This window comes from Peromyscus californicus, unplaced genomic scaffold (assembly GCF_007827085.1).
Source record: "Peromyscus californicus insignis strain IS unplaced genomic scaffold, ASM782708v3 Scaffold_20__1_contigs__length_68692818, whole genome shotgun sequence".
NCBI classification, from domain to species: domain Eukaryota; kingdom Metazoa; phylum Chordata; class Mammalia; order Rodentia; family Cricetidae; genus Peromyscus; species Peromyscus californicus.
Genome location: NW_026294503.1, coordinates 20,554,605 through 20,626,693, shown reverse-complemented (window position 1 = coordinate 20,626,693; position 72,089 = coordinate 20,554,605). Strand labels below are relative to the sequence as shown.

Below are 72,089 nucleotides of genomic sequence, written 5' to 3'. Positions count from 1 at the left end.
ACTGATACTTTTAAAAATTTGGTATAGCAATAGCTTAATTTATGATTAAAGGCATTATTTTTCTCAGATGTATGTCCTGATAAAATGGGCTACAGATCTAAGCAGAATTCTCAACAGAAGAATCTCAAATGGCTGAAAGACATTTATGGAATTGCTCAACATCCTTAGTTGTCAGGGAAATGCAAATCAAAATGACTCTGAGATACCATCTTACACCTGTCAGAATGGCTAAGATAAAAAACATTGATGACAGCTTATGTTGGAGAGGATGTGGAGCAAGGGGAACACTCTTCCACTGTTGGTGGGAGTGCAAACTTATACAGCCACTTTGGAAGTCAGTATGGAGACTTCTTAGAAAAATGGGAATCAATCTTCCTCAAGACCCAGCTATAACACTCTTGGGTATATACCCAAGGAATGCTCAATCATACCACAAGGACACATGCTCAACTATGTTCATAGCAACATTATTCATAATAGCCAGAACCTGGAAACAACCCAGATGCCCCTCACCTGAAGAATGGATTAAAAAATGTGGTACATATACACAATGGAGTACTACTCAGCAGTGAAAAACAATGACATCATGGAATTTGCAGACAAATGGATGGAACTAGAAAATATCATCCTGAGTGAGGTAACCCAGACTCAGAAGGACAAACATGGTGTGTACTCATTCATAAGTGGATACTAGATATAAAGCAAAGGATAACCAGACTACAACCCACACTTCCAGAGAAGCTAGCTAACAAGGAGAAGACTAAGAGGGACACATGGATCCCCCTGGGAAGGGGAAATATATGAGATCTCCATGAGCAAACTGGGGGTGAGGGAGGCAATGGAGGGTAGGGGATGAGGGATGAGAACATAAGGGAATGGGATAGTTGAGCTGGAACAGGGGTGCAGTGGGAAAGCAATGAAAGAGATACTATGATAGAGGGAGATATAGAGATAGGGGAAAAACTGGGTGCTAGGGAAGTTCCCAGGAATCCCCAAGGATGACCCCAGCTTAGACTACTAGCAATAGTGGAGAGGGTGCCTGATCTGGCTTACCCCAGTAATCAAATGGGTGAATACCCTGTCATCATACAACCTTTCTCCAGTAACTGATGGAAGCAGATGCAGATATCCACAGCCCAAAACCAAGTCAAACTCCACGAGTCCAGTTGAAGAGAGAGAAAAGGGATTCTATGAACAACGAGGGTCAAGATCATGATGGGGAAACCTACAGAGACATCCAAACCAAACTAGTGGGAACTCATAAAATTTAGATCAATAGCTGTGGAGCCTGCATGGGACTGGACTAGGCCCTCTGCATAGGAAGGCAGTTGTATAGCTTGACCTGCTTAAGGGGCTTCTGGCAGTAGGATCAGAATCTATCCCTGGTGCATGAGCAGGCATTTTGGAGCCTACTACCTATAATGAGGCACCTAACTCACCCTTGAGGCAGGGGGAGGGGCTTGGACCTGCCTCTAATAAATGTACCTCCCCATGAGAGACCTTATCTTCTTGTAGGAGAGAATGGGGGTTAGTTGGTAGGGGGGAGGCTGGAGGCACGGGAGGAGGGAAGAGGGGGATCTTTGATTGGTATGTAAAACGAATAAAAACATTTCTTAATAAAAAAATACCAGAAAAAATTGGTAGAGCAATAGCTTAATTTATGATTAAAGGCAATATTTTTCAGATGTATGCCGTGATAAAGTCACCAGTCACTGATCAGATAATTTCTCCATGAGATTTAGGAAGAATATTTGTTAGGCATGACCAGATTAAGGCCATATAGAAAAGTTTTATTCAGATCTCTTCTCATCAAGAGAATTGAAATAGAGTAAAACATGCAAATATAAATGTGTTAAAATAACAAGTCCTGAAAATGCATGTTATTTTGTCATTAGAGCCACATGGGTGATGTTTACATATATATATATATATATATATATATATATATATATATATATATATATGTCGTAGTCTATTAGATAACACTATATTTGCTAATTATCTGATGCACTGTGTACTGATCTTTCAACATTTTTCAATGTAACACTTAAAATATTTTTTTTGTGTGAACATACATGTGTTCACATGCAATTACATGTCATCATCATGCATGTGGGAGGTTAAAGGATGGACTCAGAAGTCAGTCCTCATCTCCAACCTCATCTGAGGGAAGGTTTCTTATTGCTCATCACTGTTTGCCAGGATAGTTGGCCTGCAACTCCAAGGCCTCTTGGGTTCTCCTTCCTTGGCATCCCATTTACCACAAAAGCTTCGGGATTTCAGTCACCCACTACTACATATGACTGTATGCAGCTTCCTGAGATCTGATTCAGATACTCACACTTATGTGGCAACCATTTTACCCACCGAGCCATCTCCTCAGACCCAAAATTATGTGGCACTTTAAAAACCACCTTAGCACTTACTACATATCATACTTACTTTTCTCTTTGCTTTCTACGTATAAGACCTATGACCATCTAGTGTGGAAAGCCCTTCATTATTTTCATTTTAAGGGAAGGAACCTGAGGCACAGAAGTTGAGTGATTTGTTTAAAGTCCCTGCCAATTACCTTAGTCTGGAGCTTTCGATACCATTACTGCCCCATGCTTGGTACATTTCCCTTCCGGATTCCATGAAAGGGCTTCCTTCCCTAGGTCACACTACACTGAGAACATTTAATTTTTCTCATTTAAAGCTCACATGATTCATTTTATCTTTTTTAGTTATTTACAGATCTTACTATATAAACTTGGATATCCTACTTCACTGGGGGTGGCCTCAAACTCATAGAGATTCATCTGCCTCTGCCTTCCCAGTCCTGGGATTAAAGGTGTTTGTCACCACATCTGGCCACATGATTTATTTTAGATTGAGTTCTTTTCAGTGAGAAAAAGACATTAATAAAAGTTCTTCCAGTTGTTGGGCATAGTGGGCCATTTCAACAACAGCATTTTGTTTCACCTGATAGGAATAAACATTTTTCATCTCAAAAAAGTCTTGTGTGTGTGTGTGTGTGTGTGTGTGTGTGTGTGTGTGTGTGTGTGTGTGTGTTTGTATGTGTGTGTGTGTGTGTGTGTGTGTGTGTGTGTATGTGCGTGTGACACAGCAAAGAAGAAGAGGCCATGAATGTAAGAGGAATCAAAGAAGTGGGGGAGGGCACATGGGAAAGGTTGGAGGGAGGAAATGGAAGAGAGAGAATAATGTAATTATATTTTAATTAAAAAATAAGTAAGTGTCACCTTGATAATCCATGAGGGCCTAATCTGATTTTCAGAAAGGAATATCCTTCTATTAGGTCCAATGATGAAATCTCATATGGAATAACAGAGGAAATGGCCCTAATTCTCCCTTCTAGCACTGGCCTATGAAGACATTCAGTGAAACCCTCTAAATTCTCCTTCTTTTTCTGTGGCAACCTAGGATATTAAAGATGTCATATTGGGTTCTTATGAGATGGAAAAGAGCGCCAAGCCTATTCCCAACTGTTAAGTGAGTAAAAATGAACTTTGTGTCACACAACGATTGGAGGGCACATTTGTGTAGATATCACAGGGCATATCCTGACGGAGAAAGGAAATGGTACTTGGAGCCAAGCTATTTTAAAGAAAACCTATAGAATGGAATTGGCTTCATTGTTGGCAACAAGGAGGTTCACAGCACTTATTGGGATGTATGAGAAGCTAGTTCTTCCTTTTATTCTGTGATATGTAACTAGAAAGACTGTTGCCACTAGTAACTATACCATAATAGTTGCCTTTAACTTGTGGTTTTGGAAATGGCTGGATAGGGCAAGAACATTCATGTGCTTTGGTCATTATTGGCTGTCTTGGCACATCTCAGAGAGGAACAGACCAGTGCAGAAGTGAACTGACAGAAACCGGGTGCAGACAGTGGACTCTTACCATGTAAGCAGATGCCAAGTCGTTGATGATGAGAAGGCATAAGAAATTGAAGAAGGTTCTAATATAGCAAACATTAGATGGATAGGCTTGTTACCTAAATATTGTTTAAGAACTCTTCCTGTCAAAGAACTTGGTGCTTTCACACAGGGCTAAAAAGCAAGGAGACCAGAAATCTACTAATTTCTGAAGGGTTTACACTACTAAGGAAACCATAATCCTGGTCTTTAAAAATCCTTTGATTGTATGAGACCTCAAAGTACCAATAGGTCCAAAAATTTTTGTAGAAAAAGAGTCAAGCTTCAAAGATTGTCACAGTCTAAATATAAAGCATGATCTCCAATACTCACGTGGCTGGAGAGAACCATGGGCAAGGAGGGTGTCCCTGCCACAGAACATTGACTAGTGGACCATCATGCTCAAGGGCATTCTCTCTTCCCAGAGAAGAGCCCTGGTGATGGGGTCAGCAAATTGAAAACGCATATGTGCACTTATTCTAACTCCCAGAACAAGCCCAAGTTCTCAAATTGACAGTATTGTCAAGTTTCCAGATATAATGAGTCATCTTAACAGCAAAATTGTTGCTTTAAGTAACAGAAACAACTGTTGTTTCATCCCTGAAATGTCAGTTTGAAATAAGTGTAAACAGACAATAAGATAATGATGGGCATTGTAACAATTTGAAATACCTCATAGAGCTTGCATGCTTATTCTGTAGAAAATTGTGATTGCTAGCTCCCCACTTGGAAGACTTCCAGGAACTGTTAAAACACCCAAGGAAACTAAAATTTTAGTGAATTTGAAAGTGATCATTGCATTATAAGATTGACTTCTGGCCAGCAGTTACATCCTCACGGTATTATTCATATTTGATTTCTGTGTATACAGTAAGCATATTCTTGCTGGCTGGATTGAGATTCAAACCAGCATGCCAAGGAGGGGCAGGGCAAAGGGAAATCTTGCCCATATTTCTTTACTACAAGCTTTATTTTAAGGCTGAGTGGACTCATTATTTTACACTAAAATAAATGCCCTGCACTGTGGAATAATAGATCAAATCTTTCAGAAGGAGTCTTGAGATGAGACACGTAACTGCAAATGAATTCGTGCTTACAGCAGTGATATCTGACACCCTCCCTGGGCTGAATCACTTGGCAGGGACAAGTTAACTGAGAACTGGGGGGAGAGAGGGAACAGAAGGAAAGAGGGAGTGTAGGAGGCACTCTACAATTTAACAAGATAGCTAGCAAAGCCTTGTGATAGTTCTATATAAAGTCCCACTGGTCTGAGCACACTGAGTAGAAGAACTAGATGGTAACAGGACTTTTAAGGTGGAAAGCACTCAGTAACTTCAATGGTGAAGTCATAGTATACATATACCCGTTAACTGCATTTCACATATTTGTGTCCATCCTTTTCAGCTCTTCATTTAAATTTAAGTCAATAGAGTTCAAACACTAATACTTCATATGAGGACTAATCTCTAGGTGGGTAGGTAGGTAGATAGATAGATAGATAGATAGATAGATAGATAGATAGATAGATAGATAGATATGAAGGGAGACACAGAAATACATCAACTCCACAAGCTAATGAAATCCTCTATCATATCCCCACTGCCCTCACACTTGTCATGATGATGTGTCAGAACACAGTCCAAGAATGGAGTCACTGAGGAGAATTCTGGGTGCTTGTGAGAAAACTCTAAAATGAGACAAGAGTCTTGTGACCTCAGTATTTAAAAAAACACAGAATTGTTCTTGGAATGTTTTTTCACATAGTGGATAGGAATGAGATTACTTCAGATCATTCATTGCAACTGGCTATTGTTATTTGTTTATATGTCTCTATGGAAAGACATGTTTTTGCCACATGAGGCTTGTCGGCCATATGTAGCTTATCTGCCATATGCAGTTTGTCCTTGTGACTGGACACTTTACCCATGTGATTCTTCTTAACCCTCAGAGCATAAATTGTCTGAAGAATATTCAGAAGAATAAAGTTGTCTATTTCATGAGACTTTCGTCTGCCTGGTTAAATGGCTGCATTCTCTTAGGTGCCACCATCTCTAGAGTGGTGACAATGATGGATGTCAGATCAAGACCAACCATTAGGGGGCAACCGTAGGTCATAATGTCACTCTGTAGGACTCACTGTATTTTCTCTGAGTTAATAGAGAGGAAGACTGAGAGCTGGAACTTACAGACATACTTTCTCCTCTAATAGGATGGAAAATTGAAAAACATGACATGAACAAAGGGCTCTAGAAGGGATGCATGGACCTCCCTGGGAAGGGGAAATGTAGTAAATTTTGTGGGTGTATTGGGAGCAGGCAGGGATGAGAATGGGAAGGATCAGGTGAGTTGGGGCAAGGGGGGTGAAGGAAGAGAATTTGGAGACAACTGGAATTGGGGAGCATTGGGGAGGGGTGGAAAACCTGTGCCGTACAAACTTCCTGGAATCTATGAGGGTGACCCTAGTGAGATCTCCTAGTAATGGAGGATATGGAGCTTGAACTGGCCATATTTTGTAGCCAGGCCAGACTTCCAATGGTGGGACTGGGTTACGTTAAAAAATAAATAAATAAAAATTTTTATAAAAAAAAAGACTAAGAAAGGCCAAAACCTTTGGACTCAGATGTGTCATAATCCAATCATGGCACTGCTTCCTGTTTCCTTCCCTGCTTCAGTTTCTGTGAGTTGGGTGTCTATCCCTTGTCATTGAAACTCTTCTAACTCAATATTACATCATATATTTTCTATCACATCAAGTTTTTATCACTCTTTCCAGTTGTTAACTCCAAGCCACATAGGACTGCCCATATTAATCTTAGTTGTCTACTGATTGATGTTCTTTGGATTTGTAAGCTCTCCTAACTTTCTGATTCTTATAGGGATATTCCTCATAGGCAAAGATTAACCTCTTCTAGCTAAAGAAGCAAGTTCGGAGTTCACTGTTTGGGATATTTTTATTTGTCCCTTTGATTTTGTCTCTGTCTGTCTGCCTCTACCTTGTTTAGATAGTCTAGAGACTGACTTTTATACAACAAATGCATACATTGCCCTCTGGCTTTCAACATGAAGCACATGATGGGGACAGAACAGGAGGCTCAGAATAGCTGGTGAGCTTCTGGCTTCCCTCCCTGACTGATGCAGGGTATCTCCTTATCTCACAGGCGGTTCCTGTCAGCCAAATCTTGTGTGAATCTCTCTCAGGGTGTGTAAGTTGTCCCCACCACTGGCTTCCCAGGCTGTGACTTCTCTATGTATTCATTATCCAGTGAAAATTTTCCTCAAGACCTTTGTAAACAGATCACCTTTACTACTCACCGAGCTACCTTCTTTACATGGGCCACATTTCTCAAAGTTTTCCCCAACAGCATTTTGCACAAACTAGGACCCAGAAGTACCAAATGATTTTACATTCTATTCCCAGGTGTACCATTTATAAAGTAATGATTGGGCAAACATTATTACTTGTTATATCCTGGACACTTCGCTTTGACTTTTGTGCTCCAAAGATAAATGTGGCACCATGAGAAGTCATCCATCTAAGAATTCAGAATTGAACTCTCACAGACACAAGTCTGCAGCACCTTGAATTTGGACTTCACAGCCTCTAACACTATGAGAAATTATCTAAGATAGTAGACAATAGGCAATAGACAATAGATACACCAAGTTAATAGGCATGAATCAGGGACATGAATATACTGTGAAAACTACTAGTGGTTATATAGGTTTGAAAATGTGCACATAGCAAGGGATGGCAAATGATGGGGCGAAATTATAGGCAGAGGGGTGTTATAAAGAATGCATATTTATTTATTTATGCATTCATTCATTTATCAAAATGTAAGCTTTGAGGATGTTGAGAGTTCATAGCCTTATTTTGTAGGGCTATGTAATAGTGAGAAAATGGTTGCAGTCATAGATAAATTAAATGCTACTTCATGTATTAAATAGAGCCAACACAGGCTGGTACATACATCACAATGGTAAGAGAGAGAAACTGCTATCATTTTAGACTGACGAGGGTCATTTTCAACTCTAGGATATTATTTCTACAATAAAAGACTTAGGTGCTTTTAGAATCCTAAACAAAGGATCACTCTTCAGCTTTTCAAGTAAGACCAAGTGTAGAATCCCAAAGAAAGGACCTCATGTCTTTACACTGTGTAGCCTTAAGTCTGTGCTTCTCTCCAGCAGCACTCACAATGCCCTTTAAGAGGGCCCTTGCTCTCCATCTTCCTGTCCTACCCTACTTCAGTATCCCATTGTTGTAGCCCAGGGGACTCCAATACATCATCTCCCCTCTTCTGTCTGAGCAGCCGCCTCTCAAGTTCTTTTTGGAAACTTTATCATGTCTGACTTTAAGTGTTTTCAACCAAGTCCCCTCAGAACACTCTATCTCTATTAAAATCAATTCCTTTATGTGAGGCTGTATTTTTACTTGCCTTTTGAGGGACAGAGAAAAGAATAATCTTCAGAATTCTTGAAATATCTATTTGTTCCTTTTGAGGAATGGATGAAATGCTCTGAAGTTTCAAGCCTACCTGTGACTGATGGAAGTGTCGCAGAATAGCAATGTTTTTCTGCAGTTTTTCTTACCCCATATATCCATGAGTATATGTGCTATACATGCAGATAACGGGCTTAGAAAGAATTGAGGGAAGTCACCTAGAACACAAGTAGCAAAGCCATAGTATAAAATACAACCTCCCAAATGACAGTACCATATGAGACAGAGTAGTGCAGTGGTTTACTAATACTGCAGTGGATACACTGGAACAGTGAAATCTTAACAAGGTGACCTTAGGGTGTTACTTAGTCTTTGTGACTCAGTGTTCCCTATATAAAATGGGAAGTAATAATAATAATGAAAATTGCATGTAAAATGCTTAGAATCATGTTCATGTTATAGAAATCATTACAGTAACCCATCCTCATTTACTGGTTCACTTCCTATCATTTCAAATGCTCGGGTTCAATATGGTTCACAAGTTTTGGATGGAAAATTCCAGAAATAAATAATTAATAATTTAAAAACTGCTTACTGTTCTGAGTAGTGTGATGAAATCTTGTGTGTTCTCTCTCTTCCCAACCCAACTCCCCAGGACACAAATAATCTCTTTGTAAAGTGTATTCACATGAAACATTGTCTGACCGATTGTCACTTGGAAGCCTTCTTGGTTATCAAACTGTCCCTGCCTGTGTTCAAGTCACTCTTATTTCACTTAATAATTCCTCCAAATTATGAGGTCATGGATACTGGAAATCTGGATACAATAAAAAGGAACTGTAAGTGACTGCCTTTCGGTAAAGAGGTGAAAATTCTGTAGCTAGTAAGAAAAGAAAACCAGTGTTTGCTGAGGTAGCTTTGGTAAGCATCATTCTTATGTCTATGAAATTATAATACCAATGCTGGTTTTGTCGCTGCACCTCAAATGTAGGTGTTACGGCCGTAGTGCAGGATAAATGCATGGATAACATATTGCATTTGTGGATGTGTGTGGTGGGAGATGTGTGTGCTATAATTTGGGTTAGGTATTATCTCTGGATTGAGCATCTCTTGAGGGCTTGGAATATAACCTCTGGAGCTGAAAGGGGACAACTGCATTGTTTTTTGACTGCCATCTCCAGGTACCTTCTTGATTTTGTTTCTCCCTCTCCTCTCCACACGTAAGCTTGTGGAGAATATTACCCATATATTCTTCCTTCACTTCTTACAGCTCATCTTCCCTTCAGTCTTACTCTGTTTTGTCTTCCACCTCCATTGCGATATTAACAAACCCAATAGATACTTTTAAGCCTCTTTATACTTAAATTTCCAGAGACATTCAATGTCATTGATGGTTTTCTCCTGTGAACATTTTTGAATCTATTAAAACATTTCTGGCTGTCTAAGAGATCCTCCTCATTTTTCCTTTTTAACTCTGTACACACCGAACAGAGGATCAATGCGTCTTTCAACCCCCACCAAGGAAGCTTCTATTTGCAGTAGATGGTGGCTTACACAGTAACCCAAACTGGCCAAGACATAGACAGTAAGAGACTGCAGAATGCTCAGCCCTAAAGGGAACATGTATATGCACCCTGCCCTCCCAAGGCTTAGGAGTCATTACTGAAAAGGGGACCAAAAAGAGTTCAAGAGCAAGAGGTAGTGAAGGACTATGAAGAAATATCAAAAGCAGGGCAAAGCAGGGCAGCTGTACATATGAACTGGCAGCAGTTTTGACAGCACACTCAAAACCTGTGAAAGTGCCAGCCAGAGCAAATCCCAGCATGGAGAGGAAATTTAGGCACACAGCCCCACCCTTAGTAACAGAGACGTTGCCAGTGCTAGCTGCTAGGAGGGGTAGAGACATTCTTCTCCAAGAGTGCTGCCCCTGGTAAGTCAACTACTCTCCAGTTGGAGACCACATATCCAAGAATATTTAGGTAGTACAAATTGGTCTTGAAGGATTAAAAAGAAGACACAGAATTGGGTGGGTAAGGAAGAGAGTGGGTCTGGGAAGAGTTAGGGGAGACAGGTGAATATGATCAAAATCCATTGCATGACACTCTCAAAGAACTAATACACATACTAAAATATATTGGATCTCAACCTACTTTTAAAATTCAACATATTTTCTTTAATCAATCCTATGGCATACCTTGAAGTCCTAATCTATGTGCATGGTTTGTACAGTACTCCATAGCCAAATGCGCCCATGGAAAGTACCAGAAAGAATGCAAGTTGAAACCATCTAGGTTTCACGACACAAGCTCAGATAATACAAGATTGCAAAGTTGACACCAAAAACGTGTGAAGCTTTAGAATGTGGTCCTTAGTTATATGTGACATGGATGCTGAGAAACAAAATCAAAGTCTTATGTGTAACATAAGTTGTTTCTGACAAAGCCTTTTGAAGAAGAAAATTGATCGCCCAGGGCTTTTCCACCATAGTGTGCTTCTTGTCCTGTGTGAGTTTGCTGAGCACCATTGACATGAGTGAATCCTAATGAGTAATAGATAGAAAACTTGCTTAGATGTATAATTTGGTAGATATCACTCTTGATTAATTAATCAAATGTGCATGGGTTTTATCTCTCCAGCTCTTTAAGTCATCCCTTACTTCTTTGATCTAGGCCTAAGACATTCTTAGCATATGAGCTAGATGGTAAAAAATAATCTAATAGCTGATTGGAGATGAAAGGAAACAAGGATAACATACCCTTTGTGTCAGAGTGGTATGGTGGGAGATGAGTCAAAGGTTTACTGGGTATATTCCATTAATGAAGAAAAGATAATTTATCTTGACATTCTTGACAGGTGAAACAAGCTTACTATCCTCCGCTGCTATGGAGTGTTGAACAATTTGAACACAGAGGCAAGGCTTTGAGAAAGTGAAAGCAGAAGGCTTGTTTTCTTCAGGTCCATCAGCGTTGTACAGAACTGTTCTCTGAGCCAAATTGCCACCATCTCTGTCAGATCAACTGTGCCCTTCAATCACCAAAACTCACCTGAAAAAACCAGGTGTGGCTGCATTCCTGCTGAGCTCCTGGCCTGGCTCCAAAGAGTAGCACCTAGCCCTAATCCTTCCTTTGTTTAACCACACCTTTTGTTTCTCTTACCTTTTGTTTCTCTTATTGCCCTATGTGAATCTTGACTGAGAGTCAAGGATCAGAGTCTCCCAAGGATCAAAGGCCTATGCAAAACTTGGTTCAGGAAACCCGGAAAACCGTGGTACCTGAAAAATCAAGTAATTTGCACTTGGCATTTTATCTGTGGGAGCTCCTTTCAGGTTGCTTTGAAAGTATGAAAATTAACTGGCTAAACTTTGATAGAGAGAAATAAAAATGCCCTAGGTGAAGGGATAGTACTTCAGTCCTTGGAGGCTGGACCCCCCTGCAGTCATGAAAAGCTAGATTCATTCTTAAGATGCCTCTGAGTCTTCATTCCACGGATCTAAGTGAACCCACACACCTGTGTCACGACATACAGCAACAGCCACGTTTTGTGGTATACCCTAACAACTCTGGCACTGGGGAGGCAGAGACAGGCAGATCTCTGGAGATTACTAGCTATCCTGCTTAGCCTATTGGCCAGCTCAAAGCCATTTAGAGGACTTGTCTCAAAAACCAATGTATTTGGCTCCTGAGGAACGATATTAAAGGTTGTCCTCTGGTGCATGAGACCCGCACCCCATATCTGAGCGCATGCACACTCGCACACATCCACCGCGCGCACGCGCGCGCGCGCGCGCGCGCGCACACACACACACACACACACATACACACGCACAGAGAAAGAGAGAGAGAGAGAGAGAGAGAGAGAGAGAGAGAGAGAGAGAGAGAGAGAGAGAGAGAGAGGAAGAGAGAGAGAAAACAGTTTCTGAATAAGTTTGAAAATAACTCTAAACACCCCTACATAGTGAGAATTTTTAGAAATTCAAGAAGTTAAGATATATGTTTGTGTCTCTCTTTTTGAAAATACAAACAAACAAAAAAGTAGTATAGGGCCCCCTCTTCCTTCAAATGGTCAGTGTCATTGGGGCAGGGGTGGGCATTATGTCACTAGGAATCTCCAAAAGGGCTTTCCTTATATTTTAGAAAATTCAAGAATTTGCTGGGCGGTGGTGGCACACGCCTTTAATCCCAGCACTTGGGAGGCAGAGGCAGGCGAATCTTTGTGAGTTCAAGGCCAGGCTGGTCTACAGAGCAAGATCAAGGAAAGGCACAAAGCTACACAGAGAAACCCTGTCTCGAAAAACCAAAAAAAAAAAAAAAAAAAAAAAAAAAAAAAAGAAGAGAAAATTCAAGAATTTGATTTGATTGGGCAGTGATGGCACATGCCTTTAATCCCAGCACTTGGGAAGCAGAGCCAGGCAGATCTCTGTGAGTTCGAGGCAGCCTTGTCTTCAGAGGGAGTTCTGGGACAGCCAGGACTATGCAGTGAAACCTCTCTCAAAAACAAAAATAAAAACAAAACCCAAACCAAACCAACAAACAAAAAACCCAACAAACCAACAAAAAAACAACAGCTACAAACAAAGGAAAAAAGAATTTGATTTGGACTAAGGTTTGAACTTTACCAATTCCCGTACCACAAATTAGTAAGATAATATTTGCATGGTGATATTCACAAAGCAAGGGCTGTGTCCTCTATATTTTTGGTTGTGAGCCTAGACTTTAACGGCTGAGTCATCTCTCCAGCCCTCTGTGTCCTCTATAAACAAGCCCTCAGTTCTGAGTACACAGAAATCACTGTGTATAGGCTTCCTGCTATTCGAGTCTTTGCTGTCAAATTCTTTGCATTCCTGAGTATTTTGTGAGCTTGAGGTTCTGAAGCATTCTTGCTTTGATCATAATTTTTCTTTACCATTAATTCTTGAACACTCTCGGATACACGGTTTGGAGTGTAATGTGCATGAACCTGTTGGGATGATAGGTTTTTAATGCCTTTACTCTTGACATAACTTCTTTCCTTGTTACCAATTGCCAAAAAGAATAAAGGGAGCTTACCAAGACCATTGAAAGTTATTTCCCCACCCCCACTCCCCTTTGCCTGTATGGACTCAATGGCTCTGTATGTTAAGGGACCTTAGTTTAAGCTTTTGAAGGAATGAATCTCCTTCACTGTACATCCAATAAAGTCTACCTCAGCTCATCCAACCTGGATTGTGGGTGCTTTAACAAGAGTCTGTGTTTGCAGAGATGTTTGTCTGGGAAGAAAGAAAAATCTCACTTCTTTTTCAGACACCTTTGTCTGCTGTGGGATGGTTTGTATGTCAAATTACTCTGATTGGTCAATAAATAAAACACTGATTGGCCAGTGGCTAGACAGGAAGTATAGGCAGGACTAACAGAGAGGAGAAAAGAAAGAAAAGGAAGGCAGAAGGAGTTACTGCCAGCTGTCACCATGACAAGCAGCATGTGAAGATGCCAGTAAGCCATGAGCCACGTGGCAAGGTATAGATTTATGGAAATGGATTAATTTTTTTTTTTTTTTTGGTTTTTCGAGACAGGGTTTCTCTGTGTAGCTTTGCGCCTTTCCTGGAACTCACTTGGTAGCCCAGGCTGGCCTCGAACTCACAGAGATCCGCCTGGCTCTGCCTCCCGAGTGCTGGGATTAAAGGCGTGCGCCACCACCGCCCGGCTGGAAATGGATTAATTTAAGCTATAAGAACAGTTAGCAAGAAGCCTGCCACAGCCATACAGTTTGTAAGCAATATAAGTCTCTGTGTTTACTTGGTTGGGTCTGAGCGGCTGTGGGACTGGGGGGTGACAGAGATTTGTCCTGACTGTGGGCAAGGCAGGAAAACTCTAGTTACAAATGACGCCCAACATGTTGACAAGAGTTTCCACCTAAAACCTAAGAAAAAAGATTCTAAAACGGAGCTAAAAACAGTTCCTAGTTGTTTCTCTCAGCCTGTGTGTTTGAGCTACTATGGCGGGTTTCTGGCGTGTGCGCTCGACCTGTAGTTTGTTGGGAATGAGGCCTCTGCAAGTGGCACATTAAGCTGTGTCATGGATTTAGCCTTTGCTAGTACAAAACAAAAAAAATAGGTTTCTGGGCTACACACTGCTTTGATAGGAGCATAGACCCACTATTTCCGAGAGTTGATGGCTCCCAGAGCTGGCAGAAAATGTACCACCACCATGTTGGGAAGCTGATGTGGGCGGAGCCAGCAGCCACAGCACCAGCACCGTTTCAGTCTTAGAATGCTGCAGTTAAAGCAATAGGCTCAAGGTAATATAAAAAATAAGCCACGTAAAGATGGCTACCACACAGAGACTCTGGATTATGTTCTCTTTGATATTCGTAACTGAAGAAAAACATTTGATTGCAAAAGCTGTTGAGTTATGCCAAAATGTATATTTTAAAGGTACCTTGACTTCAAAATTTGGATGTAAGGATATGTTGCTTTGGAAAGGAGGCTCTGCTTTTGTTTCCACAGAAAGCCAGAGGCTATGGATTTGTTCCAGATTAAGATACATCAGGTTTGACCAGCCAAGACCCCCTGAAAGGTCTCCGATGACACCAAGGCCCAGATGATCCAACATCCAGAACCGTTTCAAGGCAACTGGCTCAGACGATACACCCTCACAGACTACTCCATAATCCTAAAATTTTCTTTGTGTCCCCATAAGATGCAACACCCCCCCCCCTCCAGCAGGAAGTAGTAAGAGAAGCTACGCCCAAATTCCCAAATATACCAAGCTGGCTTTGGAGATGTGTAAAAGTTAAAACCTTCCTCTTTAAAAAAAAAAAAAAAGAAAGAAAGAAAGAAAAGGGGAAGTGCTGTGGGATGGTCTGTATGTCAAATTACTCTGATTGGTCAATAAATAAAACACTGATTGGCCAGTGGCTAGACAGGAAGTATAGGCGGGACTAACAGAGAGGAGAAAAGAACAGGAAGGCGGAAGGAGTCACTGCCAGCTGTCACCATGACAAGCAGCATGTGAAGATGCCAGTAAGCCATGAGCCATGTGGCAAGGTATAGATTTATGGAAATGGATTAATTTAAGCTATAAGAACAGTTAGCAAGAAGCCTGCCACGGCCATACAGTTTGTATGCAATATAAGTCTCTGTGTTTACTTGGTTGGGTCTGAGCAGCTGTGGGACTGGCAGGTGACAAAGATTTGTCCTGACTGTGGGCAGGAAAACTCTAGTTACATTTGTCCATGGAAGAACATGGCTGAAGCTACTGGGTGTGAAGAAGCATGGCAGGGAAACTACTCCATACAGTGGTAGACAGAAGACATCCTTGGGCAACCATGGGGTGTTAGAAGTCTTGGAAAATTACATCCTCAAGATTTCATCAAATTTGATCGTTTTCTGTATCATATTCCATTTGTTCTTGGAATTTTCTTCAGAAACTTCATGTTTGGCCAACTAGGTCTCCATTAAAAGTATCTAGTAGGCCCATGATCCCATCACCTAGGTGAAAAGCAATATAACATACTGTCCCATTTGATTTACTGATTGGCATAAGAACTTTTAGCTCTGGGTTGTGGTGAGGGGCTGAGCAGCTTCTTACCTCCTCCTGCTAATGTCTTGGACACAAACCAAATTGAAATTCAGCCTGGGGAAACCAAAGTTTACCAGTGCCATTTACAGAGTCTGAGTGAGGGCTGTGAGCAGAAGTGTGGGAGAACCTAAAGCAGACACACTGGGAAGTGTGCACCTGCCAGGATCCTAGTCTTCCTCCTCGCCTGCCTGACCTGATGTAAGATGGGAGCAACTGTTGCACAGTCCTGCTACTGAGCTGCCTACCACCATGCCTTCCCTGCTGTAATGGACTATATGAGCTCAAATACATCTTTCCTCTCATAAATTACATTGTCAGGAAGTTGGTCACAACCATGAGCAAAGTAACATGTACCTGTGTTTATTGACTCTTTTCTTTGTGTCTTTTCTAATCTTCTTTAGGGCAAGCATCTGTGTCACATGAAATGGCACACAAGTGCCTCAGCATCTAAGAATGTGCATCCCTGAAAAGCACAGAAAAGTCAAAGATAAACTCTCAGAAGAAATTTGAGGAAAAGGTTTTAAAACATTAACATTTCCTGAAAGCGTCCACTTCTGAAACAAATCCTTTCTGCTGGCGAGCTTTCTCTAGGGTTCCCTTATGTGAGTTGCTTCAGTATATAGCTTTGTAAAGTTGTGGATAGTCAGAGAAGAGCCTCTCATCCCTTAATTTCATACCATGCAGACTATGTTTCTCAGTTTAATATTTACAATCATCTTATTGGATTGAAAGTGAATGTTACTTTATTTTCTCAAGGCTTGGCTGTGCTTCTGTGACTTCTTGGATAGTTTACACATCATGATTGAAGTTATGAGTACTCTTTCCGGGACTAGAATTCTCTCAGTAGGTCAAAGGGTGGACTGAAACCAGTCCCCATCTTCAGCTTAGCTCCTGGAGGCAGACTGATGGGATGTACACAAAAAGCAGCAATTAATTATTGATAAGTTAAGCTAAGATTCATAATGAGAATAACACACGTACCAAAGGGTCCTGTAGTTTTAAATTGTACTGATGCACAGAAATCTTATTTACTTCCCAAACTGAATTACAAGTAGTAGGTTAGGCTCGCTATAATCACAGTTTAGTCAATTATAAAATGAAGGTATCACTTTTCTCCCCACTTCATATTTCACTATAAAACTGACAATCTGGGGCAAATCAGAGCTTTACTGACTGTGGTGTAGCTCATGAAAGGAATGGGGTCAGCTCAGGACTCCCCAGACAAAGTTCTCAGCACAAAGGAGATTTATTTGCCCCAAAGCAACAGAAGACAGGGATAAGTGACAAAGACTGGAGCTAGAGGAATGTGGAGAGGAGGAAGGAAACAAGGGACAGGGGAGAAAAGGGGCAGGGGAGACGGATAAGGGGTATTTGTTACAGGGCAACAAAGGATTGCCTCTGGATAGAGAGGAGACAGACATGGCACATAGGAAATGGTGGTTTATAAAGGTAAAATGGGAAACCCTGTGTTAGGATGAGATGTTTAATTTTAATTGGGCATGTTAACTAGAACTAGGTGAGACAAAGGGGGTTTTTGATTGCTGGACTTCAACACTTTGGTAGCTGGACCTTTGTAGTTAGCCTCAGGAGGAGGGATTGGTCAAATAAGGGAATAGACCTTGGTAGCTAACTCCAGAAATATAATCTAATGTTTTTTTTTAGTAAGACAGAGGAAATTGGGAAGAAGGGAAAGGCCTTCCAGTGCCATGTTTGCTAGGCCTGGGCTGGCTCAAGTCCCTTCAGGTCAGCAGAATGAACATTTAGAACCTGTCAATGTTCATTCATGTACAAACACAAGGATATTCTATCTTGTTAGGAAATAATGTGGGTGGATGTACACAATGACATGGGAACTTCGTGTTCACATAAAAATGAGTAAGCCAAAATAGATGAATTAATTTATTTGAACAGATGTGTCAGTGTTACTCTTTGAGAAAGGGTGATGTAAATCCTCCTACAAAAACTCTTCAGCCAATTTATTTTAGCATACTGTAGAAGAGATTATGTTATAACAACATGATGTAAAAGCAGCATGCCTTTATATAACCTTGGCAATGCCTTCAATCTTGAACCTCATTATCATAGGCTTGATGTACAAAGAATCTGAAGTAAGCTTTGCTCACTAGGCTGGAATCTGAGCTATCTTCTCCATGGTATTTTCCAGTTCCCATCTTGACATGATACCACCCGAAACATATTAGACCATAGTATGTATGATGGATGCTGAAGTTAATGAATTCTGCTGTTATACTAAACATAGCTTATTTAACTGCTCCTCAAGAAAACTTCATGCTTTTCTACACATGGATCCTGATCTTGACTTCATTGTCCCACTGCTGCTGGACAGCCATCCTTAATCCTTTCTATGGGCTTTACAAACCATCTATTTATAGTGTCTTCCCCAAGATGTTAGACCCCGTGTAACATACTCACTCCATCCCAACGAATAAATTATCTTTGATTGAGATGTCCCAGTCGATTACTATCCACACTTTTCATGTCTGCCTCTTGTGACTCATGCATACAACTTGAATTATTGGTCATGTTGCACACTCTTTAGGATTTGAGAACGTTGTGGTACTGGGCATCACTTTGATGATGTTTGGCATGGCAAGGAAAATTCTTCTTCCAGCATTGCCTTTCCTTAAGAGCTTGCTGTTGATTCCCCAGCTGATCTCAGGACTCAATTTCTCAATTATAAATGCCAAAAGGCAGAACAAGGACAATGGGTGCAAATTAGATGAAATGTATTTTAATTTGCTATAAGAGCTTATTAAATTACCAAAACATTCAAATGCAGACTGAATGACCATCTGTTAGAGTTACAGTGAAACACATCCTTATGTTATATAAAGGTTTATATATACAGGGTCAATGGAAAATGATTATTCTTCAATCTCCATTTGAAATGATATAATAGAAGTTTTCCTTCATAAATGAGAGGATTCAGCTGTAGTATGAAGGCATAATAAGCTAAAGGCAACACAGCTAATAGTTTTACTTTTACAAAAGATTTATTTTACTTTTAAAGTTATGTGCATATATGTATATCTGTGTATGAGACTGTGTACATGTGAGAGCAAGTGCCCATGGAGTCCAGATAAAAGTCTGCAACCCCTTGGAGTTGGAGTTACAGACAATTGTTAGCCAAATATTGTAGATGCTGGGAACTTAGCTAGAGTCCACTGAAAGAGCAACATAGACTCTTTGCCACTGAGCTATCTCTCCAGGTGATTTTACTTTTATGTTTTAAAACTTGTATTTTGTGTAGTTAAATATAGATTCTCTATTTATAACATGTTGACATATATTTACTTAGGTTTTTTTTATATCACAAAATATTCTTTGTTTCTCTTATGCATCTCATAGCACACGTAGCTAGTAGTAATGTCTAAGTCTGTGGCACACATACAGTGTGTCTAGCTGGTACTCTTCCAAATACCTCACCATAATTCCTTGTTAGTTGTCAAGGTTCTCCACAAAGAGAAAATGATAAGGACACAAGAGATAAAGAACATTTAAATTATTCTCATAATATGGCCAGGAAAGGTCACAGTAAGAAAGGAAGGACATTTAGGCAGCCATGATGCCAGATCTAGGGTTTGAATTTTTGAGCAATGTTTTCACACATGTATCACCCTGAATGAAACCACATGACCACTTTCTCATCAGCAATAACACCTGTACAAATTCAGTCTCTCTGTAGACAATGCTATGAGTCATGCTGTTCACTTAATTTCTCCCTGCCCCATATATATCTTGCTATCTTCCAAGCATGCAATCTAGGGATCTTCCTAGCACCCAGGAAGCTGAGGCAGGAAGACTGAGAGTTCAAGCACAGCCTGGGTTATATACTGATACTCTACCTTGAAAGAAAGATAGAAAAAAGATATACATTTTCGTGTAATTCTAATTAAATACGTAATGTCTTAAGAGGTTCTTCCAGGCAAGGCTGCAGTATAGAGCCTATTCTTTGAAGCTGTCATCTACTCTTAGAAGCCTCCTCCAAACTAAAGTGAGTTATTGAGAGAACTGTTAGCATTATACCATTTATAATAGAAATGATAGCATTTGCCATATGTTCAAAACATTCAGACTTCAGGGACTCAGAGCAATTGCGAGCACGGATCCAACAGGAGCCGCTCTAGGCTGTGTTTGCTCTTGGCTGCCTCCCTTTCCTCTCAGCCCTTTCTTCAGCCCCCTTTTTCCTCTGCATGTTTCTGGGTGTTCCAGTTCTCTGAGATCTTGGCTGGCCTTTGGCCTGGTGCCCTGAATTGTAGTTGTATTCAACTGATCAGCCTTCAGAATACCCTAAGCCACATTCTCAAAAGAGACTCTGTAACTAGTTTAATAACCTGATAAATGTCAAAGACTTAACAAATTTCTCCTGTTGAGGTGAACTGAATAAGGCATTCACGAGAGACCTGACTCTGATGTCATCATTTCCTAATGACACCTGGCGCAATTAGAACTTTCCCCAGAGATGGAAATGGAAAGTTCACAATTTGGCTAGCAGACGTTTGGAGGGCTTAAAATCTAGGTTAGATATTGATTAATTGTCAACACTTAAAAATATGGAGTTATAACATTGCAGCTGTCTGACTTCTGTTCAAATGTCAGGACACTGGCTTGCAGCGATGCTGGGTCCTGTGTGGCAGCAACTGTAGTAGTTAAGGAGTAGCTAGTTCCTTCAGAGAGCAGGTTGTGCTTAGTGGATAAGGGGCCTCACTCCTTCCAGTTCATCTATTTATGCCATCTCTCTGGACTCTGTAGTACATGGGTTTGTAACTCTTGTTGAATTCATGGAACTAATGTCAGTAAATCCCATCTCTCAACCCGTTAGTCATGGGCAACGTCATGAACAGATGGCTTAAGGAGAGCATATGCTGTTGATCTGTTCCTCTTATTTCATTAACTGCTTTGCCAGCATTTTAAACAATCGAATCATGTGTCACAACCTGAAAGTGGAGCATCAGTTTAGAAGGAGATAAGCTGGAGATTTGTTCAACTGTTTATTTTCAAATGCCAGACGAAAGCTGCTTTGAGGTTTGATCTGCAGCTAAAGGTAGCCTGCTGCCAACTCGGTAAATGAGGATTCTATATACATTCCAAATGTTGTGCCCGACATAGCCCTGTGATGTCAAAATAATAGGAAGGGCACCTCCAGCAACACTCATTTACAGAGAGTGAAAGGCCTCCCTTGAAATTTTTCCAGGAGTAACATATTAGATGGAAGGGTAAGGGCCCTTGGAGATGGTAGCACTTTAACGCTTTGAGAGTTTTCTGAAGGCTTTACCCGGCTCCCATTCTCTATGTTGAAGGTCAGGAATGTTTACATGAACACATTTATGAAAAAAAGATGGAGCCATTAATAGCAAGGGGCAATTTAACAAAAGGACAATAACATGTGTTGTTTAGGAACAACCCTCTCCATTTCTGTTCAGAGTTCTGGAGTCTTCTTTCTATTAAGTTAAAGAGGTAAAGAGAAATGGGAGAGAAAGATCCCCAAGAACGTACTGAGCAAACAGTATGCATAAAATTGTCACAATTGACACAGAAGAAGAAGATAGTGGATACAGGACTCTTACGTCATTTTAGTAAAGCAGTGTAATTAGGAAGGACAAAGATGGATAAAACTGTTGGGAGGCCTAAGAGAAGAATGACTGTGTAACATGAGGGAGATTATCTCTTCTTCTTGACAAACTCACAGACAAAATACATGGTAAGATGACACTCTGTGTCATTCCACCTGCCGGAGCTCAGCATCTCCACACAGTCCTCATGGCCATAGGGATCGCTAGGCTCTCCCTCTTTCCAGTTGCTGTAGTTCTGCAATGGGCTATTGTCTGTGAAGACGTACTGCCCTTCTCTCTCAAGGTCATTCACCCCAATGAACACTCGGAAGAAGCCGCTCTTGGCGACGTAGTCAGCAAGAAGAGTGTTAATGACCTCGTCCTTAGGCATGGCTAGCATTCCTCCCCGGATCCTGCAGTGGGTCAGGGATTCCCTGTAGTTCTTCTCCTCCTGCACGATGTAGTAGAACTTCTCTTCAGTTTCCCGGATCCCTGCTATGACTGAAGGGAGGAGAAGAAGAATATCATTAACATGTCTCAAGAAAAGAAGAAGCAAATACCTGTATAATATTGTCAGATCTCAATGCACTTACTCAGCATTCAAGAGCTGTTTTGCAAGGTCATAATGAGGTAGTTACTCTTTCCCTTTCTTCTGTGCCTTTCTGTTTATCAAGTGAAAACAACAGTCTACCATCTGTCCTCCCTCCTCTTCCTTCTTAGCTTCCCACGCATCTGTCCAATAGCAGCCCTGGTAACAAAGCCCAATTAACAAGAGCTGCTACCCAGAGCACCTCACCATTTTTTTTTTAACCTAGCTTATGTTTCAGGTATACTTGTCCCCCTTTCTTCTATATTCACATTTTTCATGCCTGGGAAGACCCTGCTGTTTTTTCTAGATCTCAGAGAAAATGTGTTTTCCTATATAAAGCTTTTCCAATGCCCCTTGCTGGACATGGAGTCGTCTATGTTCCCAGGGTCCCTTCCAATCTACTCTCTGCTTGCTTGTGTGTATCTTCCCTTGAACTGGGAATGTCTTGAGGTCAGTGCCCATGTCTGACACTCTTCAGTCCAGTGCCTGGAACAGCCCAAGAAATGAGGAATGCTTATTAAAAACAAATAAAATTGACAGTCTAGGAATAATAAAAAGTTTGTCCACTTCAGGTCGAGTTTCTATGATATGGACATACACAATGATTGAGATTATCCACACAGCTGTAAGTGAAACTTAGCCATGGACTCAGTGTCAAGATTCAACTAGGCATTGACAATCAACTTCAACTCATAATACGTTCTTTGTGCTTTTTGGCTTCATTTTTGGGGTCTTTAGCTTCACCAAGAAATTTGTGGTCACTGAAATGTTATAACTTTTGGTTCTGATGTGTTCGTGTTTGTCTGAGTCATTTAAAATAGAGAATTCTATTTTTAAATTTGTATATATATACATATACATACATATCCATATAAATACATTGTGTCTATGTATAGGCCATGCTATGTGAGGGTGCCCATGGAAATCAGATGTGGTGTCAGATCCTCTGGAAATGGACTTACAGGCACCTGTGAACTGCTTGACATGAGTGTTAGGAACTGAACTGGGATCCTCTGAAAGAGCAGTACAAGCTCTTAACTGCTGAGCCTTCTTTTCCAGCCCCAAGATACAGAATCTTATCTATGACTTACAGCTAGAACTTAATCCAATTACGTTGCTTAGTTAAGCTTTAGTATTTCCTAGGCCTCTATCATTACATGTTGACTCTGAATACAAGATGGCATTTGTGTGCTTCCACTAATGTGTAACACATACATCTAGATTACACTAAGTGAAAGTCCAGCCAGCTGAAATCAGCCATGATAGTCACTGCATCAGTTCCTTCAATAAAACTGTCTCAGCACAGCCCTTTCCAAGTTGAAGACTTTACTGCTGCTTAGTGTGGGAAACAGACAAAGGGCAAGAAAAACGGTCAAGTTGAAAAATTTATAGACACACATAAGACCTGTACTGAATACATTATTGGCAGAGGAGTCAAGAAAACCCTCCTCGGCTATCTGTATCCTTGGGCATGGCATTCTCCAGGCTTCAGTTGACTCACAGCACTTGCAACATAATAATGAAAAACACTAAATGCTATATTGTTAGTAGTTATGTGCTATCCCAGGTACTCAAGGAAGTAGCCATATTTCTGTTGATATTTTCTAAGGTGCTGTTTCTATTTGACTCTCTCTCTCTCTTTATTCTTTTGGCACAGTTTGCCCAACTCTGCTCTTTTCTTCTTCCCCTTGGTAGACCAGCCTGACTTTATTTTAAGATTAGAAGCCATCTTGTTACAAGGTCAAAATAAGTTCATTCCCATTTTCTTTAGACTTGGATTTGACCAGGTCTTGACTCGTTTTCTGGAATTTGACGTTTCATACCTTATATCCTAACCTACACCCTGATAAGCTAAGATGTTCTGCCACATTTCTATGTAACCAAAAACCCTTAGAAAACCCCTAGCTTTGTAGTGTGGAGGGTATTTAAGCCCTACTTTTCCCCATGTTCAATGCTATTTTCTCAAACCCCACTTTAGGGAGATAGCCCTGTCCGACAGAAAATAAAACTTGCTTAATTTGACCAAAGAATTTAAGGAATGGTCTTTACTCTTGTTCAGTGGAATTAATACCCTCTTTTTAGCAAAGACCATTTTCCAGCCAATATACCACATGCATATAATTGATTCTGTGCAGTGAAATAAAAAATATTGAATTCTGAGAGAATAATCAATATTTTGGGAGGCTTTTGAACTGTGATACTTTGCTTGACTTGAGACATTTTCTATGCTTACCGTTCTTGATGAACTTCATAGATGTCTTAAGACGAGCAACACTAATATCCAGTTGTCCAACCACTTTCCGATATCTCCCACAGTCGCAGATGGTACCTGGTAAATGAAACAGCTATGAATTCACATTGAAGTACATGAAGACACATTGGAGAGAACCATTCTCTTTTCTCAGTGTTTTCCATGTTTTCTACCATTTTCTAGCTCGGGTACATCTCTTTATAAACCACCAAGTGTTTAACTTTTGATTTAAAACACGGTTTCTATTTTATTTTATCTTTAAGAATTCATAAAACATTCTTTAGAAATTGTTTGGGCCGGGCGGTGGTGGCGCATGCCTTTAATCCCAGCACTCGGGAGGCAGAGGGAGGCGGATCTCTGTGAGTTCGAGGCCAGCCTGGTCTCCAAAGCGAGTTCCAGGAAAGGCGCAAAGCTACACAGAGAAACCCTGTCTCGAAAAACCAAAAAAAAAAAAAAAAGAAAAAAAAAAAAGAAATTGTTTGGAATGAGTTAAAAAAAAACTCTAAATAGTTTTACAAAGAATGAATGAGACAAACCACTGTGTACACACAGTGGGCCATTTGGCATTTTTGTTGAGTCCAGAAACGGTGTGCTCAATTTCAGAAGAAACTTTTTACAGCTTCCTTAAAACATATTTGCAGCCAGGCCTCTCTCCTGGTACTGCATTATTCACGAGCTCACACAGCTCTCCCAAGATAGAAGAAACTTTTCATGATTCAATCACATGTTAACTCTGATTATCCATGAAAAGTAAAGCTGTCAAGTTTCAAAGACTACATTTAAATACTGGGAATAGATGCAGTTTAAATTTTAAAGGGCAGCCGTCCAGTTTATGAGTTAGCTATTATTTTAATTTGTTGTGCAGCTTCCTTTACTCACTCCGCTTTCTAACTGCCTCCTGTTATAGTGAGGAGAAGCAGAATCAAAGAACACGGTGGTAAACTCAAACGGTTCTCTTTTATTTCTGTGTAATGGTGGCTGTGTATAGTTTTCCATTTCTTTACTACTTGGCAGTATGAGAAGTTAATCTAATTTTATTAGCCAATTGGAAAAATACCCTGTTCTTTAATTGATCCATGTACACAGATAAACGCAAGGAATATAAGGTAGTTCTTTGAATGGGTCTTCACTAGACCACTGTGAATAGAAACAACTGGAATTCTCCCCCAAATCACGTACTGCACTTCCTCGTATCAAAAAATTACAAGCTGAGCTCTCTGAGGACTCCTCCAGCTCTTGAAGCCAAGTAGCCTTAAAGGATCAGCACAGGAGGCCAGCCACAGGCTAGCATTTCGCTCAGATGCTCACACCAGCTGCATCAGCAGCCATGCTTTGTATAGTTTTGAGCTGGACACGTTTGGAGTGGTGTCAGAAATCAACGAAAAACAAAATGAGCATGTCGTTCCTACCTGCCTTGCCTTTTTCTCCTGGAATCCCGAGCAGACCCTTTTCCCCTTTGTCGCCTAAGTAAAAACAGCAAAAAGGCACAATAAATAAATAGTGAGTAGTTTCAAGCTGACAAAACATCCTGTATCTCAGAAACCAGAGGAAACAGCTCCCAAAGTTTTATTTTCATCATCTCCAATTAATATTCCTTACTTTTTATAACTGATTTGCTTTGGGTTATTCACGGGCACAGATAATCAGGTGAGTCACAGTTTATTTAGGCTGATTACTGAAATTCCTGCAGGATATGTAAAGAACATTTGAATTTGCGGTACTTGTCTCACTTACAATATGGCCTTTGCCTTAGCAACAAGGCCAATACAATGTGCAGCATGGTTTTAATTTTGAAAATACAATTGCTTTGCAAATCTGTATCTACTAGTTACTACATTGAGCTGCCTGTAGTTACTATTTTCCAAGTCATTCTGTGTGACTTTGACCTTGGGTTAAAAAAAAAAAAAGCACAGATTTTTTTTCTTTCAGATGAATTCAACAAATATTTGCTTTTTACTTTGTGCAAGACGAGCAGTTAGATACTTGGAGAAATATACAGAGGGACAAGATTAAACCTTGGACTTCAAAGCATTGACAGTTTTTAGTCAAGAAGTGACACATGCAAATATCTGCTCTGCAAAGTCATATCATATTAGACTGAAATGTCAACCTTGGTAATTCCTCTTTCTGTTCTTCTTTTCATGGGACCATTATCTTACTCATTCAGAGGTTTCCAAAAAAAATAATTCTTAAAGAAGCAGGCTTTTTGAAATGAGAGAAAGAAAAAAATAGAGATGAAAAAAACTTCAAAATAACTCCTGAAGCCCACATCAGACACAATAATTGAAAGGAAAAGCTTTTGATTTACAGAAGAAAATGTTTGGCTGAGGTTCTTGAAGATCAAAAGAGAAGACATTGAGAGGAGTGAAATAAAGTTTCATGCTTCAGTGGTGATCTGGCAGTATAAGAAAAAAAATTATGAAGGATAAACACAGGCTGAAGGTCATCCAGGCTGAAGGAGTAGGAGTCCTAGCTGGATAAGAAGTAAAGGATTGCACGGACTTGGGCATATGATCTATAGGACAAAGTAAAGGACAATGCCATCAGCACTGATATTCTGCTTGACGTCATCTGTCCCAAGGCCACTCTACAGCCTACAGGGTCGCTTATGTCATTTGCTCTGAGGGTGTCACTCATTATTCTCACCCTTGTCTATTGAATGCTTCTTGCTGAGAGATTCTTATACACGGAAGAAAGTAATTTCACTGGGATCCTATGGATTTCCCAAGCTTTTCTAGACTGATCTGTGTAGACACTTTCTTTACAGTGATGTCAGACACCTAAGTGCTTGCCTAACAGAAGCAAAGAGGCTCCTGATCTCCAGAGTGCTGTTTATTGCCTTTATTTTACAACTGAAGGAACTGGGGTTCTCAGAGGCAAATAATATGCTCAGTGTTTTGAATGGCAGTGTTGATATTCAAATCCAACTATTTCTGGCTCCCCAGTTCATTATGCCTCACAGATAAGTTGGCCCATGATTTAATGAAGGAAATTAAAGAGAAAAGGTTATCAAAGTGAAATAAGCCAGGTACAGAAAGACAAAGACCCCATGATCTTACTTATATATGAAACAAAATGTCAGGTTTGTAGACTTAGACAGTGGGGTAATCGCTAGCAGATGCTGGAGAGGGTAGGATCAAGGAGAAGTAGGGGAAGGCTGGTTCAGGAGAATAAAGTGAGAATTAGTAGGAGCAAGCCCTGGTGTTCTGCTGCACGACTGGCTGATTATTGTTGACCGTCATATACTCTCTACTTCCAAATGGCTGGAGGAGATATTGACTGTTTCACCACAAAAGGAACAATAAGTGTTTGAGGTGATAGCCATGCTAACTCTGTTGGATTATTTCACGGGGTACATATGTATCAAAGTATCATATTATACCTCTTAAATCTGTATAATGATGTCAGTTAAGAATAAAATAAGAAAATTTCTGAAAGAAACAGCACTCTTTGCCATAAAAAATTCACTTAAGATACCAGAAATATGTTTTTAGGATATCCAAAGACACCATCAGTTAGCACAATAGTTCTGTGAATGTGGGTTTAATATTCTAATTTCTTATAATTTATATTTTGTTTGCACTTAAAACTCTTTCAAACTGATGTGGATTGAGCAGGGATTCTAATTCTGGTATAGTACCTCTTCTGGTCTCATAACAGACGTAAAATAAATAGAGTGAACAATAATCTCCTCTTCCTGGCTGTTTTGACTTCTGTAATTGTAGCCCCCCTATGTTCAACCATAGTCCAAAATTATTAAATGGAAACTCCAGAAATAAATGAAACATGAGTTTTAAATTATATACTACTTTCAGTAGCATAAAATATCTCATTTTATTTTCCTGGACTATGAATCTTCCACTTGCATTATATCTACTCTGTATATGCTACCCATCCACTAGTTGATTGTCACCTCAGTTATCAAATGGACTGCCACATTAAAATGGTTTTAAATAATCCTTATATGGCATCATGATTCCTTGTTACAATACCTGTGTATTTGCCTCTTTTAGCTCATGTTTGACGTTACATCATCTTACATCCTCACAAGAAGGTACACAGTGCAATATAGTTTGAGAGGAAGAAAAAAAGAGAAATTGCATTCACACAAACTTTCTCAGAATATATTTTGATAGTGTTTCTCATTTGAATTAGTGTTGTCAATCTCTTATTTTACATGACTTATAAATTAAATGTCATCATAAGAATTATGAATCAGGAACAAATTCATAATATATAAAGGCTCTGGATTATTATCTGCAGCTTCAGTATCCATTGCAAATCTTGGATGTTTCTGTCAGGAATAAGAAAGGTCAGTATTTGCTTTGGGAGAATGATGGGCTTTTAAGGAAATAAAAACACAGCAGAGAACAAGGAGATTGACACCATGATGTACTAACATTTCAAAATAAACCGAAAGCTTGGTAGGTGGTCAGAACAGGAAAAGAGCCCCTGTGATATCGCAGCAGAAAAGGCTGCATGGAAGCACCAGTCTGGCCCGATCTTTGTGTGGAGAGTGGCTTCTTGAACCCATATGTGGCTTTTCTTTTAAGAAGCTGTAAGCACTGTGACTACTTTTCGGTGTTTTGTCATGAAGTCCTTTCCTTTTATGACAAACTGGAAGACAAACCAGTGAAAGCCCAAGGGTTCAAATCCTGAACCTGCTGCTTTGTGGACAGGCTGCTGAATTTCCTTAAGTTTGTATTTTTTCATCTCCTAAATGGGAATCATGGTACCAAAAATGATGACGTCATTAGGGGAGTAAATGAAGCAGTCTTGTCTTATGATGGAATCCATATTGGACTCCATTCAGAGGATGGTGAGCCAACCTAAGCCACAGGTCAGCTAAGTGCTGCGTCCTCACCTCCCTTACAGAGGATGGGTTTAGTATATCTATCTTTCCAAAACTAATTATGATTTCAAGTTGCCCACAAAACTTTATTTGGGACTGTGAGTGGGAATATGTCTATAACAAGTGTCTTAAGTAAAGAATTGGAGGTCACGTTCAGAGGAACAAAAAGAAATCAGAATGCTTTCAGTGTGAAAGGATTATTGGCCTTAAGTAAAAACATTTATTTTGCCATGAGATTGGATTTACCTATACTAAATCATTCTTATTTCTCATTCCTAAAATGAAATATTGACGTCCGGAAAGCTACCTTAACCATGCAGGTGACAGCCTTAAGGTCAGCCTAGAAGGGAAGTGGAGATTAATCTAAGTCCATGAAAAACTTAGGAGGGCCATGGCCAAATGAGGACAATAAATTTCCAAGTGCTGATTAGAAATGAAATTAACCAAGGTGAGCCAAAACACTGCATCTCCATTTTTCTTAAGACTTGCTTATAAATTTTGATGGCACATCTCTATAGGGGAAGGAAGTCGGGACGTCAACGGTGGAGCTGCTAGTGTAGAAAAGTGGTGCTTAAAGGAATAGAGTAGAAAAATCGGGCTACCTTGTAGGAAATAGCATGTTGTAGCATTCAGTTTTTGCCTATACCCATGTATACCTGTGAACACGTATGTGTGTTGTGTGTTTCTGGGTATGAAACCCGGAACTTGTGCGTGCTAAGCGAGCTTGCCACATTGAGCTATATCCGCAGCCCAGTTTTCTGCATTTTTTTTTTTTTTTAAAGATTTATTTATTTATTATGTATACAGAAGAGGGCACCAGATCTCATCACAGATGGTTGTGAGCCACCATGTGGGTGCTGGGAATTGAACTCAGGACCTCTGGAGGAGCAGTCGGTGCTCTTAACCTCTGAGCCATCTCTCCAGCGCCAGTTTTCTGCATTCTTAATACAACAAATTATTAAAATGTTTTATTGTGCTGTAGGAAAGTTAAAATTATAGTCCTCAGTTGGTTTACAGATGTACACACACACACACACACACACACACACACACACACACACACGCACACACACTTTGTGGGTGTATGCATATTTATGTGTGTGAGTATGGTGTATGTACACCTGTATGTGTGGGTATGCATGCCTGTGTATGTGTGTGCTTGCAGAAGCCAGAAGAGGACATTGAATGTCCCGTCCTATCATTCTTTGATTTTTTTTTCTTTCAGACTGGGTCTCTCACTAGACCTGGAACCTTACTGGTGACCAGCAAGTCCTTGGGATCCTCTTGTCCCCACTTCCCCTTCTCCCCTCCACAACTCCGTGATGACAGGTACCAATCAGTTGCTGCACCATCTTTTAAAATTGGTCTTTAGGATTTGAACCCAGGTCCTTGGCTTCTTCAGCAAGTGCTCTTATCTATCATGTTATCTTTCTAGCACCTTGCTTATATGTTGTAAGTCAGCAGACCCAGTAAGTATTTCATTCTACAGGGGTGAGTGAGAAAATCACGCCTGTCATTGCGTACAGTGATAGAGACGTACTCTGAGTGCTGCATACCTGAGTGGTGAAGGGGGAATTAACCTGAAGGAGGAAAGTTTCATTAACACATTAACATTTCTGGAAGCCCATCCACTTTGAGGCTTAGTGAGCCATACTAAAGATGTGTCACTCTTCCTCGTCTCTGTCATTTACTACTGAGTTTCTTAAATTGTGGGTTGTGACCACGTTTGGGGTGACATAAGTAAGTGGAGGTGTCATGAGAAACTTGGCAGGAGTAAAAGGTTTCTGAAAACGCCAAGAGCAAAAGCTAATTCAAAATTAATCATATAACGAATCTGATGTGTTTGTGGCAGAGCTCACCCATGTTGCAACCCGTGACTTCACTGTACCCTTGTTTCTGAGCATACAACATGTGCACTTTGCACAGTGTGCGCTGTCATGTTACACAACACGGCTGGACGCTGTCTGAAATACCTTGCTTCAGACTCAGGATGACTCTATATTACGGGTGTCAGTGTTTTTAGTGTATATACAAAGGTATATAAACACATTGTTTCAGGTATGGAAAACAAAGACCGCATTTTCCTATTGTCATTCCTTAGCAGGTAAATATCAATGTAGTATAGCTTTTGATTGTATAGTGTTAGAAGGTTTGATATTTAAAATTGCTGTTTGAATTGCTGACGAGAGTTTCACAAAATATCATTCAGTGAATTTTGGCTTGGGATTTGGACAGAATTCTCAACAATTTCTGAAATGACCTTAGACATACTTCTGCCATTTGTATTATATGTTTATGCAAAACAGCATGTACTTTTACACACTGAGACAACTCAGTGGCCCAATTATTATTTTTGAAACATAAATATGTAACTAACCTAGTCCTATTTAGTGATAGGCTGCTGATATTCTATTGAAAATTGGTATCAACCTTGCATAAACCATTTGGATGTTTCTGGATTCTATTCATTTCCATTGGTTTGTTTCTTTTAATATCGTCTCCACACTATAATTTTACAGTAAGTATTTTAATTTAGTAATTTGTGTCTTCCAACACTGTTTGTTTTATTATATGACTGTCCTAAGTATTATTAGTACTTTTCATTTACACATACATTTTGCATTAGCTTATTGATTTTCAAAAGAATATTTCTGAGATTTTGGTCAAAAAGGTATTGAATATAAAGATCGTGTCTGGAGGCACTGACATATAAAAAATATAGAGTTTCATAATCTGTACAACTTTGTTTCCATTTCCTCTGGTATCCTTTAATTTCATTACCATTGTGTTGTGTTTACCGTAGAGAGCTTATATAAGTTTTACTAGATTTATTCCTGGGTACATAATAACTTTGATTCTATGATAAATAGTATTATTTTAATTTCATCATTCTTATGTAGAAATCAAATTGATTTTTTTGGTTTATTTGGCATCCTAAAAATCTTATCTATACAGACATCTTATCTGCAGCTTATTATTTTCTGGTTCTGTAATAAATCATCTACATATAATGAATCTCAGTTTGTGTTCTACTCTTGTGATTCCTAGTTGTTTTTCTTGAATTTGTGCTATGGGTAGAAGCTCATGAGAAATGTTGGTTAGAGTTTGTGCTAGGGAGCTATACTAATCTTGTTACCAATCTCGAGTGAGACATTTTCATTTTTTTAATCATTGAATGTTTTTAAGTAATTTTTTGTTGTTTATATTCTCCTCTTGATCAAGTATTTTCTTGTACACTTATTTGCTATGTTAAAAAAACACAAATTGGTATATGTTTAATTAAAATATTTTTAAATTTTCTGGAGTTATAACTAAAAATATGGAGCATTTTCCCAGGCCTCCCTCTTTGGCAATTTTTCAGAATCAACTGAGTCTGAGCATCTTTCTATTCACATCTCAGACTCTTAATGACGCCTTCTTCTGTACACAGGGCACTGTACATGAGCTGGTGGGTATCCTAGGAAAAAAGTCACACAGAATACACAACTTTAGTGTGACCCCTTCTACTCCAGAGTGTGGCTGTCATGCTCCTATTAATTTGGGCAATTCTCTCATACCTTCAAATATATGTATGCTTATTTCTTTTAAACATAGCCGGTTAGAATTTTCAGAAAGATTAGCCTGATACAGGCTGCAGCCTCTTGCTCAGGATGTGTTTCGTTATTAACTATATTAATGTGCTTCCATCCCTGTAACTTGTTATTCATAAGATACACATGTTCAGATTATCAGCATGTTTGAGAACACAATCTGGAAAATCTTTTGTCATGTCATACCTGAGATGTCTGATCTGGAAAACTCCTGATTATCTCTGGCCCTGTGTTTATCAAACATTTTTTTTTAACTTGTCCATGTCTCCACATTTCTTATGCTGAACATCACTGGGCACAGTCAGTACTCCTGTTTCATGACTTGTATTGACCTGCACAGTAGGCGGCGGGAGTATTCTTGGAAGTCATTCCTACATTGTGCTTGTTAGTAATAACTTGACTGATTATGGAAGTAACTTCAAACTACATAAACATATCACCTTAAGTCCAAACTAAATGTTTTTCTTCACTTAAGCCCATCTTAGTTCACTCCCTGAATATTTGTGTCCACTCCCAAACCATCCAATACAAGAAGGATGATAGAGGGAAATGAGAGCTGGAGACAGTGGTCTTAACTCGTGCTTTGTCAGTGGTAATAACACCTCAGGAGTGCAAGGGTTGAAAAAGGAACGTACCTTAATATTTATAAATATATTACATCCATATATATCTATATGTATGTGTGCATGTTTGCATGTTATGCTTGTTGGAGGGGCAATCATTTTAAATATTTTAAAAATAGAGTATCACTACTTCAGCTGACAGAGATGCAATGTCTCAATTTACAAATTTTACCAAGACATATGGTCACGTAAACCGTACTAGGCTGGCTCTCAGGGTTTGGGGAAGGGCCTGTGAAAATGAAGTGTTCTGAAGCCAACACTTCTCAGCTTTTGATAAAACCACCTGACTCGGCTACAGCAGGCTGACTGGACTGTGAAGAACTAGTGTGTAGCTTTCCCCATCTGTGAGGACTTCAACCAGTGGTGAATATACAAGAAACGTGCCCATTCATGTCTTCAAATGCAGCTGAAGGGAAACCCTTAAGGAACAAAGTGGAGAAGAACTGGGGGAGAGGAGACAAGAGGAAATACAGAGCCTCTAGGTAAGACTAAAGGCCACAGCCTCAGTTCAGACTCCACCCTGGTAACCTAACTCTAAGAATTCAGTGCTGCTAGGAGCCCCCAAAACAGATCAAGCTACACAACTGTCACACAGAAGGTTGGTCCTGCCTCAACTTGATGTGCCATGCTTTGTTGACACCCATGGGAAGCCTGCCCCTTTTTGAGTGGAGACAGAGGAGGACTGGATGGGGAGTGGGTGTAGAAAGGAGGTGGGGGAGGCAGAACGGGAGGAGAAGAGGGAGGGGAAACTTAATTTTTAAAAAATTAATAAAAAAGAAACTTAAAAAAAAAGAATCCAGTGCTGAGCACCATGAGGCACTTGATCAATTATTCAAAGGCTCAAGTATTTATGAATTATGGAGAGTATATACAGGGTGAATAATCATAATATTCGTGGTACTGAGCTTCTTCCAATCTGAACCTTTGTAGAACTATTTCTTCCATTTTCCCTCAAATGTCTTTATCTGGTGCATATAAACACGTTGTTATTCCTCAAGACCTATTTCAGTTTCTCCCCATATGAATCCTGTTTCTCTTTCCCATTTGGTGTGTCTACTACTCATATTGTCCAGGCTTATAATTCTTCTTGAGACAATCTTATCTTTCTGAATGATCCCTGAGTTGTTGGCAATGCTTGCTGATTCTCCTTCAGCTTTGGGTTTCCAAGTGGAGCAATGCCTGCATATGAATTACTGCATATGAGAACAATTGGGACTTGTTACCACCGTGAGGCTTTATGAGAAGAGGGCAGGGAAGAGGAGATTAGGTAATAAGGAACAACTATTTGTTTTTAATATCGAGGTTGCACTTACAGCAGAATATATTGGAAATGGTGAGCATTTTTGTATATACTTCAGTTTCCTATCCTGCTAATAGATTATGGAGACAGTATTATTAATTCCTCTACTTTATGCTTCTCTACATTGTGTTTTATGAGTAATCATGACAGTATTTGAATCATGTTGTCATTGGGTCTTAGCAAGGGTTAATAGATAGCAGTAGATCCAGGGACAGAGTTCAATATAGAGCCTTCCAGAAGTTTATGCTTGACTCTGTTTTGAAATCTTGCTTAAATTTGCTCCATGTCTTTCTGGTTCTGAGCTATGAGAGCTTTCTTGTGTAAGACTCAAGTTAGGGAGACAGAAAAAACACCATTTAAAAGAAAGAAAAGCCATCATTTTCATGACATAATGTGTTCACTGTGTGTTCCCTTGCTTTTATTTGAACTGGAAAATGACATGGCCAACTTACCCTTCTTGCCAATGGGGCCAGACTTGCCAATATTGCCCTGGGCTCCCATATCACCCAGCTCTCCTTTTACTCCTGAAAAACAAAGCAAGTCATTATTATAGCATGAGGCCTTTTCTTTCCTTTAAGGATGTGACTAACATGATCTTTAATTCAAAGAAATATATACATACATATACATATATACATCTATCTATCTATCTATCTATCTATCTATCTATCTATCTATCTATCTATCTATGTATCATCTATCTATCAAGACCTAATTGGATGATTAATTTTCTCAACAGTTAGGTTGACCTGCAGGCATATCTGTCTTGGTTATGCTAATTGTGGTGGGAAGACTCATTCATCGTGGGTGGAAGCATTCCCTGGGTTTGGGTCTTAGACTATAAACACACACATAAAAGAAAAGAAGGAGGTGGGTAGACACACTTGCTTCCCTTGCTTTCTGTTCCATTGTGGTTGCAATGTGTAAGATCCCTCAAGCTTCCACTTCTGTGGCTTCCTGCCTGTGATGGAGTGTCACACAGAGCCAGAAGCACTTTCCCCTTTAAGTTGCTTTTTTTTTTTTTCTTCAGAGCATTTTATCACAGTATCAGGAAATGAAAGCAAGACACTAACATGTATCTTATGCTATGTGTACTATGTTTAAACAGAGTCAGACACTATCTATTCATTGAAATGTGAGTGATTCTGACAACTCTGAGTATGTTGGTATTAGAATATTTACTCCAGCAATATTCTCAGGAGAGGATTTGTGAAAGAAAGGGTAGCTAAGCAGCAGAGTTTGTTTTTAGATATGTTCACCTTTAGATACATGTCTGGCTTTGCTTTAGGATTGGTTTCTCTCTTTGCTTTCAAACAAGATTCAACAGTTATAGCTACTTCAAAACAAGGAAGGGAATGTGTAGCCATAAAATATGGTGAGGAAAGAGACACCAGCAATTGTCTTGCTGAAGTTCTGTTGCTCATTTTTGTTTTTTGAGACAGCATCTTGAACTGTAGCCCAGATTGGCTGGGAGTTCACTGTGTGTGCCAGGTTGATCTCAAATACAGTGGTTCTGCCTCCAGCCTCCTGGATGACGGGATTGAATATGTGATCCATCACAGCTTGCTTTATTGCTAAGCTTGGAATCCTAAGACTTATCCCTAAAATATTCTAAAGTCATTGCTTGCTTTTAAAAATAAAAATAATGTCAAAAATGATAAAAATGGGTATGGTGGCACACACCTTTAATCTTAGTACTCGGGAGGCAGAGGCAGACAGATCTTTATGAGTTAGAGGCCAGCCTGAGTCAACAGAGCAAATTTCAAACCAGCCAAGGCTACATAGCAAGAACTCTCATAAAAAAAAAAAAAAAGCAAAAAGCAAAACAAAAGAAAAAAAAACCCACAACCTGATAAATAAGTAACAGGAAGTGATAATATAAAAAACATTTACTAGTTACAAATGGATTTTGTGAGAACAACTTAGCAACTGACATAAGAACTTCCAGAATGAGCTTAAGTCAGTCTTTTTCAGACTGAGGTTCAGAGGGTTTAAGGGTATTTTAAACTTTTTAAATTATTCAAAAATTTAAAATGAGTGGCCCATGGGAACCATTTGGTGAGTGGAGGAAGAACTCAGGTATTTGGAAGATACATGGTGGCAACATAGAAGCTTTTTGATTATTATTTAGCTTTAGTAAGGTTTAATCTTGGGTTGATTCATTAAATCATCCAAATAGCTTTTGTGCTGCCCTTGTCTGCTGTGCTTCCACCCCCTGCAGGATCTGTCATCACCCTATTATGTCATGTTCTATTATAAGGAAAGAGGAGTAAAGAAATACAGAGATTGGGAAAAGATGAGTCCTTCAAAGGACCAGGCAGCTCTTTCTCCGAACACAGCTATGTTTCCTGTAACTCACCATCTTATATTTTCTCTGAGAGTGCTACTCCCTGCACGACAGAGCATGAACCACTCTGACCAGCCTTAATGATACAGCTTGAGAAATACCACAAAGTCTAGCCACCAGGCAAACTCATAGGAGCCTTGGTTGGTTCTGTAACTCACATCTGAAGCACATTACATGTATCTCTGGGCCAAAGAGCTTTGTGATTTCCAAGACAGGGGACAGGAGAGAATGAACATCTGCACATCACAGTGGCAGTTTCAGACAGGTTAGCGTACCTTTTGGTCCCCTGCGTCCCACCTTGCCATCCTTGCCTCCTTCTCCTGTGTCTCCTTTTTCACCATCAGCTCCTTTTAAAACAAAGCAAGAAAGAGTCGATCATCTCAAATAAGGATTGATAACATTCTCCTCAGGGGAAGGAGATCATGCTCGAAATGCCATTGCAACTTGGATATGGGAATATACCTAGGCCACAAGGAATGGACAGCTGAAAAGAAAGAACTTCAGTTGCAATCATCACAGTAGCTGCAGTTACCTGCACTGGGCCCTCACAAGACTGACTGTCAATAATTTGTCATGGATGGGTCCCTGCCCCTTATTGCTGAACTCTTGGCTATTGGTAGATGTTGGGAGTGGGCAGTGGCTCATTTTCTTCCTTTGAACCCACTGTTGAGCCCACGAGATGTTAGTAGATATCTCCAAATGCGTGGCCACATAGAAGAGAGCTCCAAACCACAGAAGGCATTGGTTAGACTCAGTGGGTCACAGAACACAAGAAATAGACATGAATGTAAGAAATAGAGTTTTGTGGAAGAAGAGGGGTAGATAGGAGTGGGAGGGATTTAAAGAGACAGTAGGGCGTTAGAGTACTCATCGAGTAATCTACCGATGAAGTTCTCAAATAACAAATTAATTAATAAATTAATAAAAGGAGAAGAAACATGCAATATGTTTTATCCTTTCACTTTTCTCCTATCAGCATTAGAGGAGCCACACAATTTGAGGCATGGGCTGGAAAGCTAAGAATAGGAGACTGGAAGTAGTGGACAGTTGACAGGCAGTTGTATGTGGCAGAGACTGTCTTAGCTACAGATGAGTGTGGCATCAGCACCTTGACCAGTTCAAACTGGCTGAATGAATGGTTTTAACGAAAGGTGTCTTGGACTATGAGTTAGAAGTTTATAATATGCAAATTATCATATGGTGCTAGCGATTAATAGTTTGAGTGATTTTTTTTTTTTTTTTTTGGTAAGTTGATTGATTTTGGAGGATGACAGGTCCAGACTTGAGTCCCAGCTCCTCCACTACCTATCTGGAGGAATGTGAATGTTGCATGAATCCTAAATGGTCTTATAATAAAAACCCAGAGCCAGATATTGGGGTAAATTCTGAAAGATCAGAGGAAACAAGCCACAGCCACTTCTCACCTTGTCAACTCCTCAGCTAAAAAGAGAAGATCCTCAGACTGATTGCTTCTGAGTCCTCAGCTGAAAGGGCCTAATTCCTGTTTTCTTCCACTTTATATTCCTTTCTCTGCCTTGTCATATCACTGCCTGTCTCAGCCTTCATGGTGCTGGGATTAAAGGTGTGTGACTCCCAAGTACTGGGATTAAAGGTGTATATCACCACTGCCTAGCTGTTTCTCTTTTAAACTGGATTAATCTAGTATAATCCAGGGTGGCTTTGAACTCATAGAGATTCAGACAGATCTCTGCCTCCAGAGTGCTAGGATTAAAGGTGTGTGCCAACACTGCCTAATCTCTGGGGCTAACTCTGCAGCTGGCTCTGTCCTCTGATCTTCAGGTAAGCCTTCTTAGAGTACAGCAAAATATCAGTTTCCTTTTTTTTTTTATCTAAAATAATAAAGGAAGGTTATAACTAATATAAGAAAAACTATATACAATATGTACAATAACTATATACAATGTATACAGTCAAGAATTACATTGACAATGTCCAGCCCATTAACATATGACAAATTCAGAGAAAACACTCCCTTATGTATCCTATTTTGGTGAGTCCAAAACGTTGTACTGAATTCACATTCTATCCTAACTTGTATTACCAATGTAAAACTATCTTTTGATGTTTTTCAAACTTACACACTTAGCACATCTTTAGTGAGTTTCTTTTCTGAATTTGTTAACAAGGAAAACTATAACTTCCAGCTACATGTGAACATATGACCTTCTTTTCTGAGTCTCACTTTTCTTTCCTGAAAATAAAATAACAACACCTACTTGAATGGGCTCCTAAGAAGTTTACATGGGCTAATGTACGCAGAACACTGGGGCACACCTGGTGTGTAATGATAGTGGCTAATGTTAATCTCTCCTGTTTTCTGTGTTTCCTCATCCTTTTTGTGGGATATTACCTACCCTCCCTGACTTGCCCCTTTGTTTTAGAATCAACAAGGTAAGAATGCGAATGTGCTTTGGAAATAAAGAGCATAACACATACCATGTTGTGACTAGATACCCACATTATCACCACGGCAATCTCAGGACAGGGAAAGCCTGAGGAATGATAGGAAAATTAGATTCCAGGCTGTGAGATTATTCAAGCACTTGGCTGTTTTACAAGAGTATCTACAGGATCGTTCTGGAACTGGCTTTTATAAAGATGCTTCGACGATTTCTGTGGTCAGACTAGAGGAGTTAATTTTGGACTGGATGGTGTTTTCCAGTGCCGGGGGATGTTTATTTAGCAAGGTTAGTATGTACTGTGCACTCCAGCTAAAGATTTTGACATGGCATTGTGGCAATTCCAGGAGGTAGAAACTATTCTTGCTCTATTTCATAAGTAAAAACAAAAACAAAAACAAAAAAAGGACAAAAACCCAAACAAGATCCTGTGTTGTTAAAGCACTTGTGAATTATCATAGAATTTCTGAGTATTCCGAGGAGAATTCTCCCATGTCTGCTTCTGCCCTTCTACTGTAAACTTGGTACTTTCGTCATTGTCAGCTGTGACTCCTAGGGTTGGTGGGTTTTAGGAAACTTGGCACTTTGTCAAGGTTTTCAGAGAGAAAAGGGAAGTTACGAGGAAAATAATTTGATGATTAGTATTATCCTCAAACAAGAAAGATAGTAGGAATCATATTAGTATTCCAATGATTTAATTCATATAGAATGTATCCTGGAGGTAGATTTGCTGAGACCTAGGTTTGCCACTCACTAGCTGAGGGATTCTGTATTCTGGGAACCCCTTTATCTTTCTGAGTATTGTTTTACTCAGTGATAGAATGGACAAAATACTTTTTATTTGTGTGTGTGTGTGTGTGTGTGTGTGTGTGTGTGTGTGTGTGTGTGTGTGTTTTTTCCAGGAGTTTTTTTTATCCCTCCATTTCTTCCTTCCGTTCTTCCCTCATTCCTACCCCATAGTGACATTATGTAGAAAACAGTTTTCTTCTCTACCGTTACCAGACTGAGCTAAATTCTTCTGATTACCTTTGTTGTTTAAAATATCTCTTTATATTCAATGTGTCAGCTCATTTCTGTTTACAACTTACATCCAGTCCTCTGTGAGTTAAGGGATAGGCTGCAATACTAAACAATTTTTTTTTCTTACACATAGACAGTTTAGCACCGCCTGGTACTTGAAATGTAATGGAATTGGCTATACTTTGTATGAACCATACGATACTTTACAAATGTTATGATAGCGTTATTGAACATTATGAGCCAAAGTGTCCATCCTACTTGACATGCACTCTATCATTTGATCCCCATGACAATCTTTCAGAAGGATGCTATTCTCAGCTCCATTTTACAGATGAGGGAATGAGGTCAAGCAGAGGTAATGGAACATCAATATGGCTGACGCATGTGTTAAGGGTAAAATTAGGATTAAAATTTTACGTGTCTTTCTTCAAATCCCGTGTCGGGCACACATGGGATGATTTTGGATGAATTCTTGTTCTCCCATTCTTGGGACCTGGATTGCTGATCCACGCAAAGGGACTAAAGAGACACATCCTGCTCAGTAAAGGGGGAGATCGTAAAGCCTCATGGATGTGAATATTGGTACTGTTATTGTTTCTCTTCCCTCCTACCCTCCCTGTGATCTTTCCTATTCATTTCCGTGCAAGCGTCTCCCTGGAGGAGGCAAGGAGTGACTTAGTTATCTGCTGCTCCCTGGTGGCTCCTGATGGGAGATCCTGGAGGACAGAATTATGGTTCTTGTGATCTGTCTGACTGTACCCAGCCTGCCTGCTAGAGTGGAAGTAAACAACTTGTATCTTTTCCTTCCACTTGGGTCCTAGTTATTTAATCTTTGAGAGTTACTTTAATGAAAACAGAAGGGAGACATAAAAACAAGCCTAGAAAGGATCCCCATGTCTCACTGGAATCTTTCAGTATCTTGGAAATATTTCATTGGATTACTGGGCATATTTAGACCACCTTTCCTTCATTAAAAAAAAATAGCCACTTACATTTAAAAAAACCAAGGAAAAACTAAGCGACAATGAACCGATTTCGAATTTCTAAAGATCATTTGTTTGCCCCTCCAGGCCATCAGAACACTGTACTAATCTTTCCAGCAGAATTCCACTAGAGCATACAGTTGACCACATTTTCCTAGGTAGGATTTATTTGAAATTAAATAGCTGAACTCAAGCCTGTACCGTGAATTCAAATGGAGTAAGTATGTAAAAAATTCTCACATTCATTTTGGAAATGCTAAATAAAATCACTAGAAATTGTCATTTCTATTGCTAAAGTAATCTTAGAGGCAGGAAAGGTGTTGTCAGCAATTTGATTACCCTTAGAATTGAGCGGGCCATGTGGCATGAGACCCCCTATAAAGCTTCATTCAGTCCTGAGACAACCTCCTCGCCCGTCCTTGCATTCTGTTTTCAAATTTGCCAATTTTGTCTCCAGTTTTGAAGCTTTCAGTAGATTATTCCTGAGACGCCTCTTGGGCCTCAGGGACTACGGTTGTTGTGGTGGACCTGTGTACTGTTCCTACTCCAGGTACTTTGCTGAAATAGGTGCGCCTTCTCGGGACCTGCAGTTGTTTGCCTTACTCCCTTCATCTGTTTATCACCCCCTTGGTGCCTTCATTTACCTCCCTGTCTGCTGCTGTTTCAATTCAGTCCCTTCCGCACAGCTCTCCTTAAGGCAGAGGGACTGCATAGAATTGTTGAAAATTCTTGTTTCACCTCTCTGCGTCTTAGTTTTCTTATCTGTAAAAATGGGGAAAATCCTGCCTACCTCATAGGGCGGTTTCAAATTAGAGGTGTCTCATCCGATTGCGGAAGAGCATTGAGCTGTTCATTTGGTGTGCTCCTCTGTTGGTGTTTTAGTAAGAAGTTAAAAAGTGGTCATCCTCATGTATTTACTACCCCAGCCACCTGTAACCATTATTACATTTCACTGGACTACATGGTTTTTTTCTTTTCACCATAAAAATTTTTACACACTGAAAGATGAAAGACAGATGCACCAGCAAGACATAAACCACTGCTGTGAATATAGCTCTGTATAAATAAAATGCTGATTGGCCAGTAGCCAGGCAGGAAGTATAGGTGGGACAAGAAGAGAAGAGAATTCTGGGAAGTGGAAGGCTGAGGGACAGAGATGCTGCCAGCCACCGCCATGAGAAGATGTTAAGATACTGGTAAGCCATGAGCCACGTGGCAACTTATAGATTAATAGAAATGGGTTAATTTAAGAGATAAGAACAGGTAGCAAGAAGCCTGAGCCATTAGGCCAAACAGTTTAAGTAATATAAGTCTCTGTGTGTTTACTTGGTTGGGTCTGAGCAGTTGCAGGACTGGCGGGTGAGAGAGATTTGTCCTGACTGTGGGAGGACAGACAGGATCAGGAAAACTCTAGCGACAAACAACTAGCTTGATGCCACTGCTTCAACTATTTTTTTTTTTTTGGCTGATGAAAATATTCAATTATATATCTATAATTGTCTGTATATTATCCTTCAATACATCTCCAAATGTCTTTAAAGGCTAGGAATATCTTCTTGTATAAACACATTATTATTACAACAATATTGCTTTTTATTAAAGTATTTACTAAGATCAGCTTCATAGAATTCTGTGGTTTCACTTATTCTGAGCCTACTATATTGCAGTCTAATAGAATAAGAAGGAGAAAAAAAACAGAAAGAGAAGCCGAAATTCAAAGGCATGAACCTGAGTTCTTAGAAAACAAATCATGAACAATAATAGCATTTTTTTTTCTGCTGAAAGAACTACTAATAGACCAAAGGAGGATTGGGGGAAGACAAAGTCCTACTGATCATTTATAGGAAGCAATCATTCTTATAAGGTTGGGTATAAACTGATGAAGTCCTTAGGCTCTAATCATACACATCGCAAGTTCAGGTTCTCATCATATCAATGATCAGCTGCTATAATTTGGATGGTGAGTGGTCTCCTGCAGTCCATATCTTAAGGACTTGGAAGGTGATGAAACCTTCAGTGGGGTGAGGGGGGGGGGCGCGCTAGTATGAAGTTCTTTAGTCTTTGGGAATATTCCCTTACATGAGATTTAGGACTCTAGCCCCTCTCTCTTCTTTTGCTTCTTGTCCATGAACTAAGCAGTTTTTTCTTCCATGCCCTCTGCCTTTGTCTTGTATGCCACCACTCATGGCCTAAAAGTAACAGATCTTCTCTAAAGCTAAGCATTAAAGCAAACCTTTTCTTTACATATTAGTTATCTCGGGTACCCTGTTACAGTTACGGAAAGTAGGCTAATACTCAGACTTTTTCAACTTATGTGTACTATTTAACTTTCCAAAGTCTTTGTTTTCTTTCTCATTGGTAATTTTAAATTACCCACATTAGACTTGCCCATACTGAGGACAATTTCATCCACCCACAACATGTAACTCTTTGAATAACTTAGAGTAGCTCTGGGATGGAAACTGACAGCGGAGGAGAAACCAGTCAAATTGCTTTCTATTTATTGCCAAATGTGGTGGGGAGTAAGGGCTATCCTTCTTGGATTGTTATCACAGATTGTCTCAAGAAGGGATCTGTCAACTGTCTAAATAGTCATGTACTTTTAGCAGTGACTCAGTTAATGGGAGTCAACAGAATAAGGTGATGTATAATGTAAAATAGACCTTAAAGCCAGGAAACTGGCCAGGCAGTGGTGGTACATGCCTTTAACCCCAGCAGCTGGGAGGCAGAGGCAGGTGGATCTCTGTGAGTTCCAGGCCAGCCTTGTCTACAGAGCAAGTTCCAGCACAGGCTCCAAGCTACACAAAGAAACCCTGTCTTACAAAAACAAAAACAAAAACAAAAAGTCCCAAAGAAGCAGCAGCCAGGAAACTGCATTAGCTGGCCTCTAGAGGGAGCTGTGGAAGTACACTGTGGAGATTATGGGACCATGCTGATGTTTTATCACAGTTTTCTCTAGCCTAACACATGGAAGGGAAGTTGTCCTCACGTTTGTCTTCAGAAAATCATAAAAGGAAAGCAGCAAGATCAGAAAATGAAGGATGATTTACAGGGGTTATAGGTCTGCTCTCAGTATCTCTGCATTGCAGCTTATGTGTAGAAAAATGGAAGTCAAGTCTTGGCTACTTAAGAACAACAAACAACAATGTGTTGCCCAGAAACAAAACCAGAGTTTACCTGGCAGTGGGGCAAGATCCCTCTGGGAATTTTCCCAAGATTCTTATCTAACTTTGAATTACATCATCAAGCTGAGTGTACATGAATACATGGTTCTACTCATGTGGAACCGTTCTTAAAGTTTTCCTAACACAGTTAAAATGTTCCAAAAATACTGACTCTTCTTGGTCTACAGCACTATTAATTCTTGAAAAGCAATGACCTCAGCATGGACAATTATAAATTCAAAATATTGATGAGCTCTGGCAAATGTCAATTTACTGACTTAGGTATCAGGGAAGGATAGAACCATGCTAGTTATACACGCTTGAGCAACTTGTTCTGGGATCAGTCTTCTTGCCTTGGCTTTGTTCTTCTCTATAATTTGATTGAAGATACTTTGAAGATGCTTGGTGTTCTGTAGAACTGCATATTTAACCAATTTTAATTTTCTATGTAAAAAATAAATTAGAATATCCATTTAAAAATGATTTAATTTGCTAAGGGCTCCATCTTTGGGAAGCACATATTTATTAAGTGCTATGATACTCATTCAAATATACACATATTAATGCACATTTATATGTACTTTGGATATGCATATGCTATATGTTCATATACAGGCAGGCTCAAATCTTGAATTTCCCAAATAATGGCTACTTAGTCATATGCTAAATAATGTATGCTTCCACTTTATTAAATCATTGCATTTAATAAATAATTGAATTATAATAATGTTAATAAATAGCTTGTCAAATTATTCAATCAATTATTTAAATTTAAATTAAATCTTATACTAAACACTTGACTTCCCTTCTTCATAGTTTTTCATTGAAAAAGATGATAATGTCTTTTTTATGGAACTACTTGAAGGTTATATGAGATTGTGGATGATGAAACTCATAATGGAGTCCTTGAATCAAATGTGCTTCATTTATAAATATTGTGTATATAGTGAATGGGCAACCATTGATTTTTTTTTGTATGTTTTTCCTGGGATTCTGATAATAGCTTCTCTGTAGGAATCCACAGTCACTCATTCTGATATGATTTGGGCAGTCAGTTGGGATGTGACCCACTAAGAAACCATGAATCTCAATTTAAGGATTTTTAATTAGAACTTACAAACACTAGAGGAGAATCAATCTGTCTTTAGGGTTTGCAGAGAAGATTCTGAATATAACCTCACAGCATGAGAAAGAACAGCCTTTACATTGAAGTAATTAAAGGGAAGAATAACACCAAGGCAAGAAGACTGCTCAAGTGTGTGGCTCTAGCCCAACTCTGTTCTTTCCTGATATCGAAGTCTGTAAATTGGCATTCTCCCCTCTGTTTGCTGTTTTGGCTGGTAGATTCTTTCACTTGCTAATACAAGTTCCCCAATAATATAATTACTAGACGATGATTAAGACAACAACGCCCTTCTCTATGGCAAGGGCACAGCCGCAGGAAGCCAATAATTACTGTAACAAATGCTAAAAGAGTCTGTTATAGAAGCAGAAAAGAGCCACCTGCCTCCATCTGCCCACATCCCAGCTCTTCCTTATCTTTGTTAGGAAAAAGGAGCATCAGCAGAATAGATTTACATCTAAGACAAAAATGAGCTAACATACAAATTTGTCAGTATATTAATAAGGCAAACGTGTGCTAAAATATTCTCACCAATAAAAGCTCTTCTTCTGGGTGATATAATCCTGACAGGCCTAGGTCAAGAGGCATTTAAGTACAGGCATGCCTGGATCAGGTGTACTCCACTTTAGCAGAGAGAATTAATGATGCTCCCTGAAGGGTCTTCCTCTAGCACTTCAAAGCTTCCCACCTTAGGTGTCACCCAGGATTGGAGAGATCTGAGACGACATACTTACTGTTCCTTGCATTCCCAGCACTTGGCACCAAGTCTGAACTGCAATAGGTGCCTGCTCAATAAATGATCTTGAAATAAAAGGAGCAACATCCCCAAAGACAAGATGGATAAAGTGAGCTTAATGACAACACAGTCAAATGAATTTGTGATTGATTGAAATGTCATTCTCAATACTGGCTGATTAATGAATTGGCCTCAGTCTGTAGTAACAGCCTATAAAGCAATAAGGCAGCCCAGGAAAACACGCAAAACACCGTTCTTGCTACTGCCCTGCAGTGTTTTTGTTTCTTCCTCTAATTTATTTTCTCTCCCAATATTTCCATCACGCTCAAATTTCCTAGGCTCAACAGTTAAGCCAGGTATATATAATCCTTTCTCAGGCCCATCTGGATTCTTACTTTTTCTTATTTTCTAACCCTTCTTTTTTCTCTGGTTCTGTCTTACCTAGTCTTTCTTCATGCTCCAATTCTTGACCTTAATAGATGATTCCTGAATGGTCTTCACGGTGCTTAACTAATTGATGAATCAAACACAATTAGAATAGTTTTTTGTTCAACAAACGGCTTAAATACTGGCTTCCATGGATCTAAATTTTGCTTTTCGAACCAACTTGTAAGTGAATCTAAAAAAAATCACATGTTTTTACTGTTACTGCCTCATCTAAAATGTTTTAGCAGTTATCTGTCTGTAGTCTAAGGCCACACTTATTATTCTAAAGTAGATGGCCTTTCATACTGACATCAAGGGAAGTTATTTTCTGATCTTGACTTGTATAATCCCTTCTTGTCCAAGTTGTTTGTTCCCTGGTCACCAAATGCCCTTCAGCTCTTGCCTTGCTGAACAGCACACATGCTTTCATTCTATATGAAATTTGTCCACACTAAGAAGAAAACAAAAGTCATAAAAGATGGGCCAGACATAACGACCTGGTGAGAGTTTAAGTAAATATACATAAATCTGCAAGGTTTATAAACAAAGAAATGGCAAAAGGAAAAGTGAATACTAGACATAAGAAACAAATAGTTGTCATAATATACAAAGAACTTAAGGAAATTCCTTTGTAGAAAGGCAATGAATGATTTTCAAAGATCACTCAGGGGTTTCAATAACAAATACTTGAAGTGAATGCACAGAATGTCTACACCATAAATACATACATATCTACATTATACTTCACATATAAATAAATATCTACACTGTTTTTCACATCAGATCCAAATCTGACATAGAGAAAGAGAATTGAAACTTCTCATTCATGGTTCTTGACAATGGGAATGCATGTGGACTATAATCTGACAGTAAGGTTAAAGTGCAGTAAATCTATAAGCCTGTAATCCTGGCTGCTCTGGAGGTTAATAGAGAAAGATTACAAGTTTAAAGCCTGCCTAGGCCACACAGTGAGTTATAGATCAGCCTGAGCAATTCAATGAGACCCTGTAAAAACGATAGGCCAGTAAGATGGTTCACTGAGTAAAGGCTCCTGCTGACAAGATTGAGGACCCGAGTTCCGGCCCTAGAACCCACAATGTGAAAGGAGAGAGCCAACTGACTTCTGAAAGCTGTATTTTGACCTTCACACATGACATGGATGCATTCATAAATAAGTAAATAAATGTAAAATAATAATAATAATAACAATCCTCTAAAGTAAAACAGACAGCTGGGGATATAGTTAAAGAGTAGAGTATTTGCCTAGCATGAACGGTGTACTAGGTTCAGTCCCTACTATTGAAAGGAAAAAACACTAAAATAGAAAAATGTAATACCCTAGTTTACCTCAAGGATCTTTTTTTCCATAGATATAATTGAGTACACATACAAGAATGTTTAAAGTAAAAAAAAAACCCAGAAACTGTAAATACCTAAAAATGTGTCATTATGAGATTAGTTGAGACAAACGTTGATTAACACTATATTCCAATGATTACAGTTACATTAAAATACAACACAGTTTTATGCTGATAGTAATAACGATGGATTAGAGAGAGTGATCTCCATTTTAGTATGTGCATCATGTCTCTTAGGGAGTATAGTATGGCCCTATTTAGAATAAGGAAAATAAATAGAATGAGTATATAGATAAGCCTCAGTGAGAGAAATGAATTCAGAAACAGAAGATATCTTTAAAATCAAAACCCATTAGCTTTTCTTTATACATCATCACTCTGAAATGCTCTCACAATTTGAAAAATATGCCAAAAATAGTGTAAAAAGTTCTACCCCCTTTCTCATGCTTTGTAAATCCTACCTATAAATTCTGTCTCAAGTTAATTCCTATATTATCTGCGTTTCTTGATAGCATTATTTCCTTGGCAATTCACCATCTGGTTCCTTTTTACTACTTTCTAATTGCTGTCTTGACATATTATTTAAGTAATACACTGGTATTTAACTTCATGTTAATGTCAACTACTTAATTTGACTACACTTTTTTTGGGAAACACTTGGATATCAAGTGTCATTCACAGCCTCAATTTTACTGACTTATTTATTGAACAAATATCTGTTGCATTTCTGCTTAGTTGGCTACGAAGCTCTGTGTTAGGCCCTAAGAAATTGAACATCATCTTAAATAAAACCTGATCTGTGCCTAAGACTTTGGTGAAGGACCTCTGGACAGTGTCTTGCAATGCTGTTCTAACAAGTGAACCTTTGTAAAGATCATTGACCTTTGGAGGTAGGATACAGGTTTTTCACATCATAGATTAATTCAGTGTAGTAGATCTCCTTTCCACAGATCACCCCTCACCCTACACTCATATTTTTTGCTATACTCCTGGAATGAAAACAAGAGGACATTGGAGACTATGCAACGATAGGATGAATTTGGAGTGACTCAGTCCTAGTTAATAAAGACATGTAGACGGACGCCGAGACTCTGTGGATGCTGGACATTAGTTGTGCATATACACATGTGCTCAGAATTAAAATATTAGATAATCAGAAGAAAGCACAACAGGAAATTACATGCCAGTGCAGCAGGGAAAATAATATCAGAATGGTATTTCCTCACCTGATAGTGACAAGGTAAGAAAAATGCCATAAAAATATCAAACAGTGAGTTCATCTTTTTTTTCCATTTTACTTTTATTGAAAAAATATTTTTCATACAATATATTCTGATTATAATTTCTTCTTCTCTACCTTCTCCTAGAACCTTTCCACCTTCCCGGCCATCTAAATCCACTGCCTTTCTGTCTCTCCTTAGGACACAAACTGGCCACTAGAGTCAGGGAAGCAGGTAGGCTAACAACAGATTTTCACCCATCCCTCCTCTCCTTCAAATCTAGTCCCCAGTCTCATCCTTAGCTCTGCAACAGACCACCTGATGATGTCTACCCTTATTTTTTGCACACTTCTCCAGTGAATCACACAGATCTTCCCCTCCAAATTTTCTTCACCCCACTCATTGCTTTATCCCAGTCCCTGACTTCAACAGGCATTCCCTGGGAACCCACAGGCCACTGAGAAGCAAGTAGGCTAACTGCATGTCTTCACCTCTCTCACCATTCCTTCAAGTCCAAACCCACAGTCTCTTCCCTAGCTCTGTAGCAGAACACCAGTTGTAGATTCTCCTTTCTGGCCCCATTTCCAGGGGTCTAAGCAGATCCTGGCAGAACACCCTGCCTTCCTCTCTCTGTGGGCACCCTTAGTCCCCCAAAGTCCATTCCTATTTCCAATAACTAGAAGCACATTTTACCTGGAAACTCCAATGCCATACCTATCAGGATCCCAGAACAATTTCCTGCCAGGCAACACATAGCCACTATTCTCTTCTAAGAACCAGAGAGGGCAACAGAAACCAAGAAACAAACAGCAACCAAACAAAGACAAGACTAGATATTAGCTCCTGGAATTACAATCTTCCCAAACCCAGATGCCTAGATGTCAACATAAAAAGGCAATCAATAACAGTAAGGATAATATGTCTCCACTCAAGTTCAGCAACCCTGCCATTAACGGGCTCTGAGCATTGCAACATAGCTGAACTGCAAGAAAAAGACCTCCTTAAAACAGCCTTTGTGAATATGACAGAGGTCCTTAAGGAAGAAATGAATAAACCCCTTAAAGAAATCTGTGAAAACACAAACAAAATCTGATAGAGGTCCTTAAAGAAGAAATGAGTGAAGTAGTTCAAGACTGAAATCAGTAAAGAAAATCCCAAATGCAGGAAATTTGGAAATGAAAACTTTAGGACCTTGAACAAGAGCCTCAGAGGCAAGCCTCCCCAACAGAATACAAGATATGGAAGAGAAAAATCACAGGCATTGAGGACACAACAGAAGAAACAAGATACCTCGGTCAAAGAAAATGTTAAATTAAAATATAAATCCTGGCACAAAACTTGTAGGAAATCCGAGACCCTATGAAAAGACAAAATCTAAGAACAATAGGTATAGAGGAAGGAGAAGAAACCCAGGTTAAAGGCACAGAAAATATTTTCAACAAAACCATAGAAGAAAATTTCCCTAACCCAAAGAAGTTGGTGCCTATCAAAGTACCAGAAGCTTACAGTAAATCAAACAGACTGGGACAGAAAAGAAATCCATTTGCCACATAAGAATAAAAACATCAAATGTACAGAACAAAGAAAGAATATTAAAAGCTTCAAAGGAAAAAGACCAAGTAACATAAAAAGGCAGACTTAGAATAACACCAGATTTCTCAATATAGACTCTAAAAACCAGAAGGGCCTAGATAGAGACCACAGATGCCAACCCGGACTATTATACACAGAAAACCTTTCAATCACAATAGACAGAGAAAAATAAGATATTCCATGGTAAAATCAAATTTGAATAATATCTCTATATAAATCCTGCCTTCAGAAGGCATGAGAAGAAAACACCAACCTAAACAGGTTAATCACACCCAAGAAAAACAGGTAATAAATAATCCATGGCCAGCAAATCAAAAGAGGGGACACACACACACACACCACCACCACCACCACCACCACCACCACCACCACCACCACCACCACCACCACCATTACCACCACCACCACTCCCACCACCACACCAACAAAATAACAAGTACATAAAAAAAAAAAACCACTGATCATTGATATCTCTCAGTATCAGTGGACTCAATTCCCCAATAAAAAGACACAGACTAACAAAATTAATGCAAAATCAAATTCTATTATCCTGCTTCATCCAAGAAACACACTTTAAAATCAAGGATAGATACCACCTCAGAGTAAAGTTTGGAAAAAGTTACTCTAAACAAATGAACCTAAGAAGCAAGCTGGTGTAATCATTGTAATATATGACAAAATAGACTTCAGACCAAAACTAACCAGAAGAGATAGGGTAGGATACTACCTACTCATCAGAGGAAAAAATCCACCAAGAGGACATTTAAATTCTTAATATCTATGTATTTAAGACAAGGGCACCCAAGTTTATAAAAGAAACACTCCTATAGTTTAAATCACATATTGACCCACACACTGATAGTGGAAGACTTCAATACACCCTCCAGCCAATAGACAGGCCAGTCAAACAAAAACTAAACAGAGAAATTCTGGAGTTAACTGACATTATGAACCAAATGGAACTAACAAATATTTATAGAACATTTCACACAAATGTAAAACAATTTACCGTCTTTTCAGCATCTCATGGAACTTTCTCCAAAATTGACCACATACACAAAGCAAGTCTTAATAGATATAAGAAAATTAAAATAACTTCCTGCATCCTGACCACCATAGAATAAAACTGGATATCAACAACAACAGAAAACTTACAAACTCATGGAAGCTGAACAACTCTCTGTTCAACGAAAAAAATGGGTCAAGACAGAAATTAAGAAAGAAATTAAAAATTTCCTAGAACTGAAAGAAAACAAATACATACACAACATACTCAAATTTATGGGACACAACAAAAGAAGTTTTAAGAGGCTCTAAGAGTTCATAGAACTAAATGCCTACATAAAATACTAGAGAGATTTCATACTGGAACATAACAGCTCACCTGAAAGCTATAGAACAAAAAGAAGAAAGTACACCCAAAAGGAGTAGATGGCAAGAAAAAAATTAAGATCAAACTGAACAATAAGAACTGCTGAAGGTCTTACCATTCCTGAATTTAAGTCATACTACAGAATTACATTATAGTAATAAAAACTTCATGGTAATGACACAAAACAGGCACATTGATCAATGAAATATAATTGAAGATCCGGGTATAAATCCACACACCTATGGACACCTGGTTTTTGATAAAGAAGCCAGAAAAATACACTGGAAAAAAGACAGCATCTTCAACAAATGATGCTGGTCAAACTAGATGGCTGTATGAAGGAGAGTTCAAATAGATCCATATTCATCACCCTGCACAAAACTCAAGTCCAAATGAATCAAAGACCTTAATATAAAACCAGATACCCTGAACTTGATAGAATAGAAAGTGGGAAATAACCTTGAACTTATTGGCACAGGAAAAGACTTTCTGAACAGAAAACCTTTAGCACAGGTACTAATTTTAGCAATTAATAAATGTGACCTCATGAAACGGAAAAGCATCTATAATGGTAGATTATATATATACAACTATATGGTTGGTAAATAGATGATTTTTACCAACTCCACATCTGATAGAAGTCTAATGTCCAAAATATATAAAGAACCCCCAACTGGACACCAAAAAAAAAGTCCAACTGAAAATAGGGTACAGATCTAAACAGAGAATTCTCAAAAGAGGAAACTCAAATGGCTAAGAAACATAAAGAAATGTTCAGCAGCCTTAGCCATCAGAGAAATGCAAATCAAAACTGCTTTGAGAATTTACCTTATACCAGCCAGAATGGCCAAAATAAATATAATAAATGACAAATCATACTGATGAGGAATAATGGGAACATTCCTCCATTGCTGGTGGGAGTACAAACTTGTACAGCCACTATGAAAATCAGTATGACAGTTCCTCAGCGAGAAAGAGGAGGGTTTATATGAGCGAGAATTGTTGAGACCAAGGTTGGATAAAGCACAGGGACAAATAGCCAAACGAATGGAAACACATGAACTATGAACCAATGGCTGAGGGGTCCCCAACTGGATCAGGCCCTCTGAATGGGTGAGACAGTTGATTGGCTTGATCTGTTTGGGAGGCATCCAGGCAGTGGGACCGGGTCCTGTGCTCATTGCATGAGTTGGCTGTTTGAAACCTGGGGCCTATGCAGGGTCGCTTGGCTCGGCCTGGGAGGAAGGGACTGGACCTGCCTGGACTGAGTCTACCAGGTTGATCTCAGTCCTCAGGGGAGGCTTTGCCCTGGAGGAGGTGGGAATGGGGGGTGGGCTGAGGGGAAGGTAAGGGGGGCGGGAGGGGGGGAGAACAAGGGAATCCATGGCTGATATGTAGAACTGAATTGTATTGCAAAATAAAAAAAAAATACTGACCTGAAAAAAAAAAAAAAAGATGGAAATCGATCTACCTCAAGACCCAGTCATACCACTTTTGGGCATAGACCCAAAGTGCGCTTCATCCTACTACAGAAACACTTGCTCAGCGATGTTGACTGCTGCTCTATTCATAATAAGCAGAAATTGGAAACAACCTAGATATCCTTTAACAGAAGAATGGCTAAGGAAATATGTGGTACATTTACACAATGGAATATTACTCAGATGATAAAAAAATGAAATAATGAAATTTGTAGGTAAATGGATGAAACTAGAAAAAAAATCATCCTGAGTGAGGTAACCCAGACCCAGAAAGACAAATACAGTATATGTTTATATATATAATATATATATATTATATATATATATTATATATATATGGATGTCAGCTGTTAAGTCTTTGATAAGCAAGCTACAATGCAAGCTCATCTTAATTTGGGAAGGAAAATGTCACCTTAGCTATGCTGTAATATAGGAAAATAGATCATACTCCCTGCATTGTGACTTTGCTAACTCCCTGCCAGTAATTTGGTCTGTGTGTTCTGTGCTGGCTTTGCCACACAATCCCTGCAAGACTGTTTGTTGTGTTTCTTGAAGAAGAAACTTAGTAAAAAGCTGTCACTGATGAATTAATAGTTCCAGAAGTCTCTTCTGAGCGAACTTTCAGTTTGGCTTTATTCATGATACTATTCCTACTTCATTCCATCTCTTAACTTTGCATAGATTAATGAGTCTCCTATTTTTCATTGCCTTGTCATTTGGTGACCCAGCACGTGGACCAGGGACATAGAGATGACTTCATTTCAGTTTTTGTCTCCACATGACTGTGTTTTCCTGGGTTCATTTGAGATCAGTCAAAACACCACTATTGAAAACACTATTTTACTTCATCAAATACTATTTCTTACTATGTTAGCACTATGGCTTGAAACGAATGAATGAGTCTGAATCTTGAGTGCAAAGCCTAGTAGTGGAATCTCTTCAAGGAAATTGGAATCAGTGGTCCAGCTACTCTTCCTTCTGATGTGACATGATTCAGATAATAGATCATGGTCTAAGGTATCAGTGATGGTTACATGAGCAAAATGGGTCACTGTGTTAAGGAGTGAGAATAAGCTGGACTTTATTTCTCTTCAAAACACTTGCCCATAGTAGTTCAGTGGAACCAAAAGCAAGAGCAGTGTGTCTGAGTTTTCTTCTCTTTAAAACAGGGGAAGTGATCCCTATACATGTCAGTAGAGCTAAAAAATGAAACAATGGATGAGCCTTTTTGTAAACTCTAAAGTGATGTGCATATAATTTGCTAAAAAGATATACAAATATTGTCAAGTGGCCACAAGAGACGTAAAATGATGCTCACAGAGTTCTCACATCAAGCACACTCACAGTAAATAACACAAAAAATATTAAATTATTTAGATGCCATTTGACTTGAATATCGGCAGTCCAGAATTTTACTGCGTGTATTTACAATTCATCCTTAGAAGAGCAAAGATAACCATAAACTATAATTTAAAAGACTTTTATGCATCGGTAGGAGATTGTAGCTCAAATAATTGATGCATAAAAGCAGGCAGCCTCATTAGGGATGAAATGGCATGAGCTGTGAGGATTGATGAGAACATTTTAGCAGAGTTACCAGGTAATACAAGTGAGGTTTCATAGGCTAAGCTGAGAAGAGCAAGAGAGAAGTTGTTGTTTGGCGTACACCTCTCAACAATGACTGGAGACCAACAGGATGTGTTGCCTGGGATGGATAAGAGCTGATAGTATGTTTCCTAAAGAAGAAAAAAGGAATAAAACTGCAAGAACCAGGCTCATTCTCCACTTGCTTTTGCTAAACCTTTTATTTGGTCTCATTTACAGAGTCCCTGGAGTCAAATATTGTAATATCTTCCACGTAGCTCAACTCATTCTTCCTCACCATGACACCATAAAGTAGCTAGAAAATTCTCTTCCCTGTGTTACAGGTGAGGAAACCCAGGCTTTGATGAGATGTGTCCTGAAATTTATTTAGTCCTCATAACAAGCCCAGCCATGTTTATACTGCTATCATTCCCACTTTAGTAATCAAGGATGGCAAATTCAGGTGGAAAACTATAGAAAAGGGAGAATACAAGTGGTTAGAATGTGGGGTCTTGGGTGTGTATGCTGTGGAAGACTGAAAGTGACCTTGAGGTGGAACTAGACGGTAACGTGAAGTCTCAAAAAGGGCAGAAAGTAGTGGTATTTTTCAAGTGGAGTTGCATTTGGAAAGCCAATTTGATAAGCCTATGAATGATGTTTTTTGTTTTTTCAATGGAGGTGAGGGGAAAGCAAACTTTGATGACCAGTAAGAGCAACAGGAGACAGAAGAAATAGTGATAGCTAGGCTGCATGCTAGACTTGCCTTAGTTTTAAAATAAGCATTTAAGGTGTGCGATAATCCTTTTCCCCCTTTTAGGTTGAAGGTACCAGAAGTTTAAGGTAGCATAGCTAAATAAGTTGAAGAGCTCAAATTTAAAATCATATATATATATATATATATATATATATATATATATATACACACACACACACACACACACACACATATATATACATATGTATATATATATTTATTTCTCCAAAGCCCACAAGTTTTTTGAAATCTTTTTATTAATTAATTTATTTTATATACTGATCACAGCCTTGCCTTCCTCCTCTCCTCTCACTCTCCCCCCACCTCCCTTCCATCCCTCCATCAATCTACCCCTCCTCTGTATTCGCTCTGAAAGAGGCAGGCCATCTGAAAGAGGCAGGCCCATGGGCATCATCAAAGCATAGAAAATCAAGCTGCCATATGATCAACCAGATGTATGTATTTAGGCTGGACAAGGCAATCCAGCATGAGTAATAGGTTCCCAAGAGCCAGCCAAAGCACCTGGTACAGCCCTGCTCCCATTTCCAGGAGTTTCACAAATAGACCAAGCTACACAACTGTCACATACATGCAGAGGGCCTAGATTGGTCCCATGCAGGCTCCCTGGTCATTGGTTCAGCCTCGGTGAGTTCCTGCGAGCCAGGTTAGCTGTTTCTGTGGTTTTTCCTCTGATGTCCCTAACCCCCTTGACTCCTACTATCCTTCCTCTCTCTCCTCAGCAGGACTCCCCCAGCTAGGCCCAATGTCTGCCTGTGGGTCTCTGAACTTGCCTCCATCCATCACTGGATGATGGTTCTCTGATGACAAGTAGAGTAGTCACTAATCCAATCACAGGGGATGGCCAGTTCAGGCGATGCACTGCTGCCAGGAGTCTTAACTGGGGCCATCCTTGGACTAGTGGAAGTTTCTCTTGTATCAGGCTTCTACTTGACTTCACAAAAGCCCCCCTTTTCAGTCATTTCTCTCAATGCCTTCCCTCCAGCCACCTCCCAATCTGATCCCTCAAGTTCCCATGCCCAACTACCCCCAGCCCAACCAAGAGATCTCCTCTATTCCCCTTTCTCTGGAAGATCCATGTATCCCTCCTTGAGCCCTCCTTGTTATCTAGCCTTTCTGGGTCTGTATGGTTATCCTTTACTTTACAGTTACTATCCATTCATGAGTGAGTACATACCATGTTTGTCTTTCTGGATCTGGGTTACCTCACTCAGGATGATTTTTTTTAGTTCCATCCATTTGCCTTTAAATTTCCTGATGTCATTGTTTTTAACAGTTGGGTAATCCATTGTGTAAATGTACCACATTTTCTTTATCCATTCTTCAGTTGAAGGGCATCTAGGTTGTTTCCAGGTTCTGGCTATTACAAATAAAGCTGCCATGGACATAGTCAAGCAAGTGTCCTTGTGTTATGATTGAACACTGTTTGCAAAGCCCACAAGTTTTATCAATACACAAGAACCTGTTGCTATGGTCCTAAGCAGTGATTTGCACATAGCCAAATAGTTACATAAGGGAATTGGGGAGAGGATAAGAATAAGGGTTATGCTTTTATTAAAATAGGACAGATAATTTTTAAAATCACTACCATTTACTACCTCCTGATTCATCTTTACACTTGGATGGATTAGAGTTTTATACTTCCCCTCCTAACTTAGCTTTGAAATGTTTTCTTGGCATCCACTCAAAGGAACTGAGGAAAAAATGGTTCCAAACACCTACAATGTGGAATATAAAAATTAAAGAAGTCAAGCTACTTGCTTAAATTCTCTGTGAAAGTCACTTGCAAAGAACTGGCTATTTAATATATAGAGGTGACCTAATTAATGTGATCCTATGCCATGCCACACACTGATCTCATAGATCTGTTTTTCTAATGCTAACTTGTCAAACCAAGCAATCAATTCACAGACAGTAAGGACAAGGATAATGAAACAGGATGGGATGAAGAGAGTTTAGCATCTGAGTTCCACTTGTAATTTGGCTACCAATGCCCATGAGATTGTCATGACAGTGTGCCTCACTAGACCTCAAATTCACAAACCAAAGATCATTGAGAGTTACCAGGCAAGTGATAAGCCTTTAAATTTGAATGTGAGGAATACAAATACTCCCAGGTGTACCTAGCCTTATATATGAGGAAGTCACAAGAAACCTTCTTACTGGACATTGAGAATTATTTGGAGAATTAACGAAAAGTGCATCAGTTCTGCAATATAGAGCCATGCAAAATAATAATAAAGAAGATGACCAAATATATGTCCCTTTTCTTATGGTTAATGGATTTTTCTGGGGAAAAGCTTATTTCCCCCAGTAGGGGTGATCTCCACCAGTTTTCCCTCACTGCACTATCTCTCTTATTGAAAAAAGAGCAGAGAAACACACACCCTTGTTGCTTTGTGCTCAGATGTGTGCCCTTATCTTTCCATGAATGAGTTCCACAGGGACCAAGGGAGGTTTTAAGTGAAACCCAAAGCAGCTAATGTCTTGGTCCATACAATACTATGTCTGTCCCACTCACCATGGCTTTGAGGGCCCTTCTGGCTAGAGCATTCAGCAGGCTGCCTGGAACAGACGATACAAATGGAACTGTGTTGAACCCAAGTCTAATCTGCCCTTTCCAGCTCAGTGGCATGGGTCTAGTGACAATGTAGCTATGAACCTCAATTTCTTTATATGGCCAATGGGAATTATATATCCTTTACAAAGTTTATTGAGATAATTAAAGTGCACTGGGGTGACAAAGTACTTATATAGCTGCAAATGACAATATTTTTTTAAATGACAATATTACTTAACATGTGTTAGACTAGAGTACAATAGTGCTTACTTCCAAATAAATGAAATATCAGGGTTAATTATTGTGGAGGACATACGTATCATTTGAGCATACTTTAGTGTTCAGTACAACCCATGAACTGAGACAACATGAGCTCGATGTCCTGAGATAGTGAAGAACCAGTTATCACCAGAAGGTAGCTAGTGGCTGCACTTTTAAAGATAATATGTAACTAATACAAACTAATGTATGGCACGGAATGACTGGGCCTGGTAAGAGGCTACTTTCAAGACTAACTGGAGCTCTGGCTGAGCTTGGGAAATCCATTTGGCCTTTCTAAGATTTTTTTCCTCATGTGAATGCTTAGGATATGGATAGTGGATGCTATGGAAATCCAAATATAGGGATGCTGTGAAATTAAACAAGATGATGTATTCAAAACTTTCTTGCAGTTTGCCAAGCATCCTCCAAAATACCCCTTACAGATGTTAAGTCTTTAATTTTTTTCTCATCCATTGTTGTTCCCCACTTAAACCACCAGAGGTCAGAATTTCACATAAGTTGCTTAAAGAAGACTCCATGGTAGAGATGAAAATCAAAAAAGAACATTTCCTGCTAGGCAGTCTAAAACAAACATTTCAAGGACAGAAAGAAATATAATGAGGACTTTCAGCAAAGATGTCTAGAGTAACTAGAATGCTTAACTCCACAATTGTTACTGGGTGCACTTGATGAGCAGGCAAAAGAAAGAGAAACAAAATGTGTTAAATATACTAATAATATCTGTATAAGATTAATTTATGGTGATTATTTCATTTTAAAATAATAAGAAATACGTATGAGGAATGCCCACTTTTCAAATAAAGAAGCAGAAGCATAAGTGGCTCATTGAGAATCTAGTGCTCTTCCTCCATTAGGATGTGCTTCGGAAATGACCCTGAAAGTGTGTCTGTCTATTGAACAGCATATTCTATAACTGGATAGTATTATTGGCGTTTTATCTGCAAGTCTGAATAATTTATTTAGTTTCCACTCTCTCAAACGAATTTAGAGTTAAGTTCCTTTAATTGTCTGTTTCTCAGAGTATCTGGAAATTTCTGAGCAGAGTACTGCTCTGCTGGTAAACACAGAAATGAGATGATTAGCCATGGAGAAAAGCATGCATTGGTTTGATTGTAGGAGAAAAGATACTGGAGGAAAAAAACCCTATAATTTGGCTCTTTAAAATGTCTACTTGGCCATCAAAACTTTGTTTTCCTTCTGAGGAGCCCAGTATCCAGGTCTGCCTTCCTTGGAGTTGGGGAGGAGCTGTTGTAATTTTTACAAGGAATGAATGAGATGTAGTTTACATTCAAAAAAAGGTCCCATGTATTTCTTGTGCATCCAGCTCTAATACTCTGCCCAGAACAGAGAAAAGCTAGCAGTAACCATGCCCAGGTTGCTGTACTGTGAAGGCAGTTCTCAAAGATTCAGGTCAACTAGGAGCTCAGCCCCAGAGCTTGAATCCCAAACTTGCTACTTAGAGACGAGTCCTAAAATGGGTTCCTTATCTTAGCATCAAACTCAAGTCATTTGACATGGGGCCTGGACTTGGCAAGTGTTCGGTACCTTACAGAGTCATAGAATCTCTTTACTGAGATGGGAACTTAGCATGCTCTTGTTGCAAAGACCACATGCTGCAGAAGAGGAAACCGTATCCATATCTTTAAGCTGAGAAGTTCTGAAACACAGTGTTCCAAAGCACCTCTCTCAGTTTCTCCTTCAAGGTACACTCACATGTCCATGCTTCCATACTCACTTATGATCTGTTCACAGTTCTCCCTGGGCTCAGGAAGAGAGTTAAGCTTTGGCAGATTGAAACAGTACCTGAGTTTCTAGTGAGAAGACTCAAGCTTTGCACTAAAAGTGAAGAAATAACAGAAGAATACTCATTGACACCACTGGTTTTCAAAAAACACTGTATATAGATTGAAGTGATAAAATGAAATAACGTGGTTTATTTTTTAAAGGTAGATGTCTTGTTTTTCCTTATAAAGACTTACATTTTTTAAAAAAATGAATTCAGTGGTCCACAGGTAGACATGGGTGGCCCTGAACCTGCAATGCTCCTGCTTCAGTCCCCTGAATGCTGTGGTATCTGGCTGATTTTGTATGCAGCCTTTGAAAATGAAGAGTTGATGAGCGACTTTCTCAAGCTTCTCCTGCAGTCTTGCTCTTACCAATACAAATGCTGTCCCCATCTGTTCTAAAGAATCATGCCTGAGCCTCAACTCAAAACCTTCGCAGGAAACCTGTGCAAAACAATGTATCTCTTTATTGTTCATGACACTAATATATTATCTGGTGTTCTGCTGTGCCTAAAACAGGACCTAACAATGAATAGTCAATGCCCGTTAGTTGAATTGCCAGAGACATGTTTAGTGCTATGTTTAGGGTATTTAATTAAGAGTTTCTTGTGCGTTCTTAGTCTATTGTGAAAATTGTAACTTTTTCTTCAAGGGAAGAAATAACGGTGTTATTCTCAACTAGATTCCCTCTGTTGCACAGTTGAGGAAGGCTTCAATATTCAGTCTTCACGACACCACAGGGAAAACATAGTTATCTTGCATTCTGTGAAAAATCTAGTAATGAATTTAAGTAAATACTTTATTTCTAACCCAAACTTTCTTTTCTGAACATTTGCCCTGACATTATTCATTTATTCACCCAAGAAATTATTTGGAAGCCCCAAGGTCTCACTGTAACTCCTTGCATTTATTTTATGGTATCAAAGGTTAGAAGTTGGATTGCAATCTTAGGAGAAAATTAATTCACTGATTAAGAAAAATGCACGTTAAGCAATACATATTTAAATAACTGACAAGAATTGAGCTATGTTTCTTTTCTTTCTTTTTTTTTTAAAATCCCCCTTTTTTTATAGCTCAGTTTTTTAGCAGCTACCATTCTTCCACCAATAGCCCGGGGAAGCATCACATGAATTGCTAATAAGAGAGAAGCAAGCTGCAGTGAGTTCAGTGGCCACTTTCAGAACAAAAGGGTAAGAGCTGAAACCAGGAAAACAGATTTATTAAAAACAAAACAAAACAACAACAAAATCCCACTAGTGCTAGAAGCGTATTTGGACCTTGGACCGCGACCTTACTTGGGGGAAAAAATATTCTACCATTCTCCAGCTAAAGGCAGTTGACCTCGGAGATTCCACTTTCAAATAAAGAAATGCTCATTTATATATGACTTTTGGTCCTTCATTAAAACATAATCTTCCTCACTGGAACTCAGGAGCCCATTAATTACCAAAGATATACTTCAGAGTAAATTTTTATTTTTGACCTCCTTGTTATTTCTTGTTAGAATCAGTGTGAATGAGGAAAGGGAGGAAGGACAGCAGCCCTAGAGTAAATGTAAGTGCTCTAATCAAGGTGGTTATGAGTCTTCATCTCCTGTTGGAAGAGTTTCTCACAGCCATCAGTGATTGCTGTCAGATGCACATCCCAGGATTCCACCTTTCCCTACTTTCTCCTACCTACAACCAAGGGAAGCCTACAGTAAGTAATTAATAGTCCAGTGAATTCCAAGATAGACAGGAAGTCAGAGGAAACTAGGGAGGAGAGGGTGAGAAGTCCCATAGCAACTAGGGTGGATTGGAGGTGGGGAAAGAGATCATACATACTGTATGAAATTTGAGGTTTCCTCCTCACCTTTAGGTCCTGGTGAAATTGTGTGTGTGGCACAGACTTCTGCAGCAGGTCGGCTATCAATATCCAGACCCAGACTCTGAAACTGCAAGAGAAAGAGCAGCAGCAGGGTGAACTGGTTGCTTCCAAGCACGACTCTAAAGCCATTCATGACTTCGGTTCTTCAAAAGAGGGTCTCCAAGACATGCTAAGTAAACAGCATTCTTTTTAAGGAAAACCTGCTACAGAGAAAAAAAGGAAGGAACTGAAAAGTACATTCCAGAAAGGGCTGCGAAGACAAGCAGGAGGCATTCATTCCCTTGGTTGTTTATTTTCTCAGGATCCCAAATGGGCCATACAATGTCCAGACTGTTTCTTTTCAAGTGACAACAGTTTATTGAAAATTATCTCTAAACTAAACACTTGGATGTGCAGGTCACTGGAACCCGCCCCATGAGCTGAGAGAATAGAGATGATTGCCGTTTAGACCTCCCACTGGCTTCTTAGTTTGCCTTAAGCTTAAACACTGCATTCCAGGAGCGTGGAGGAGGTTGTGACCTGAGATTTCTGCACATTTTGCAAACACCCTGCGTGCCTTTGAGTTTTTCACAAAGTAATTCTCCTTATTGAATGTGGTAGTTGACCACAGATGCTCTCAATATTCCCTATGACATAGCTCGCTCTCTCTCTTGAGACCAAAAATTACCTTGGGAGTAAGCCCCAGATGAATGAATAACCAGATTTTCTGCAAATCAATCTGGTTATGAGTCTGGCTATTAAACATACTTATAACTTTAGGATTAGTAACTGCCCTTCTAGCACACCATCTCAAGGAAATAATGTGAAATGAAGACAGCTTTATTTGAAAAATGTGACAAAATGGGGGAAGACGATGGTTTGCCTATCCACATAGTAATAGTTGACAAATTTTGGTGAAATAGAAATGTATGAGTATGATGTTTGTCACAAGTTCTTTACTTAATTGGGGAGAAAGTGTCCAATTATATGTCTTAAAAGACAAGGTTTTTATATAGATTGTATGGATTTGATGTAGACATGACTGTAGGGATTGAGATCTCTGTATTTCTCTAGTATCTCTATTCTCATGCATCTGTCTACTGCTCTACAAACAGCCTAGACTTAACTATATATTTTTTGGAAATTTAGAATCAGTCATTAACATTGGACTCCTAATATTTTTTTTTTTAATTATCTCTCTGTCTCTATCACTGACTCTCTCACTGTGTGTGTGTGTGTGTGTGTGTGTGTGTGTGTGTGTGTGTGTGTGTGTGTGTGTGTCTGTGTGTGTGTCTGTGTGTGTGTATACATGTGTGTAGGTAAGGGTACATGCAAGGATGTGTGTGTGTGTTGAGGCCAGGGGTCAACATTAGGTGTCAATTGCTATCCACCGTATTTTTTAAGATGATGTCTCTCACTGTACCTACAACTTGCCAGTTTGGTTAGGGCAGCTGGCTGGTCAACCATCTCCTAGGATCCTCTTATCTCCGCTCCCTGAGCACTGGGATTACAGGTGTAGGCCACTGTGCCTGGCTTCTTTATATGGATATTGGGTATGAAAATCAGGTCACCATACTTTTATGGCAAGCATTTTGCCAACAGATTTATCTCCCCAGACCCTTATATTTTCATTATTAAATTATTATATTGCTAGATATACTATCTAGAGTTGAATGGAAGACATTTCCAATGCATTCTTCTTCAGTTTGGAAATGAAAGTCCTTACAAGTATGACTTAAGAGTTAGTTCTTCAGAAATCTCATTACAAATAACGGCCAATCTAAAAAAAAAAAAAAAAAAAAAAGCATACACGCTAACTTCTCAGTACTGGCATAACAAAGCACCTAAAATTGAGTACTTAAGCAACAGAAATTTGTACCAAAGTACTTCCTGGATGAGAGGGAACCATTCCTCTCAGTAGCAATAGATTTATGGAGTGAGTAAACTGTTTACAAAATACAGAGAAGAGGAAGGAAGGAAACGGACATTGATAGAAGCATCATTATAGACAAGAGATGATTGATCTCAATGTTACCTCGTTTTAGTCCCAGGTCCACCCTGTAGAACAGATAGCAAGCCACCCATTTTGCAGATAAAGCAGCTGACGCTCAGAAAGGCTAAGCCGTTTGTCTAAAGGCAAGCATTGAAGAAGCCAAAACACACAAGATCAAATGCAAATTATTTCCCCAAATCCTTGCTCTTAAAATACAATTTGGTTTCCACAAGGGTGGATGCTCTCAAGCTTTGAGGATGCATTGTTTGATTTTCAGTGGTTTAGGATGCCCAGAGTGGATGTAGTTATCAGGTTGACAGTGACAGGAACAGTGAGGACAACCACAGTGATACTAGAAGCCTCAAATTCCACATCTGTCACTTGCAGATACACAGCAGTGAAAAATGACTCCATTTCAATGGCCATGCAGCCCATAAAGTGAGCTTTGACTTTAAATCTAATGCTCTTTAGAAATTGATGCCCTTTAAATTATTTAGCCTAATCTGAATCTATTTCACTTCTTTCGTTTCTTTTCAAGGACTCCCAAGAACACAGTGAAAGTAGACTTGTTAAATTTATACATAGGGATGCTCTGGTTAGCAATCTGAAGGAAAGGCCAGGCTTAGTATCTTTCCTTGGCATAGTATATTTCTTACATCTTCAATCACCACCCTTTACTAAACAGTGCGCAAAGTACCTTTCTATATCTATCAATAGAATCTTACATCAAAATTTAAGTTGTTATGCATTACTCACATATTTTACATATAAAATTATATCTAACCATGTATTATATGGTATTGGTGGCCTTTTAGACCTTACTGATGTTATCAATATGAATAACACTGTAATGGGCGTCTTTTTCATCTCTGCAGCTAGTCTCTGTTCACTCTTTTTGACCCTTAAAGGAGGCAAATGCACGTGGCTTGTCAATTCATGGAATGTTACAAACCATAGATAAAAAGAAGCAAACAACTTAAGATGGTATCACTGCATATTCATCTCTCTTATGCCATTTGTTTTCAGATTTTGTTCTTCTTATTTTTTGGCTTGGAAACTATAGTCCTGCTTCTTTATCACTGGTAAACATGGGGGCTTATAGCTATGATATTCAAAAAGGACTTTCATATATTAGGGAGTATCAGAGATGTACGATACATGTACCATAAATCCCATCTTTTAGCTAAAAAGGCTGCCCTCACAAACTACTCCATGGCTTTAATTTGGAGGACTTGGAAACATATTATTCCTCTAAGTGAGTCTGGTAAGGAATTACCTTTGAGGTAAAAACAGTTAGGCCTTTTGGGTCAAAGAAATACCAGAATGGAGATTATAAACAAGAAGGTCTTAAATATGGATGAAAGTCTAGGACTGGTATTTCTTTGGGGTACACACAGGTACAGAGATTGTAGGTGAAAGTAGAACATTTAAGGAGAAGTTGCAGAATATAAATTCTGAGAGAGTTTCCATTCAGGTACTAGCATATACACAGAGAAGTAGCAACCTGTAATGCAAACCCAAAAGACAAGAAAGTTTAGACATATACCATCCACATCAACCAAGCCCTACAAGTGTGAGATGAAGGCTGAGCACAAGCTGTAGGATTTAGAAGTCAGTAATTTACAAAAATAATTTATGAATGTAATAGACCACTAAGTGGAATGATTTAGACGAAAGAAATGGCAGAGTAACATCCTAGGCCTGAGAAAGTCATTATCTAACACTAATGATGGTAGTAACAAAACTAATAAGAGGAACACTTATTATTATTGATTTTTTGTCACGTGCTTGGCACTGAGATTGCTTAATGAACAAATAATTTAATCTTTAATATCAATTTTTAAGGAAAGCAAATACACATACACACATATCACAAAACAAAAGAAAATCTGTAAGAAATGAGGTTTAGAACACAAATGAACAAAGGTGGATGGATGTCTTTGAATGGTTCCCAAGTCTCATTACCTTAATTACTTACTCTCACCACCTGGAAACCAAGGATTATTTCTTCTTATCAATGTTTAAATAAGAACACAGTTAAACCCAAGCACCACGACAAATGAGTCAATGAGTCAGCACTGATTTCTTAACAAGTTTGTTGATAAATGAAAAACAATAATACTAGAAAGTGTTGATAGGAATCCTCTTGTGACTCATTTAAGGCAGCAGGTTATGTACGTGGTACTAAAATTATGCAAAGGCTTATCCAAGCTCCTTGATGTTCCAATAAATATGGGATGACAGAGATTTTAAAACAGAACTTTGAAATTGTCAAATTATGTTAAACGTGTTTCCTTTAGTGTGCTAAAAATACCTCCTGCTGCTCAGGGAGACTTGGACTGGCATTTCTAAGACTTCACTTTCACTTACTCCCCAAACTGAAGCAACTGAGAAATTCAAGTCAACATTGGTTTTACTTTAGAACATTGTGTTGAAACAGAAAAGCCCAACAAGTTTATAGCTACAATCAAATTGGAAGATTGTTAAAGCTAGATTCCCAAAGAGAAGAATCTATGGTTGGCTTTCAAAACTGTCTCCAGAATTCAATATTTTCTTGGCTGCTTTCTTCTTCCAGTTTCCAGGACAATACATTTCAGTCTTAGCAGTGACCAAATATGACATGCCATTAAAATGAATAGCATATGACTTTTCTTTCCGTTATTCTCCTGCACATTTTGAATGGGTTGAGTGTGAGTGGCAGCCTCCTGTAGATGTATATCCATATCCTGACCCTGAATTTATGAATTGGACCTTAGCAGGCAGAAGTGTTTAGCAGATGTAATTAAGCAAGACGTTTTAAAATGAGATCATGGATTATCTGGGTTGGCCTTAAGTCCAATGGCAGGAGTCCCTGTAGGAGACACCCAAACAGAGTGACAAGGACAAGAGTAGAAACACATGTGAAGATAGAAGCAGGAGCTGGAGTTAGGCAACATAAGCTAAACAATAGCCTTGCATCTGCTAGAAGATGTAAAAGGCTGTGAAACAGTCTCCCCATGAGCTCAGAGTGAGCTCAGCCACGCTGACACCTTGAGCTTGGATCTTTGGCCTTAAGAAACATGAGATAATAAGTTCCTGTTGTTTTAGCCCAAGTTTGCGCTAATTTGTTACAGCAGTCCTAGGAATCTGAAATGCCATTCTTGTGATTTTTCGTGCACAGTTACTGGAAGAAATGACACATGAAAACATTTGTCAGTGCCTGACAGAGACCTAGAAACATCTGTTCTTGTGCATTTTAATTATCGTGGATCCAGCTTAGATGGTATCTGGAGGGAAAACCAAATCCAAGGTATGAAATGAGGATATCCTAAAGCAGAAGTGTTTTACCAGCAAAAACAAGTGGAACAACCACCTTGTCTCCACAAGGGGTTTCCTGACAAGTTGATAGAACTTGACATCGGAGCTTTGGACTTTTGGCTTTGTCCATTCTTGTAGATGCTTTATTGGATTTGAGTTTTCCCTGTGGGTTGAGTAAATCTGATGGAGTTTGGAAGCAATGGAATTCAGCAGAATGGCTTTTACAGCACCTATTTAGAAGACAGTGTGCAAATATACCCATCATTATTTTACATTTCAAATTAAATATGGATGAAAGCATAATTTAAAACCTCAAATGGTGTTAGCAGACTCATGAAATAAAAACAGAAGCTCACTGCTCCTCGTGTTCCACTCCTGGTTATTGTTCCCACAAGGAAACTATTCTAACAATTTTAGTGTTTATTCATTTATCTCTTCTACATGTTAAATAACAAATAGATAATTATGGTATTTTTAAAATGTAGATGCATATTGGCTTCTTAATATGGAAGACAGAAAATTCTTTTCCTCTTTTCATCTGCCCTGTATGTATTTCTGCTGGTTTTATCTCTGCAACTTAACAATAGTGTAAATTTGGAACAATAGTCAATATTTATTTTATAGTTGCTCCACAAAAATTACTCACAGTCAAGTCACTAAATGCACTAAAATTGCATTTTTGTACTATTTTTTTCTGGAATTTAATTAGTATTATTTTCTTTTGCATAGATTTCTATGTATCAGTCGTAATATACACACAAATTCTTTGAGATTTATTGCTTCCATGGATATGTAAAAATGTTCAATTAGTTTTTACTGTTCTTCTTAGATATATCTCTTCTGGAATCCTTCTGCTTATTGCTTTAGTTTGGCTGATATGCTTGTTACAGAGCAGTTATGCTGCAATTTCTCTTTGTCATTGTCTTGGGATCTGAATTATAGTCCCTTTTCTGATATTCATGTATTTTTCTCTAGGTTTCATCTCTCATTTTTGTGCAATATGTTCTATAGTAGTTTGCTGGGACAAAGTGAACTATAGATTAAATTTAGAGACAATATATTTCTGAAAATATAATAATTACACCTTTACATCATGTGAAGGTTTTGCTGGGTATAGAATCCCAGGGTAAAAATAACTTTCCCCCTGATGTGTAGAGACATTGCTCTGGTTTTGCAATTGAGAAATTTAATGTTGTTCATGTTCTCTAGATTTTGTAGTGAGTTTTCTACCCTCTTCTCTGAAGATGTTTGACAATGTTTCTTTTTATATTGCATATTCTGTAAAGTTAGCAATATGACCTTGAGGTTGGCCTTTGCATATCCTTCATAAGGTTATCTGTGGTTCCTTGAGTCTTGAAATGAGTGTTCATTAGTTCTACAAGTTTTCTTGTATTACTTTTTAATAATTTCCTTTGTCAGTCATCTCCATATTCTCCGTATTTACTTTAATCTTTCTTTCTATATTTTCATAAATATATTGAGTAATTTAAGCTGATACTCTAATTAATATTTCTCAACCTCTGCCTTTTAATTCTTCTCCTGGAAATAACTCATATTTTTTATTGAAACATTTTAAATTAATTGCACATACACATTCAATAAGTATTTATTATGTACTTGAGTACTTATTACATGTCATGCTTTTTTTTTTTAACTTCTTAATAGGGCCTATTTTTTCCTGTATAAATGACTGAACACGGAGTCTGATGAATGCCAGGCAAGCACTTCTTCACTGAACTATATCCCCAGCCTTCTTTTTACCCTTTCTTTTGAGAGACAGTGTTGCTCAGTTTCTCAGGCTAGTCTTGAGCTTCTTCTGTAGCTCAGACAGACCTTGAATTTGTGATCCTCTCGCCTCGGTCTCTTAAATCATAGGATCGCAGGCTTGTGCACCTAGTGTTGGCTGTTACGCCTGTCTTTGTTTCCATAATTTATCACCTTAGCTTTCTATCCATTACAGTCTTCAGAGAAACATTTTCTGTTTCTTAGATTGTGCCTATTTAGTATAAGTTTCCCAATTTCTGTTTGTTTAGAATTAATGTATTTCTTATCACGATCTCTGTTAAAATGTCTGGCCACTCCATGCTAATCCATTCATAGTTAAGAGCTGTGAAATGTTATGAGGAAGCTCTATGTCCACAAATGGAGTAAGTTGACCGGATTGTGATGAGTAGTTTTAATTGTCAGGGCAATTATAATCACCTGAGAACAGTGTCTTAGTGAGGGATTGTCTAGATTAGGTGGGCCTGTGGGCATGTCTGTAGGGAAATGACTTCATTATTTTTATTGATGTAGAAAGACTTAGCCCACTGTGGGTGGAACTATTCCCTGGGCTTGTGTCATGGACTGTACAAGAGTGGAAAAATGGTCAGAGTAGTAAGCACGTATGCAATCATTCATTCTGCTTTAGACTACAGATATGATGTGACTAGCTGTTTGGAATTCTTACTGCTTTAATTTTCATGTTATGATGAACTGTAACCTGGAAGTGTAAGCTAACCCTCTCTACACTAAATTCTTTTTAGCGAGGTATTTTACCACACCAACAAAATTGAAACCAGGACATTCACAGATTGCAACTACAGTAATGTAGGGTAAAATGATAGTGATGCCCTAGTTTATGAAGAGCCATCTATTCTTACCATTTTTAGAGCTTTTTCCTGATCTAGACAATTCACTTAGGGTATTCTAAACTTTTGCCCAGTATGACATACATATCTCCCTAATTGCATTTGATTATGGGTAGCATTTAAATCTCTCTAGGTTCATTTTAACTTTCTCTTTGTCTTCTGTGACTCACCATGACTTCAGTTATCCCCAATGTCCCCTAACATAGACTCTTTCTAGTTTAGTCTCTCTGTATGACAGAACCTCAGTGCTAACTTCAAGCATATGAAGACTATCTTTTTAGACACCCAGAATGGGTTGGGAAGCCCAGAGCAGAAACTGCCTTTTAAAGACTTCCTTTGTCTTCTAATTTAGTCCCATTTTGCCAGCAAACTAAATAGCTTCTTATAGCTTCAGTACCCAAGCCTTCTGGATTTCCGGTGTGCTGCTAACTTAGATCTTTCTGTCATTCTTGCTGACAGGTAATTTTCATATCTCACTGCTCTGTTTAGATAGTATTTTCAAAATAGCAGTGTCAGTTTCTCAGTCTCTCTCTCTCTCCTTTTTGCTTTCTGTCATTGAAGAATGTTTTAGTCTATGATGCTATTTTGGGGACATTCTGTAGGGAGCAGGAAATAAACATGTAGATTCAATCTGCCATATGGACACAGATGTTCCAAAATTACTTTGTGATATAATTTGATGGAACTCCTGTGGGAAAGTGTTCTGAAGTGAGGTTAAACAACATATTTTCCCCATAAAAATCAGAACCAGGGAGAACATTCCAACAACGACTATGTAAAACGTTCAGAACATTCTTACCACAAACATCCATAACACTACATGACATTATAAAAAACAATCATTCCAGGGCTGCACACATTGGCCAGAGTAGGCAAGCTTGTATGTATTTATTCTTGCAAAGCTGCCACAGATTTTCGAAACAACAGTGCTGTTTCCTGTCTTTTTGTATAAAAGAAGTCTACCACTGCGAGCATCTCAGTTGGTGAGAACAGCTATTCAATGAGTAGGGATGGCCAGAATATATAGCAATTGTTTTGCTGCAGAATTAACTCAATATAAAGTATGGCTTGAAAACATAACAATGATTTTTGTAAGTGACTTGTCAGTATGGAAATAAACACTCGTGTTAAAGACTCATTGTTTGTTAATGAAATGCCCTCTGTGATTTGAATGGGGAGTGTCCTCAGCCTAACGTGTTTGAGTATCTGGTCCCCAACTGGTGACATTGTTTTGGGAGGTTATGGGACTGGAGGGGTGGGAGGCATTGCTGGAGGATGTACAACACTGAGGATAGGCCTGCGAAGATCCTAGACTGGGGTTCACTTCAGCCCAAGGTTTTTGCTTTTTCTCTGTCACTGTGATATGATAGGTCCCACTACCAGTGGAGGAGCTGTTCCAGCC

The 72,089-nt window shown here is 39.0% G+C and overlaps 1 protein-coding gene across 1 annotated transcript; it reads right to left on the bottom strand.

The window, feature by feature from the left end:
* Positions 1-18,783: 18,783 nt before the first annotated feature.
* Colec10 (collectin subfamily member 10) lies at positions 18,784-62,946 on the bottom strand. The gene is made up of 6 exons (XM_052747411.1): positions 62,774-62,946; positions 37,320-37,391; positions 35,150-35,221; positions 25,742-25,795; positions 24,315-24,410; positions 18,784-21,993 (listed from the first exon to the last, which is right to left on the bottom strand). The coding sequence occupies exons 1-6, from the start codon at positions 62,919-62,921 to the stop codon at positions 21,602-21,604; spliced, it is 834 nt and encodes a 277-aa protein (XP_052603371.1). The 5' UTR covers positions 62,922-62,946; the 3' UTR covers positions 18,784-21,601.
* Positions 62,947-72,089: the final 9,143 nt, after the last annotated feature.

Bases quoted from the DNA above. Each gene is read 5' to 3' on its own strand.
- Colec10 (XM_052747411.1), bottom strand. From the start codon at position 62,921: ATGAATGGCTTTAGAGTCGTGCTTGGAAGCAACCAGTTCACCCTGCTG. The intron at 24,411-25,741 runs GTAGGAACGACA...TTCATTTACCAG, and splicing joins AGGAGAAAAAGGCAAGGCAG to GTACCATCTGCGACTGTGGG. The intron at 21,994-24,314 runs GTAAGCATAGAA...TCCTCCCTTCAG, and splicing joins TATGAAGTTCATCAAGAACG to TCATAGCAGGGATCCGGGAA.